The sequence below is a fragment of the Balaenoptera ricei genome, chromosome 1 (assembly GCF_028023285.1).
Source record: "Balaenoptera ricei isolate mBalRic1 chromosome 1, mBalRic1.hap2, whole genome shotgun sequence".
NCBI lineage: Eukaryota > Metazoa > Chordata > Mammalia > Artiodactyla > Balaenopteridae > Balaenoptera > Balaenoptera ricei.
Window position 1 is genome coordinate 11,976,540 of NC_082639.1, and position 61,408 is coordinate 12,037,947.

The 61,408-nt window shown below is 41.7% G+C and overlaps 1 protein-coding gene and 1 non-coding gene across 8 annotated transcripts; one reads left to right on the top strand and one right to left on the bottom strand.

Annotated features, from left to right (window-relative positions):
- Positions 1-11,342: 11,342 nt before the first annotated feature.
- DDI2 (DNA damage inducible 1 homolog 2) lies at positions 11,343-54,274 on the top strand. Of its 7 annotated transcripts, none has more exons than XM_059913950.1 (10): positions 11,343-11,686; positions 20,686-20,815; positions 23,409-23,645; positions 25,800-25,926; positions 29,067-29,194; positions 32,923-33,051; positions 38,054-38,157; positions 41,090-41,279; positions 45,955-47,487; positions 52,632-54,274. In XM_059913950.1, the coding sequence occupies exons 1-10, from the start codon at positions 11,549-11,551 to the stop codon at positions 52,694-52,696; spliced, it is 2,781 nt and encodes a 926-aa protein (XP_059769933.1). In that variant the 5' UTR covers positions 11,343-11,548; the 3' UTR covers positions 52,697-54,274. The 7 variants fall into 7 exon arrangements, with proteins under 7 accessions (XP_059769933.1, XP_059769959.1, XP_059769914.1 ...); XM_059913976.1 differs by having other exon boundaries at positions 45,955-46,175; XM_059913931.1 differs by having other exon boundaries at positions 45,955-52,725.
- Positions 39,467-39,570, bottom strand: LOC132354510 (U6 spliceosomal RNA). Its single transcript, XR_009499327.1, has one exon. It is a non-coding gene; the product is annotated as a U6 spliceosomal RNA (small nuclear RNA).
- Positions 54,275-61,408: the final 7,134 nt, after the last annotated feature.

Here is a 61,408-nt window from a genome sequence, read left to right on the forward strand (position 1 = left end):
GTCAGGGAACTAGATCCCGCATGCCACAACTAAAGATCCCACGCGCCGCAATGAAGATCCCAAGTGCCACAACTAAGACCCGGTGCAGCCAAATAAATAAATAAATACTTTTTAAAAAGATAATATCAAAATTGGGTTTAGCCTGTATAAATTGGTTGGCAACTTCCTTTTTTCACCTTAAAATGCCTTGGGAATCTTCAACATAAGCGTTTTTTTTTAAAAACTGTTTTATTTAGGTGTAACTTATATGCCACAAAAATCACCTCTTTTTAAGTGTACAATTCAGTGATTTCTTTTACAAACTTGTGCAGTCATTCCACCACAACCCACTTCTAGAACACGTCCATCACCCCCAAAAACTTCCCTCATGCTTGTTAATAAGCTTTTTTAAAGGGTGCATTTTTGTGGATAATTACAATCATGAATAACAAGTCCCAGAAATTTCCACTTTGCCTAGCTTTCATTTGCTGCTGGCAGGCAAGAAGAAAATTGCAAAAGCCCATCAACACATGTTGGAAGAAAACACCACAAGCTGATCGACAGCTGTTTGCTCAAAATAGTTTATTCATCCACTCCAGCTTTTACTGAGTGTCAGCCAAGTGCCAGGCTATTGGTTAAGTCTGTAGGAATATAAAAACGAGAATAGCTGTCTTCTCCTGGAATCAACTGGATGTGAGTTCAACAGTATGCAACCTAACTTAAGAGTTTCAATAGCCAATGGGTTTGAGTGATAAAAGTGGTAAAATTGGTGTGATATTTGGACTTCCATTTCCAGAAGTCATGATAGAGAAACAGGGACCAGACTTACTGTTCCACCTAAAACAACCAAAGGAGGAACAAAAAATTATGAAACAATGGTATTTAATACACTGGACGTCATACCACAAAGGACAGTAATCCTTGAGAAAGGACCAAATGAGATGAGCCCTGGTACTGCCTCAGAACTGCCTGAGTTTCCAGGCTACAGTGCAAGAACGGAAAACGGAGGCAGAGCTCAGTGGAGTCCCTGAGTCCGGCATACAGAGCTGAGTCCAGGAAGACCAAAGCAGCTAGAGTTCATAGGACAGAGTGACAGAGATGGTGGAGCAGTTCAGAGAAAGAAAAAACCCCAGAGATTTCTTCTAGTATTCACCAAGGTACTGCTTAGCACCTGTGCACAAGAAAATTTCCCAAGGCTGGGGAAAGAACCACTTGAAAGGATTGGAGGGAAAGGTGCTTGACTCTTATAGCCGGCTGGGAATAGTGCCTATTCCCACTAGCCAGATTAGAAAAATTCATAGTTTGGGAATTCCCCGGCAGTCCAGTGGTTAGGACTTGGTGCTTTCACTGCAGGGTCCCGGGTTCAATCCCTGGTCGGGGAACTAAGATCCCACAAGCTGCGTGGCGAGGCCAAAAAAAAAAAGAAAAGAAAAATTCATAATTTACGGAGCATTGGGAAGAGTACTCATAGAGGTCCTGCCTCAGGGGGAATAATCAGTCCTAGAGTCAGCCCTGCTCTCATCCTATCTAACAAATCTTTAAAAAAGCAAGACGCAAAAAAATCAAACTAATTCCAAAGTAACTTAACTACACCCCAGAACAAAGCTCAAGTTTTATAGGAATACAAACATATACAGCACTGGGAATTCCCTGGAGGTCCAGTGGTTAGGACTCCAAGCTCCCAATGCAGGGGGCCAGGGTTCGATCCCCGGTCAGGGAAATAGATCCCTCGTGCCACAACTAAGACCCAGTGCAGCCAAATAGATAAATAAATATTTTTAAAATTTTCCAAATTTAATGAAAACCGTAGATCTAAGCAGCTCAATAAACCCCAAGCACAAGAAACATTAAGAAAACCACAGCACCATACCTGAGTCAAAGAGCCTACTTGGGACATTCAAATCTTTCATTAATGACAACATAATGATTTTCATTAATTTTTACATATATGAAGCACCATCAATTCTATAAATCATTGTGGGGACTTCCCTGGTGGCACAGTGGTTAAGAATCTGCCTGCCAATGCAGGGGACATGGGTTCGAGCCCTAGTCCGGGAAGATCCCACATGCCACGGAGCAATTAAGCCCACGTGCCACAACTACTGAAGCCTGCGAGCCTAGAGCCCGTGCTCCGCAACAAGAGAAGCCACTGCAGTGAGACGCCCGCGCACGGTAACGAAGAGTAGCCCCCACTCGCCACAACTAGAGAAAGTCCGCACGCAGCAAAGACCCAACACAGCCATAAATAAATAGATTAATTAATTAATTAATTTTAAAAATCATTGTGCTAGGTTCCTGGATATCTAATTTTTCTTATTCCATTTAAAATTTCTTCTCTTTTAACCAGAGGATAAATTGGCTAGTCTTCACTGCTTAGTCTCTGTGTTCAGAACTGCACGTGCGTTCTAATTTGATGAAGCTTTTAAAAGAAACAAAGGACTGGGAATGCGTGGTGAGTCAGTGGGAGTCAACTCTGGATATGGGTCCTCCTAGTTAAATATGTCCTTCAATGCCAGGAGAAATTTCACCTTCTCTTTTTAAAAGCCTTTTTAATAACAAAAAGGTTGATAGTTTTAAGCCCTTTCTCTCAAATATTTTAAATCCTCAGAAGATCAAACTAACAAAATAACTAAAATGCGTACTGAATAGAAATTCTATGTAGACTATCTGCTGTTTGTCATGTCCATCCTATGATTTTCCCTTCATATGTACTGAAAGTTCACAGATGTTAAGAAGTTGTTGTTTTGGCATAAAATCAGATACAGAAAGGAGGCAGTTGTGCCATTAACTAGGAATAGCAATTACCTAGGACTACTGCTATTCGAACAATGCATCAGGCCAACAGCTTCTTCTGTACTTGGGAGCTTCCTGGACATGCAGAAACTCTCAGGCCCTGCTCCAGACCTGAAGACTCATAATATGCATTTTAACAAGATCCCCAAGTGGTTGCTATACACATTCAACTTTGAGAAGCACTGGTGTCTGGCAAATAGTTTCTCTGATCATGTTTCCTTATGCATGAAAAAAAAAAAAAGCAAAACCTGCCCACCTTATTTCACAAGTTGATGATTAGAATGAAATAAGTGAAACCCAATCCAAATATAAGTTAGGAACACATGAAATATCAAACTTTCTAACAAGCAGTACACACAACTCCCAGGCACACCACAGTATTTCTGGATTAAAAATGCTGAACAGCAAAAAGACTGCCAATGTTACTAGATATCCCAAAGACAAGGCTTTTTTTAAAAAATGTTAAATATATAAACTTTTTAAAAAGTATTTGACTCTTTTGACTTCTGGGAGTAAATTTTTTTTTAATCGAAATCTGTTATCCTTCAGTCTACAAGTACTCAAGACACAGTCGTTTCAGGAAAGCACAGCACACAGAGCTCCTGTTTCTCTTTTCTGGACAAAGCAACAGGCCTAAGTCTTCACATAAGCCGCAAGGAAGGAGGAAACTACAGGAAGCCACGCCAGGGACTAACAGGCATTAGTCTCTCAGCCAGCCACTGCCTCAGTCACACCCTTGCCGGAACTAGAGTCTGAGCCGGTTCTCTAGGCTGAGGTGGCCAAGGCAGTGTGGACCGGGTCCACCCAGTGCGGCCCTGCGGCACCCCAGCCTCCGGGTTAGTCCCAGAAGAACCGGAGCCCGCCTGATCGCGGATGCCCGGAAGCCCAGGTTCAAGCCTTGAAGGCGCGAGGGTGTGGGGGCCACCATCTGGGATCCCGCCAGAGAGAAGGCAGCAGCCGCAAAAGACCCTCCACTGGCGCGTCCAAGAGCCTGGGCCAGGTCTGAAGCTTCCACCACTGCCTCCCGGGATAAAGCCAAGCAGCGCAAACTAGCGAGATCTGGGGTCACTTAGCAACCAGCAGCCCAGAGCGCGGACGCCAGACATTGGTCACGCGCGTCACGTGATCAGACGCCACTGCCCACTGGGAGATCACAAAGCAGGCACGTGATGCGGCGCAGGCGCGTTTCCGCAAGGCTCTGGGACGGCGGGCGTGGTGATGGAGTTGGAGGGTCGTTTCTTGGGGTTTCCGCCCTGGCGTCGTAAGAAGTCCTGGCTTTGGCTCCCGTGACCGAAGAGAAACGCAACCGGCAGTTGAGGCATTTCTGCGCCGGCTATAGCGAAGCGGTGAAACGGTGCTGAATTGGGCTCAAGGGTCTAGTTTGGTCGTGCAGGAGCATTTCCTGAGAATAAGACTTGTCAGATGCTGAAATGTGCCTTCCGAAACAGAGACAGTTCTGACCAACCTGTTTAACACGAGCGAATGTTAGGATGCCAAGAAGTTTCGTGACAAATAAGGGGTGAAAATTAGGGATATAAAGGATACTAAATTGGGCAGTATATTCAGCGCTGGCTAAAAGAGAGATACTGCATCTGGGGCAAGAGGAGTTTTTTTGGGGGGGGGGCGGGTAGAGAGACTGTCTTGCTGAAGTAGTTGTTGAAAAGGTAGAACTTACATTGTGAATTTAGAGAACTAATAAAGCTTCTCGTGAGTGAGGGGCGGAGCCTAGTTATCCACACGTCAGTTCATGAAGTCTAAGTCCCAGCGTGCAGACCAGGATGTGTGGGCACCCTGCCACAGGCCGGTGAGGCCTGGCCAAAAAGAAAAAAAAAAAATCTAATTTGAAAGGGATTTGAAGAGAGAACTTGGGATGGCCCAGCTCTTCTTTTTAAAAACTGCCCAGGAGGTTGTTGGCAATCCTTTCATTCTAACAAATGTCCCTCTAGCAAGCAGAGGGGTTTGAAGTACTATTGACAGGACTTCTTGGTGGTCCAATGGTTAAGACTCCGTGCTTCCACTGCAGGGGAGAGGTTCGATCCCTAGTCGGGGAAGTTCTGCATGCCAAAAAAATAAAGTATTACTGGCATATGCCTTGCAGCTGTCCTTGGGTCTTCTTTCACACCCCATATCCGATGTATCAATGAGTCCTATTGGCTCTACCTTCAAAATAAGTTCACAATCTGACTATCTCCACTTTTCTCTACTTGCACAGCTACTGCACTGGTTAGATTCCCCCATGATTTTTCACCTGAGTTACAGTAATAGCCTTCTAACTAGTCCACTTTTGCCTTCCTCCACAAGTCAGTCAAAGTGATTTTTTTCATGTCACATCTCTGCACAACACGCTCCAGTGGCTTCTTATTTCAGTCAGTAAAAGCCAAGGTCCTTTCAATTACTTATCACATAATCTGTTCCGATGGGCTCCTATCCACTTCTCCTCATTCATTTATCTCCAGAAGTGCTATTCTTCATGCTGTTTCTTCAACAGGGCCAGTATCCTTCCATATTTAGTTCTTTGCACTTGCTGTTGCCTGTGCTGAGTATTCTCCCCAGATATCCACATGATTCATGCCTTCACTTCATTCATTTGCTCAGGTGTCACCTTGTAATATAGGCTTTCTCTGACCACCATGTGTAAAGTAGCAACCACTGTGTGCCCTAATTCCCCACCCCTCCCGAACACTTGCTTGCTGCTTGTTGTTTTTTTTTTTCTATATAGCACTTATCACCACCTAACACATTTTTATATGTTCTTTGTCTGCCACCCCCTACTAGAACGTAAACTCCATGGGGATAGGCACTTTGCCTTGTTTCCTGCTGTACCATTAGTACCTAGAACAATGTCTGGCATGCAGTAGGTGTTAATAATTGTTTGTTGAAGAAATAAATAAATGGTCTATGCCCCATATGGTTCTACTGCTGATTATGGTGAGTGGACCAAAGTTGCTCCATGTGGCTAAAGGACTTTGAACATATCCACAGTATTGTAATGATTCTGACATTGGCAGTGCCCACTCTCAGAAAGCTTTGTATCCACTTTGTATCTTAAAAGCTGGTTCTGTACTTTTAGCCATGACACCTGAGATTCCTCCACAATGGTGATGTGGTATCCCAAGAAGAAAGACACTCAAGTTTTTCATGTAAAACCAGGAGTTTCTTGAAGAGGAAGAAGAATAGAAAAGAGCAGTTTAACTGCCAAGGTGAGTGTTGAACTAGATACGTCAAGGATGGATCAGCAAAGCCCAGCTCAGCTGTCAGCAGAGTAGGTGAAATAGGTTTGTGTCAATCCAGAAGGTTCTTGAGAAAACTGACCTTCCCCAACAAATTCCCTGAAGCTGAGAAATCTGCAGCTGATGATTTATACCCTGTTAAAATGCAAATACCCTAAGAAAGATCATATTGAGTTTCTGCTGTCACTAGTACCTTAGTGTGAATTAGTCCAAATCCTTTCTTGAGAGCAAGTTTTGAAAAGGCAAGTGAAGAAAGTAGGAGCACATGAGAAGTAAGAGGAACAGGTGGAGAGAAAGTTCAGAAGCCAAGAAAGGAGCATAAAGTTGAGCTTGCCAAGGACAAACTTTGGCTTATTTTGTAGTTTTGCCCAGGGCTGACTCTAGTAATCAAAGTATATATTGATCTCTAGCTCCAAACTTCTGAGTAGGCAAATTATGGTGCTTGAAATTACAGCCATATTTACCTGAAATGTTTTGATAGCCCAATGAGTACAAGGTGCATCTGCAATGAGGAAGAATTGACCTAGAATGTAGTGGGACTGAAACGCTATCAGATTTTAGGAAAGATAAGCAGGAAAGGAAGGAGGCTTTGCATTATACATATGCACATGATCCCAGCCTAAGAAATAGGAAACCGAAAGAGTTTTTGTGTTAAGGTAAAATGAGAAAAGTGGAGCATCATCTGCTATCAGTTGACATGCCAGGAAAAATAAGGACAGATAGGCCTCTTTGAGCAACCAGGAGCTGATGAGGAAGTAAAGTTTTAAAAAGCAATATATATCAATACCTGCTTTAAAAAAATAAAAAGGCAACCTCACCAGACACCAAATTTGTCAGCACCTTGATCTTGGACTTCCCAATCTCCAGAGCTATGAGAATTAAATGGTTTACTGTTAAGCGCTGCCCCCACCCTCTGCGAAAAAAAAGCAGGCACAAATATCAAACAAGTATTTACAGTATTTGGGAGATTTAATTCCTATTGTGTGGAATTTTTAAAATCAACTAGGGTAGATATCTTTACTGATTTGCTCTTTTTAATAGAGAAGAATTAGGCAAGAATCTCGAAGTAGACAGCAACTTTGCTGGTGGTGACCAAATGGTGAGGAAAGTCAGGGTTTTGGAGGACAGCAAGGTTTCCCCACATTTAAAGTGCAGGCAGAGCATTTGTGTTCTAGTCAAACTGATGTTTTCACTCTTCAAGTTTCTTCCAGTTTGGAGAATCTGCCACTGACTAGCTGAGTGAACTTGGGTAAGTTAATTAAAATCCCCACACCTGTTTCCTTATCCATGAAATGGGAATGAATACTAATAGTTCCTATCTCTGAGGGCTTTTAGAAGGATAAAATGAGGTCTCACATTCAGCAGTGTAAAATAATGGTTAAGACTGTGGACTTGAGTCTTATTTATTTATTTATTTATTTATTTATTTATTGGCCATGCCCTGCTGCTTGCGAGATCTTAGTTCCCCGACCAGGGGTCGAACCCGCCCCCACCCCACCCCATCCCCGCCCCCGGCAGTAGAAGCATGGAGTCCTAACCACTGGACTGCCAGGGAAATCCCTAGACTCAAGTCAGATTGCCTGACTGGAATTCGAGCTGCTATTTGTGTGTCCTTGGGCAAGTGACTGACCCCTCTCTATGCCTCAGTTTCTTCATCTGTAAAATGGAGATAATACCTCACAGGATTGTTGTGAGGATTAAACGACTCAACACGCATAACATGCATGGAGGAGTGCCTGGCAAGAAGTGAGCATTGCAAATGTTAGCAAACATCTGCAAGATTCTTGACAAACAGCAATGATCATGGAACTTCTTGGTAGCCCTGCTTGTCTAGGCCTTGTCCAACCCACCCCATCCTGACTTAGAATTAAGGACCAGAGATGTCTGAAGCTATTTGTGGTCACAAGTAATAGAGATGCAAAGTCCATCTCATAGAGCGGTGCGAGAGAAGTGGGAGGAGCTACTGTGAACCAGATCACAGGAGGCAACTGATCAGAGTGCAGAAGGGGTGAGGCCCAAGAGGAAAGGGTCTGATTGGTAAAAAGCTGTGGGCTTATATTAGTTAGGATTCTTTTGGTTGCGAATTTTGAAAACCATAAGTCAAAATGGTTCAAAGAAAAATGTATCCACTCAAATGCCCATCAGCCACAGAATGGATGAATTATGGTGTATGTCCCAAACAAAATACAAGGAGAATGTACAACTTATAATTACATACAATGATATGGACAAAACCCACTTAATGTCGAGTGAAAGAAGGCAGACACAAGACTACATGCTGTGTGAGTCCACTTATATGTGATAGGAAAACAATCAAAATGAATCTATGTTGGGCTCCCCTGGTGGCGCAGTGGTTGAGAATCTGCCTGCCAATGCAGGGGACAGGGGTTCGAGCCCTGGTCTGGGAAGATCCCACATGCCGCGGAGCAACTGGGCCCGTGAGCCACAATTACTGAGCCTGCGTGTCTGGAGCCTGTGCTCCGCAACAAGAGAGGCCGCGACAGTGAGAGGCCCGCGCACCGCGATGAAGAGTGGCCCCCGCTTGCCACAACTAGAGAAAGCCCTCGCAGAGAAACGAAGACCCAACACAGCCATAAATTAAATAAATAAATTTTTTTTTAAAAATGAATCTATGCTGTTAAATGTCAGGATACTGGTTACACTTGGGGGGGTTTGGGGAGGGAGAGTTAGTGATTAGAAGGAAGGCTATGGGACGTCCCTCGTGGTCCAGTGGTTAAGACTTTGAGCTCCCAATGCAGGGGGCCCGGGTTCGATCCCTGGTCAGGGAACTAGATCTCGCATGCTGCAACTAAAGATCTCGCACACGGCAATGAAGATCCCACGTGCCGCAACTAAGACCCAGCACGGCCAAATATTTTTTTAAAAGATTACTATTAATTATAGAAAGAAGGATAAGGGGGGCTTTTGAGGTACTGATAATGTTCTGAACAGAGATGTTCAGTTTGTGAAATCTCACCATATACACTTAAAATGCATGCACTTTTTGTGCATTATGCTGCAATAAAAAGTTCTCTCTTTTTTTTTAGGAGTTTATTGGCTGTGCCTATATTCAGTGTACCAATTATTGTTCTTTGTAACAAACCACCCCAAAGTTAGTCATGTAAAATAACCATTTCATTATGCTCACAGATTCTGTGGGTCAGGAATTCAAAAAGAATACAGTGGAGGCAGCTCCATGATGTCTGGGGCCTCAGCTGGGAAGACTCAAAGGCTGGAGATGATTCAACAGCTAGGGTTGATTTGTAATCAACTGGAAGTGTCTTCATTCATGTTCTAGGAGGGTTTTCCTGGTAATTGGCTTTGATCTCAGCTAGGTTGTTGCCTGAACCGTCTATACATGTTATCTCCATGTAGTCTCACTGCCTGGGGTAGTTTGGGCTTCCTCACAGCATGGCTGCTGGGTTCCAAGAGCAAGTGTTCCAAGAGAATCAGGCAGAAGCTATATTGCCTTTTATCAACTAGCCTCAGAAGTCACACAGTGACACTTATGCCAAAGTCCATCTGCCATAATTCAAATGGAGGGACATATACCCCATCTCTTAATGGGAGGAATGTCATGATTACATTATAGGATGAACATATAAGATGGAAGATATTGCCGTGGCCATCTTTGGAAAATAAAATCTGTCACATCTGGGCACCAATAGAAAAAAATGTAACACAAAAATCAGTCAGTTCATGATTCCAACTTCAGCTGAATCCTTGATACCATCTGGCAATTCTACATCATTTCTCTACTCAATTTGCTTCAACTTACAATGGTTATTTCAAACCTTCTCTGCTGTAGTAGGTGGTAGGTATGTCTCACCTAAAACCTGTTACAACCCCTCCCCCGCCTCCCCCCCCCCACCCCCGCACCCCATCCATACCCTTTAAAGAGGTGAGACAAGCTAAACACTCACTTTTCCTGGCCTTTTCTTGCATCTGTGTGACACAGTTCTGGCCAGATGTAAGCAGAAACCTACTGGGGGACTCCTGGGCAACCTCTTGCTTGAACAAGAAAATGGTGCATGGGGTGGAGGCAACCAGCTATATCATGACCCTCAGGGAAAGGCCAAAAGATTTGCCAGAATTCTGCCCCTTGTATCATTGAGTCACTGAATCAATGCTGCTGTCTACCTCCAGGCTTCCTATCCTGTAAGAAAAATAAACCCTCACTTGCATAAGCCATTGATAGGCTTTCTGTAGCTGATAACAACCACTCTTCTCCACCCCGCCCCCTTCCTCCACCTTCTGTCTTTATGCTCCGCAGAAAACCTTCCCTCTTCCTTTACAGAGATACATCTTCAGCTGGTCTTTCGCTTACTTTCTTGCCACCAAACCTACCTACACTTACCTGCATCCATAGCCATCCTGACCCCTCCTTCCCTCCTGTTATAATAGAAGAGGGTGTCCCTACTCCGTGGATGGGAGAGTGGGGGGTAAATGGGGAGATGCCAATCTTGTATCCATTGTATCTTCCTCTTTCCCTTTTGGTTTTCTGACTCATCCTCATGTTTTGGGCTTCTATTTCTCATCAGCTATGTGGCCTTAAACAGGCCAGTAAAGTAGCACATATTTTATCGAGTGGATTCTAAGCTGTGCCCAATAAAAAACACTGCAATAGGTGCTGGGGTTTGCCAGGACTAGGAAAGAAGCAGTCCAAGTAGAGGGAAAACTATTTACGAGGCAGGGAAATGGAGCTTAGGAAGAACTGAAAGTCACAATGTGGCAGGGAGGGCAGAGTGCAGACAGGGCTCAGGAGGCAGGGCTGAAGAGCGAGGCAGGGGCCAGTGAGCAGGGGTTCTATAATCCAGACAGGGTCGTGATTTTGATTTTAACCCTAAATCATCAGAACAAGAAGAAAAGTAAGCTGTCTGAGCCTCAATTTCTACTTTGGAAAATATGTCTGAGAACAATCTGCTAGGTTCTCAGTCTCCTGTATCAGCTTGAGAGTTCATTAAGGGCAAAGACCTGTATTTTTACGCATTTTTGTACCCACGTGGCTATTTGCCAACACGCGCTCAATAAATGCCTGTCGGATGAATAAATGAGATTTTGGAGTCCTCCACCGACGTCACTTACTAAATCAAGCAATTAATACTTATTTCTTTCTCTTCGTTCGCTCCCCTCTCCTCGCCCTTCCTCCCTCTCCCGTCCCAAGAGCCCTGGAATCCTCTGCTGCTTCCCGCCTCCCCTTCCCAGCTCCGCCCCTCTGCTGCGCCGCGAAGGCGGAGCGGGTCAGGCGGGCTTTACGGCATCGGCGTTGCGGCGGGGCGGGGCGCCGGGCGGCTGGCGCGCTTGGCGGCAGCGGTGGGAGGGAGGCCGGCAGGCAGGCAGACGAAGTTGCAGGCGGGTGGTGGTGGCTGTACTTGCTGGTGAGGGCGGGAGGGAGTGAGTCACTGAGCGTGTGTGAGGGAGGGAAGGAGCGAACGGGCGGGCGAGCGAGCAGCCCGCGCCGTCCGCCTGCAGCACCATCCAGGCCCCGCCGCCGCCGCCGCCCCGCGCCGAGGCCGGGCCGAGCCGAGCTGGGTCGGGCCCGGGCCATGCTGCTCACCGTGTACTGTGTGCGGAGGGACCTCTCCGAGGTGACCTTTTCCCTCCAGGTCGACGCCGACTTCGAGCTGCACAACTTCCGCGCGCTGTGTGAGCTCGAGTCCGGCATCCCCGCAGCCGAGAGCCAGGTACGCTGAGCGGCGAGTGGGGCCTCCCTCCGGAGCTAGCCCTCCCGCCTCGGGGCCTCACGCACTCCTTTTGCTGCTGGTGAGGAATTGGGGGGTGGAGGGGAAGCAGGATGGCCATTCCCAGCCCACCCCCGCATCCGGGAGGGAGCTGGAATCGGTGGCTGCCCCCATACGCCCCAAGCGTGGGGTGGGGTGCTGGGGGAGAGAGCGGAGAACCTGACCGCAGACGCACCCACTGCAGCCTGAGGAGCGCGTGGACTGTCGGGCGGCCCGCCCCACCTTGTGGCTCTTTGACCCCTTCTCTAATTTCTCGAGTTCGGAGTGTCGGCGTAGACCTAAGAAGAAGCCGTAGGTCTGCAAGAGTTCATACATTCTGTTTCCCCAACCAGAAATACCAGTTTGGATCACTGTGGGAGATGGATGTTCATCTGCTTTTTTGGAGAGGGCTCTTGCCTAAGTAAACGTAATTTACCTTTAAGTGTAGAGATTTGCGCTCGAAGTGAAGGGAAAAGTTTGAGACTTGCACCACCTTGTTTTGAAGCCTTTGGAAATGCTCTTTTCCCTACCGCATGCGTTTCTGGTTAAATCATTATTTTTTTTTAAGTAATTATTAGTTCAACCGAAACTATTTCTCTGGTTTCTTCCCTGGTAGTAGGCCAAGATCCCTCTTTCTTTCAGGTCACAATTCAGAGTTTGGGTGAGTTCAGAGCTCAGTGCTTGATGAGGATATTTGCTTAAAAATGGCCTCAGTGTGATTTGGTTGTTTCATTTCCCTTATCCTGCTGGAAAGAAATTAAGCTGCTCTTACATTTTAAGTAAGCAAAGTAATTTATTCTCAAAATGCTCTGATGCTGCCACCAAACAGATTTGGTGGCAATAACTCTGTGGCCTTCACACTGAAACATGTAAATCCTGACTTGATAAGTGGGCCTCGGAGGGCATAGTCTAAACATTAAGAAGATTATAGAAGTCGTCCAAGGCCCCAGAAGGTAAATCTTGATTTCCTACTGCAGTTATGAAATAGTTCCAAAAACTATTGCCTCACTACAGCTTGTTCTGCCCTGTGCTATGGTAAACAAGTGTGTCAATATTTTGTTCAGAAGTGAGTATGATTCCTTTACACTTTGAACTTTAGAACCTTGGCATAAGCTGAATATCAAGAAAGAATTTATTTGGGGGCACAGGGTGTCACTCAAATAGGCATTCTGGCAAAAGGGATTTCTTGGAACTTCTGTAAAAAAAAAGAATCCACAAAAACTCAGGAACCAGTTTCTGTCAATGAATCCCTCAGGTAGAGAGCTAGAAAAGAAGTTTAAGTAGGGAGGGAAAATCAACTCAGATTTTTGAAGGTGGCTTTTTCAATTGTTTCTCTTCCCTCTGGCTGTTCTTTTACCCTAGTTATAATCACCAGCTGGTAAGGGAAATAAAAAAATTAAAATGTAAATTGACTTTGTTGGGCTTGGGAGAAGACAAAGATTGTGATTTCTGTATTCCTGCACTTTTTGAGATGGCTGTAGCCAAAAGAGGGTGTCAGATTGAAAGACGATTAATTGTATGGTAAGGTAGGCACTGTCCTGCCAGTGCGGAAGGTTAGCAGTACCTTCCTAATTGAACGGTTAGGCTAACTCCAAATTCTTTCGTATTCATTAGGTCAATGTTTTGGCATTTACTTCCTTCCCAAGCCAAATTAGCATATGGAAACCTGGGCTCCAGCTAGTGTTAAGCCTATATTACATAGCCGGTAAACAGCTCCTGTTTTTCAAGTTTGTTCTGTTGGCTCCATTGTAACCTAACACAGTGTGTATTTTAGGATGTCTGGTGGTCCGTTGTCTTTCAGTTGCTTGCCCATCAAGCAGGAACAGGATCCACCCTAGACACTTGAGTCATTTCCTTTCACCAAATCATAATAGTAAACATCATTGTAGTTTTTATGCACAAATATATCATTTTCACTTACTTGGGGCCTCCCCCCACCCCTCCTTTACCTCCCAGGGTTCTCCCATATTACTCATCTTCCCCTCCTTCCTCTCAAAGTTCTCCTGGTCTCTTTACCTTTACTCCTCTTACTTCCCTTCTCTGTTCTCGTTCCTTCATCTCCATTTCTGACTCCATTTCTAACGGGGATTTTTTTTTTCTTGTTCCTGGCTATTCTTTCCTGTTACTGTGTGTCCAGACCAGTGGTCTGCAAACTTTTTCGGTCAAGTATCCCTCTGAGTAAAATGTTTTGGAACATGCATCTTTGTGATGTATATAATAAATAATATATATGAACTAATGGCATATGCATAATATAAATGCATGTATATTACATGTATGTAATAGCTGTAAACATCAATTATATACATGAAGTAATACCTTAGGTCATTATAAACAGGCACAGGATAGAATTTAAGGAAGGATGAACTAAAATGGAAATGCAAATTCTAATTATTTTCTGTTTTCTTCCTACATCCTTAAAGAACTGTGTCGTATGTCTGCCCCTCATTAAGGATCACTGGTTTATAATTCAGTCTTTCAACATCAGCATCGACTGTGCATAAGGATATGCTTGGAAAGGGTGTTAATTTTTAACAGCTCTAGTCTGATTATAGTAGTTATAATGCAGTGATAACAAATTTAGAATAGGAACAATCTCTACTTGCACATGTGATTGAAGCTGGGCATGTTCCATCTCTTAACACAAGTGTGGGTTTGGAAGCCAGGCATGGCCCTGTTTTGATGCTTTGATGCAGACTTGGCTAGAGGAACTTCAAACAATTATTAAGAACTTAGCTTCACTTGAAATTAATATCTTTGCATTTTTGAAAGATTGTTGTAATTTACCCCTGTAGGTGGCATGTGGTTTTAAAAAAAAAAAAGTGTGCAGAATGTATAAGAACTCTCAAATGAAGGAATATTTAAATACCAAATAATAGCAGGAACTGTATGATCCTGGATATGCAGCTCTGCACACAGCATGATCTATGGTTTGTAAAACACTATTTTGTTTATTTATTTATTTATTTATTTGTATATTTATTTATTTTATTTTTGGCTGCATTGGGTCTTCGTTGCTGCACACAGGCCTTCTCTAGTTGGCAGCGAGCGGGGACTACTCTTTGTTGCTGTGCTCAGGCTTCTCATTGCAGTGGCTTCTCATGTTGAGGAGCATGGGCTCTAGGCACTCAGGCTTCAGTAGTTGTGGCACGGGGGCTCAGTAGTTGTGGCGCACGGGCTTAGTTGCTCTGCGGCATGTGGGATCTTCCCGGACCAGGGCTCAAACCCGTGTCCTCTGCATTGGCAGGCAGATTCTTAACCACTGCGCCACCAGGGAAGTCCCTGTAAAACACTATTTTATTTATTGTTATTATTTTTAAGTAAATTTATTTATTTATTTTTGACTGTGTTGGGTCTTCGTTGCGGTGTGTGGGCTTCTCATTGCGGTGGCGTCTCTTGTTGTGGAGCATGGGCTCTAGGCGTGTTGGCTTCAGTAGTTGTGGCACATGGGCTCAGTAGTTGTGGCTCACGGGCTTATTTGCTCTGTGGCATGTGGGATCTTCCCAGACCAGGGCTCGAACCCGTGTCCCCTGCATTGGCAGGCAGATTCTTAGTCACTGTGCCACCAGGGAAGCCCAAAACACTATTTTAAGCCAGTAGAAACTGAGAATTTCTGTTGTAGCTGGTTTTGCCATGTTTATTTTCACGGGTAATTTTCTTGTATTTCTCTTCTGATAAATACCACATATTCATTATAGAAAACTTGTAACATATAGAAAAGGAGAAAATAACACCATTACTTATTACCTTATAACTCAGAGATAACTGCAGTTTACTTTTTAATGTATTTTTTTCTAAGCTTTTTTCTTCTTATATAGTTAAAATATATCTTTAAAACATATGGCCTGAACTGTAATAAACAATTTCATATCTTTCTTCAGTCAACACTGCATTGTCAGCGTTTTCCCATAACATTTCAAATTCTTGCAATTTATCGTTTTAATGGCCACATAATATACCATCATACAGATGTACTGCAATTTATTTGTTTTCCTTTTGCTGGGCTTTTTTTTTTTTTTTTTTTTTTTAAAGAAGGAAAGGAGGGCTTCCCTGGTGGCGCAGTGGTTAAGAATCCTCCTGCCAATGCAGGGGACACGGGTTCGAGCCCTGGTCCAGAAAGATCCCACATGCTGCGGAGCAACTAAGCCCATGCGCCACAACTACTAAGCCTGTACTCTATAGAGCCCGCAAGCCACAACTCCTGAAGCCCAGGCGCCTAGAGCCCATGCTCTGCAACAAGAGAAGCCACCGCAGTGAGAAGCCTGTGCACCACAACGAAGAGTAGCGCCCGCTCACAGCAACTAGAGAAAGCCCGCACGCAGCAACAAAGACCCAACACAGCCAAAAATAAATAAATAAATTTTTAAAAAATACCTTTAAAAAAAAGAAGGAAAGGAGGGAGGGAGGGAGACAAGAGAGTTTGTGATGGTATACTATTTATTTATTTAAAATTTATTTTTGGCTACATTGGGTCTTCGTTGCTACACGTGGGCGTTCTCTAGTTGGGGCGAGCGGGGGCTACTCTTCCTTGCGGTGCACGGGCTTCTCATTGTGGTGGCTTCTGTTGTTGCGGAGCACGGGCTCTAGGTGCGCGGGCTTCAGTAGTTGTGGCACGCAGGCTCAGTAGTTGTGGCTCGCGGGCTCTAGAGTGCAGCCTCAGTAGTTGCGGCGCACGGGCTTAGTTGCTCCACAGCATGTGGGATCTTCCCGGACCAGGGCTTGAACCCATGTGCCCTGCATTGGCAGGTGGATTCTTAACCACTTTGCCTCCAGGGAAGTCCCTTGTTGGGCATTTGAATTGGGGACATTTGGAAGCAGTTACAAGTAACATGTCCGTGGATACCTATATACTTAAGGCTTTGTCTCGATTTCTGATTATTTCCTCAGGATAAAGTCTTAGATATGGAATTGCCAGGTCTTTTGGGAGGCTTTTAGTAACTATTGTCAAGTTATCTTCCAGAAGGGTTGTAAAAGTCAAGCTGACTATTACATGGGATGGTATGTGTAGATCACTTGTCATATAGTGGGCTTTCAGCTAATGGTAGATACTATTATGAAGCCATTCAAATGTGATTCCAAGGGTTTCGTGGTCAGTTTATGATCCTTAATGCTAGAAATGTACTGTTACGATATCTGTTGATTGATTGAAATCTCTCATTCAGAGACCAGAAAACATTTGACATCATGCCTAAAGGCTTTGGAGTTGTATTAATTAGTGTATTGTTAAATATTGGTTAAGATGAGAATTCAGTCTCTAGGGTGCCTCCTCTGGAGAAGTACTAGCAGTTGTGCCAGTTTTGGAGATTAAGACTTGTAGCTGTATAAGTTTTCCTGTTGTAAGTTCTTATAACTGGCAAAACTTGAATTTTGAGCCTTATAACCTTTGAGCTGGGTATTATGAATGGTAGAAAGTATCACCAATGCCATAAACAAAACTCATTTTGTTTTGACTGGTAGAAATTTGAAACCATTGGTCTACTAGATACTCATATTAAGTTGGAAAATCATTCAGATTTATTCTGGAACTTAAGCTGCAGAATAATTGTCTTAGATTCTTAAGCCTATTTTAACAACAACAACAAAAAAAACAGTTCTTTTTGGCAGTTATAATTTTAGCTAAGCTACTGTTTATCTCACCTATGTCCTTGGACTAGAATGGTATATACCTGCTGCTTTGTCAGTAATGAAGAATGTTTGATCCTTACCCACATTCTCCAGTCTAGTCTTTTTAGGAGATTGGGGCAGATAGCAACCTTCCATACTTCATGTTACATGTTTGATGGTACTGACTGCCTGGATCTTACAGTTTTGTTGTTAGATCAGGCTGCCTTCTTTTTAAAAAATTATGTTGTCTGCTGAGGAAAAACTGTTCAGCTGAACAGTGATGGAATGATGTGTGGCATCTGTAAAATGGGAATCCAAAGAGTGAGGGGTTGGTAGTGCTTCTTTCTTCATGTTCAGGGCAGGGGATACATTGAGCAGTGGACAGTGTTTGATCCCGCTGGTGAGTAGAGGCCCTTAGTAGTGATAGGTGGCTTAGTAGCTCTTGCAAAGGTCACCCAGCTAATTCACCATGCCACTTTGGACTTATATTTGGGAAAGTTGTATGTGGTACTAGGAAAGAGTATGGGCTGTGAAGTCAGGCAGATGTGGTTGCAATCCCAGTTCTCTTCTCAATAGCTGTGGAGCCTCAGGTCACCTAACTGTAATTTGTTTCCCTGTACATAAAATGGGACAGTTAATATCTACTTCATAAATTGATTATGAGACTTAAACGAGAGGATATGAGGATTAAGTGGAAGACCGTAAGAACCTAGTAAGATGCTGGCTCCTAGTAGGAGCTCACTCAGTGGTAGCCGTCTGCTATTTTAATATGGCTTTCCAGGTAGCATTTCCAGCCTGAAGAAAATTCAGTGATCTTGTGGATAGGAGCATTCTGATTCTCCTGAGTTTGATTTCTCGTTGTAGATAAGTACATGTTCTCTTATAAGTACAGTTAGAATACGTTGACTGATCATGTGTCTCTAAATATACTGATAGTTGAATTCCTGACCCTGGAAAATTAAGGAGTAGGCCTTAGGCCACTGGTACTTTCATTATGGTTGCTTCACAAAGTTGAAGCCCCCTTGTAGGAGCTACCTGCATGGCATTTCTCTTGCATGCCTCTTTCTTGCTGCACACCTCAACCCATGACACTTGTCACTTCAGATTTGTGGTGGTTTTTAAAGCAATCCCAGAAGCTATAATATGACTCTCAGGTTGTATTGCAAACCATCTATGTTGATTCTGGTATACTTTTACTATGAGATATATGCTTAAATAAGGGAGAGTGAATGGGTTGATAGAATGACAGTTGCAATCTATTGTAACATATTTCGACTTTGCAGGTGAGGGTAAGAACTAACAATACTTTTTCTAGTCCTGTATAGAACTTAAAAAATATAATTCAGCCTACAAATTCTGCAGATCATCTTTTTGTTCAACCCCAGAAGTATTTGATTTTGGAAGGAACTAAATTGATTTTCCTGTTCTATTTCTCATGTCATTGCAAATTCTGAGAGCAGATATGACAGATCTTTTTTTTTTCCAGTTTAAATCCTGTATTTTTCAGGTTCTGTGTCAGGCAGTTTTACTATGAGAGTTATGAGGACACTTGAGGAAACATTGTAAAATGGTAGTGTAGCAGAAAGACTTGGAAAGGATAGGTGTAATGATTATCTAGCCCCAGCTGCTTGCTTGACAAATGTGAACTATGAAGCCTGGACTAGCTGAATGACGGGGGCCCTGTCAGAGCCAGGACAGGACTCAGGTTCCTCAGTTTGCCAGTGGCCTCGTGGAAAGTGAATTGTTAGGAAGAAAACCTTTCAAAGCCAGAGTTTATTCTGAATGCCTCTCTACAGAGTAGGTCATAATGCAGGTTAGGTTTTGTGTTCCTCCATGGTGCAATCATAGTATGCCCTTTGTCCCTTTTCTTTCCACAGCCCGTTGTTTCATCTATTTTTATGCTCTCAGGCTTTCTTCAGTGTTTGATTGCACATCATAAAAATATTTTCCTTAGTAATACATCCCTGATCCTTTTTTCCATCTGTGTTTAATTGTTCTTTTTAAAATTTCTTCCACTTTTATCTTCCACTCATAAACATAAGAGTGATAAAAGTTTGGGGAAGGTCGAAGAGAAGGAAGAGCTCAGGAAGCTTGGTATTTGGGAACCTTTCAGACTTTCCAGTGTGCGAGATCATTTAAAAGTGGACACAGGGCTTCCCTGGTGACGCAGTGGTTGAGAGTCTGCCTGCCAATGCAGGGGACACGGGTTCGAGCCCTGGTCTGGGAAGATCCCACATGGCGCGGAGCAACTGGGCCCGTGAGCCACAACTACTGAGCCTGCGCGTCTGGAGCCTGTGCCCCGCAACAAGAGAGGCCGCAACAGTGAAAGGCCCGCGCTCCGCAGTGAAGAGTGGCCCCCGCTTGCTGCAACTAGAGAAAGCCCTCGCACAGAAATGAAGACCCAACACAGCCATAGATAAATTAATTAATTAATTTTTTTAAAAAAAGTGGACACAGTACAGTCATGTACTGCAGGGTGACTGGAGTTAACACTGTATCATATATTTGAAGGTTGCTAAGAGTAGATCTTAAAAGTTCTCATCACAAGAAGAAAAATTTATAACTATATGGGGTGATGGATGTTAACCAAACATATCATGGTAATCATTTTACAATATATACATATATCAAATCATCATGTTGTACAACTAAAACTAATACAGTGTTGTATGTCAGTTATATGTCACTAAAACTTGTGGGTGGGGAGTGAACATATCATTTAATAGTATTGCAGTTGTCATCCCCAAAATAAATCACTCCCATTTCCCTCCCTGCTCAATATTAAATCTAAAATTGTCTACTTCCCATAGATTTATTTGTCCTTTAATTCAGCAAATACTTGGACATTATTTATCTACCAGGCCCCTGTTCTAGGCATTTAGGATATGGTGAAAAAAGTAAAGTCCTTGTCCTCAGCGTAGCTTACATTTTAGTGGGACAGAGAGACCATGAAGAAAAAATATATAATATGGGAGGTGAGGGTGCATTTTAAATATTAGGGAAGGACTCTGAAGAGGTAGTGTGTGATCAGAGACCTTAAAAAAATGACCCGGGAAAGAACATTCCTCAGGTAGAGAGAACAACAAGTGAAACAGCCTTGAGGGGGAAGTTGCTGGTATTATTTGAGGAATAGCAGTCATGGTATGAGATGAGGTCATGGGGGAGCCAGGGAGCCGAATTGTTTGGGCCTAGTAGTTGATGAGAAGGATTTTGGCTTTTATTCTAGGTGTGATGGGAAATCACTGGAGGGTTTTGAGCAGGGAGTAACATTCTCTAATGAAGAGGAAGACTGTAGTCTTTCTGTTTTGTGCCATGTTACTTCTCGGTGCTTTATACTATTAAATCTTTTCTGGTTGCAGATTGTCTACGCTGAAAGACCTCTCACAGACAACCACAGATCACTGGCTTCTTATGGCTTAAAAGATGGCGACGTTGTGATTTTACGACAGAAGGAGAATGCAGACCCTCGCCCTTCGGTGCAGTTCCCAAGTAAGGCATCTCATAATGGTTTCACAGCCCTGGCAAGCATTAGTAGATAACATAGTTCAGAGTTTTGGATTTGCCTTGGATTCAGACTGCCAGGGTACAGATCCTGACTCTGCCACTTGCTTGCTGGGTAACTTCGGACAAGTTAACACTCTAAGTCCATTTCCTCATCTGTAAGATGTGTGCTATAATTAACCGTAACTCCTAGGGTTGATGGGAGAATAATGCATGTAAAACCTTTAGCACATAGCAAGCCGTCAGTAAATATTAGCTTCTGTTGTTATCAGTGATCATTTTATCCTTGAGAAGGACTTGAGAGGCTGCATATGCCTGTGCTTCCTGGCTGACTTTTGCTGCTTTGTGTCTGGCATTCAGTGATAGGCCTTTGCTGAACATTTGGCAGTCAGCCAGGCACTTGCACCCACATTTCAAGTCATCTCATAACTGTTGTAGGGAAGAGATACCTCTTGACAATTTTTAAATAATATCTTCATAGCTAGTAAGTGAAGGCACAGGATTTAAAACTTGATGCTTTTCCCGTTACACTGAGCCTTATGAACCTTAAGCAGCTGACCACCAAATTCTGGTTCTTTCCCACCATCTTTGTTAATCATGTAAAAAGAAACTTATTTATCTTAGATGCTACATCTAGAATCTGTGCATTGGGAGTTAGGAAGTTTCTGTGTCCTTGAAATAGTGTGCAGAATTGTGTGGGTATCTGTGCATTTGATGGGGAGAGGGTCCATAGCTTGCTTCTGATACTCAAAGGAGTTTAGGTGTCTGGGTGATGACCGACTCCAGTTTAGAACACAGTGCTTCCATTCAGCCTGCAACTGGAGCTATAAGAGACCATCAAGCCCTGTTACTTTCAGATCTAGATTACATTATTCCCTTGGGGCTACTGTTAAACTTTAGAAAGGGAAGGGGTTCAAATAAACCAATCAGTAAAGCCCAAATCTTCCTGTGGTTAATTTGGTGAAATTGTTAGTTCTGAGATTCACTGTTTCTTGCTTTTCCTGTGCTGTGCCACAGGGACAAGAGAGCCAGTAGGTGGGGGAGGGGAGGCAATTCTGGTCTATAAGGTAAACAAACAAGTTTTTCAAAATTATTCCGAAGTGAGTGGACTCTCAAGATAAGTATAACAGGGTTGAGATAAAAATTTCTCAAACCATAAGGAAGACCCACCCATATATGTTTTGCTGGTTGACCTAGATTAACTACCTCACAAAGATCATCTTATTCACTTCACTTTTTCATTGGTTCGAAGTTCATGTCCATGTACACGTACACACACACACACACACACACTGCCAGCTGAGGTCTGTTTGAAGAAAAGTGCCTAGTTGAACCCATGGTAGGAGGCACAAACCTTACTCCTGAGTTTAAGCATTTTCTTTTTCTCTTTGAAGTCCAAAAGGCTTCAGGACAGCCCCAGACTTGGAGCAGGTGCAATCATCAGATACATTTTGGGGTTGAAGAAACGTGGATTCACTCAGTCTTAGCCCGTCATTCTGGTTATACCTAGGGTTTTATGTTTTTTGTTTTCTTTTTCCTATTTAAAAATACAACTGTTTTTTTCAATAACAGCTTTATTGAGATATCATTCACTACCATACAATTCACTCATTTAAAGGGTACAATTCAGTGATTTTTAGTATATTCAGAATTGCCTAACCATCACTGATCAATTTTAGCACATTTTCATCATCTTTACAAGAAACTCTGTACTCATTAGCAGTCATTCCCCATCTTCCCTCATGCCTCCTAGCCCCAGGCAACCATCAGTCTACTTTCAGTCTCTGTATTTTCCTATTCTGGACATTTCATAAATGGAATCATACAGTATGTGGGTCCTTTGGGTAAGGTTCCCTTTTATTTTCCTTTCATTTTAATAACGTCAGCTCACCCTGGAGTATGGAACCTGGGAGTGTGGCCTGTGAACCTGTTAAATCTTTTGGTGTACTCAGCACTGAGAACCTGTGCAGGTTTCTTTTCTTTTTTTCTCTCCCGTGAAATGATTACACCTACTAGCTTCCCAGGGTATGAGAAGAGTTAGCAGTGATGCACAGATGAAAGTGTAAATTCAGAGAACTAATAAGCGTGGCACATACTTGTAGAAGTTAACATCTAACATTATGCTGTTCCCTTGATATGTATGGTATTCTTTACCCAAGGTGTCAGGGCTCTTTGGAGGATATGTGAAAGCAGACTAGGATTTTTCTTAAGAACCACATCCAGCTTTGCATGGTTATGTTTGAGATTGGCTTTGCATTTTTAAAGACATAAGTAAGTAAAAACTTATTATCCTGGGATATTTTATAAGCCAAGAATTTGGGGTTATTACCATTGTCTTCCTATCCCTACCTCTACTCCCCAACCCCCTGTTTTTCTGTTCTTTCCTACCTATTCACTCTCGGACTGCGGTCTTTGTATTCAAGGTCAGCGTGAGAAAGAACCAGGGAAAGGGCATTCGGAATGTCTGTGATTACCATCTACTACTATTGCATACCACATATGTGCAAATCTCCTGTTTCCTTCAAATACTTGTTTTTATGGAGTCATTTGAAGTAAACTTCGAATCGATTTTCCCCAACAGACTTACCCCGAATAGACTTCCGTAGCATAGCTGTGCCTGGCACGTCCAACACCCGGCAGCGCCAGCCAGCAGGAGCTCAGCAGTCCCACTCGTCTCCTGGAGAGGTAGCTTCATCTCCTCAGGGCCTGGACAATCCAGCCTTGCTCCGAGACATGTTGCTGGCCAACCCCCATGAGCTGTCCTTGTTGAAGGAACGCAATCCACCCTTGGCAGATGCTCTGCTCAGTGGAGATCTTGGTAAGCTTCTGAAATTGGAAAGCTGTCAAGCTAACCTGAGGTGAATAGTTGTATCACAGCAAATGTGGAGAAACTCAAGCAACTGGTGTGTTCAGCCCACTGTGTCACATGTTGTATTGAACATATCAGTTGGTCTGTGAGAGGTAAATTAGTGCTGATGCCAGAGGCTGAGTTAGTTGGCAATAGTGACAGAATTTTAGGACTATGTAGAGTTCTGAAACAGCTCAACCAGCCCCTTCGTTTTCCTTTCCTTCCTTTTTTTTTTTTTTTTCCCTAATTATTTTAGCAGTGTATAACCCAGGTACAGATTTTTTTTTTAATTGAAGTATAATTGATTTACAATATTGTGTTAGTTTCAGGTGTACAGCATAGTGATTCAGGGGGTTTTTTGTTTGTTTTTTTGTGTGTGTGGTTTTTCTTTTTTTGCAGATAATATCTTGTAATGACCAGGTACTGATATTTTAACCTGTTTAGTTAGAACCTCAGTTAAAGAGAGTATCAGTTAACCAGCTGATGCCAGTTAAAATGATTTAGTTCCAGGAAAACAGGTCCAGTGCCATCAGTCTGCTTGGCAAAGTGCAACCCCTTTATTCTCATTCACCCTAAATTTAACAGTAGTGCGGTTGTTACCAGCAGTTTATTTGGGGCTATATTTTAGCCATTCTTGTATTTAACAGAACATTTGTTTTTAGTCATCTTTATGAATTAAGTTTTCTCTGTACATTTCTCCAGTTTTACTCCTGGGTTATGAAACCCTACTGATTAAATTTTAAAACATAACAAGATACTTAATAACTTATTCCTCAATAACCATTTTTAAAATTTAGGTAATATTTACCTACAGAGAAATACTTAGATTTTAGGTATACAGTTCGTTGAATTTTGACAATCTAATGTAACCAGCACCCCAATCACAATATAGAACATTTCTTTCACTCCAGAAAGCTCCATTATGTTCTCTTCTAGTCAGTTTCCTCCCCTTATAGGCTCCAGTATTCTGATACTTATAGGTTAGTTTTGCCTAATTTTCATCTTCATGTAAATGGAATCATATAGTATGTCCTCCCTTGTGTCAGGCGTCTTTCACTCGGTGTTTTTTAGATTCATCCATGTTGTGTGTATTAGTTCATATGACTATTATTTTGGTTTCTTTAATGTCTTATGCAGCGTATCTAATTGCCAAAGACCATGATGATGGCACTTTTACATTTATACATTTGAATGTACTCACATTTACGAAATAGCAAATAAAGGAGGTTCTTGTAACATACATCCATCTTACAGCAAGCAATGTTTTCTCTTTGCTAATTTTCCTGCTTAGTATCCATCGGGTAATATAGACAGACTAACAGTAGTTTGCTTATAATTTATCTGCTTTAAGGCAGAGTGTGTTTTAAAGGAAACAAAAGTAGAAGAGGAAAAGAGGGGTAGTAGCGCTCTATTTTATTTCTAGGTAATAGGATAATAAGGGCAGTGGGGAGGGGAGGGGTAGCATCATTTATCTGCCACACTGATTTAAATTGAAAAGGCATCATCTCTGAGATGATGTCTGCAAATACATTATTTCTTTTTTATATATATATAAATTTATTTATTTATTTGTTTGTTTCTATTTTTGGCTGTGTTGAGCCTTTGTTGCTGTGCGCGGGCTTTCTCTAGTTGCGGCAAGCAGCGGCTGCTTTTCGTTGTGGTGCACGGGCTTCTCATTGTGGTGGCTTCTCTTGTTGCGGAGAACGGGCTCTAGGTGCGCGGGCGTCATTAGTTGTGGCACGTGGACTCAGTAGTTGTGGCTCGTGGCCTCTAGAGCGCAGGCTCAGTAGTTGTGGCGCACGGGCTTAGCTGCTCCACGGCATGTGGGATCTTCCCGGACTGGGGCTCGAACCCGTGTCCCTTGCATTGGCAGGCGGATTCTTAACCACTGCGCCACCAGGGAAGCCCCAGCAAATACAGTATTTCTTTACACTAAATTTAGGTGAAGAAGTAATCTTTTCTTCAGAGAATAGAAAGTAAACGTAATTGCTCATTTTAAATGATCTTTAGCCATCCTTTCTGCATCTCTTACAGTTGTATTTTGAGAAATTGTTCAGTGTGGAAAAATACTAATAAAGAATGAAAATATAATGGTTTTTAAGATTTTGCCCGCTGTTGTTGCAGAGAAATTTTCTAGGGTCCTGGTGGAGCAGCAGCAGGACCGAGCCCGGAGAGAGCAAGAGAGGATTCGTCTCTTTTCTGCGGACCCTTTTGATCTCGAAGCTCAGGCAAAGATAGAAGAAGATATAAGGTAATGACTCCTTTGCCCAAAGAGCAAGATTTAGAGAATCTGGAGTTCCCAAACTCCAGGTCATCTTGTATTTGTTGGGCATCTGCTTTGAGGTAGATTCCTTATTTTGCATCTGAGGTAGTAGCTTCGGTCTTCTAGTTTATTCTCTCCTCTTCCATTTTCCTTGCGTTTTGATTCAACGTTACAAAAATACAGCTACCTAACTTAATGACTTTCTAAAATTTTGATAAAGACTCCCTGACTAGCCCACAGCACATTATTAAGGCAACTCCAGGTAGATGACCCCAGGACTGAGCAGAAGCCCCCAGTTTGGTGAGACTACTAGGCTGGCTACTCACACTGATTGGACTCTCTTTCCTTAGACATAATGCATGAGCCCCGATTAAATCCAGGGCTGGGACATGACTGAATTAGAGAGAACTGTACAAAGAGGAGCCTTATAGTCCTAAGTCCGTTTTCCTTCCACAGTTCTTGTACTGGCCTCAGCAGATAAACTGACTGCAGGACTGGTTTCCAGCTCCAGATTCTCTAATGCTGTGGTTCTCACCTGGGGCAGCATTAAAGTCATATGAGAAGCTTTTAAAAATGCGGGTGCTCAGGCTTTACTCCCAAATCTGGTGAATCAGAATCTTAAGGGGTGGGACTGCCCTGGTGGCGCAGTGGTTAAAAATCTGCCTGCCAGTGCAAGGGACACGGGTTCAAGTCCTGGTCCGGGAAGATCCCACATGCCGCAGCGCAAATAAGCCCGTACGCCACAACTACTGAAGCCCGCACACCTAGAACCTGTGCTCCACAACAAGGGAAGCCACCGCGATGAGAAGCCCTCGCACCGCAACGAAGAGTATCCCCCGCTCGCTGCAACTAGAGAAAGCCCGCACATAGCAACGAAGACCCAACACAACCATAAATAGATAGATAGATAGATAGATAGATAGATAGATAGATAGATAGATAGATAGAATCTTAAGGGGTGGGGCCTAAGCAGGTACAAGGATGCTAGTGCCAGCCTTGGTCCCCTTACCAGTCACAAGCAAGAAGCTGTTCGGTCAGTCCCTTTGAATAAAAGAACAGTTGCTTTCCCCCATCCCAGATTCGGTTTATGGCTAATTGTGAAGGCCTTAGTATAACTAAGCACAGTAACTGTGAGGCTGCTCCTTTCAGGGGCCTGATCGTCATCTTTGGTTACTTAAATGAAGCCTAACTTGGTCATTATATTACACTGTTAACTTGGAAGTCAAATAAAGGGTTTCTTATTTCTCTGAGTACATTTGAAATCAGAGAAATGTAAATACACCAGAATCAATTGATAGCCCTAAGCCGTTCACTTGTGTTCTTGTCTGTATAGTGTTCCCATTAATCGTATTGGATACTAATAACTATCTTTGAGAAACATCTCTCTAGTTAAATCTACGCAGAGAAATGGGATGATATTTGCGTTTTCTGAACTAGACCGCATTGCAGCTATAAGTGAGCCTGACATAACTCTCAAGAACAGTTGCATTCAAGCCAGGAAGCAGGAGGGGTGGGCGGGGCAGTGGGGAGGCGTCATAGCCAAACCATGACACCAAGCTATTGGAAGAGAGGTGAAACGAGGCACATCCACAGGGCTCATGTTTCTTCCCAGGGGTGAGGTAGGGGAACTGGGACAATGCATGTGTTCTTTTAAAGGAGAAAACCTTGTGCCTGTAAAGTGACATAGAGCCCAGGGTAGCCAAAGTAACTGGAATTATTTCAGATGATTTTTTGCTGAAGTGTATCTTGGTTGGAGTCAATGTAAGGCCAGGAGTGCACAACTAATTTTAGGTTATTTTTAAATTTAATAATGTGACCTAGGAGAAAAGCTGTGTAATTGTATAGAATGCCTATAGCAGTTTTATTTGGTATGCTACACCAGTGATTACACAGGGTACATGTACACTGAGGTATATAGTAGCTTGCATATTTGCCGGGCTAAATTAAACAAGTTTACCTTTGACTTTCTGAGAAATTTAATATTTTATTATAGACTGGCTGATAAAGCCATCAGTACAATTGAGCTAAAGTATTATTACAGAAGGGACCGGCGCTACAGTTTAGAATAGAGGTCAGCAGACTTTTTCCATAAAGAGCCAGGTAGTGAATATTTTAGGCTTTGCCGGTCGTGCAGTCTCTGTCAGTAGCACTCAGTTCTGCCAGTGCGGTGTGAAAGCAGCTATGTGAATGGTGTGGATGTGTTCCCATAAACAAACAGTGGGCTGTGGTTTGCCAGCCTCTGGCTTACAGCTGTAATTGATCCCACCTTGGACCCTGTTCTGTAATTGTCTCAGTCTTCAGCAAAGTTGCCTGGCCCCAACCCTAGTTTAAATTAATGTTTGTAGTGTTTGATAATGTTTTTAGAAGAGTTGGGGAGGAAGACATGAGATGCTGGAGTAAGCTGGAACTCCGTTTTATGTGCTTTTCTCATGTGAGAATTAGAATACATTCAATTTTGAAGAAATGTTTTGATGGACCAGGTGAACTATGACACATATGTGTGTGTATAGCTTTCTGAGTGACAGCCAGGTAGTTAGATATTTTTGAGCATCTGCTCTTACCTTAGCACTGTGTACTAGATGCTTTATACCTCTCAGCGATCCTATGATAGAAATTATTGTTCCCGTTTTACAGATTAGAAACGAATCTAATTTTTTACAGATTTGGAAATTAAGCAGCAGATGTAACACAAGCAGTTGAAACATCTGCGTATTATATTTGCAAACTATTTTTAATGCAGTGGACATAGGAAATGTACCCAGATACCCAGTAAATCCTCAGTTTAAATTGGAGCATTGATGAAATTCTGATATTCTACAGGATAAAAAGGGTTGTGACCCTTACTCTCCAGAAGTTTGTTTTCCTGTTTCTGAGCTTGTAAAGGGAACATAATTGTTTTTACATGAAGGTGATTTGTATGCCTTTAGATTTTCTGCCAATTATGTATCTCACTTCCTCCTACTAAATCACATATTTCAGGATAGAGCACCAATTTCCATTTCCATGACTCAGCCGCTATAGTTGGAGCAAAAGATATGTACAGGTCTGTTTTTAATATTGTGACTTTGAAACAGATTGCTTTTCATGGAAATAATGCTTTTAGTGTGCCTGGTTTTGGTTTGTTACAGGCAACAGAACATTGAGGAAAACATGACAATAGCTATGGAAGAGGCTCCGGAAAGTTTTGGCCAAGTAGTGATGCTTTATATTAACTGCAAAGTGAATGGACATCCTGTGAAAGCCTTTGTTGACTCAGGTGATGTCTCCATCTTTTGTGTCTTTGTCTCTACATCCAACATTCTGACCTGACACAGGGAGAAGGGGAGACTGGTGTCTGTTAAAGATGGCAGTAGTCCTTTGGACAGCTGACTAACAAGCCCAGGGGTTATTGTTTCACTTGCCAATCTTTTCTTTGTAATAGGTTTTTCTTTAATTATTTCTTAACCAGTTTTGTATTTTGCAGTGTCTCCTTTATCTTCCTACCTCCCCTTAATTGGCATCCTAATTTCTAGGATACCTCTATAAGAAACAGGAGTAAATGGGTTTAGAATAAGGAGCTATAAGAAGGAGGCGTGTAGAGTAGAAGTCAAACATATTTCAGCTTGGTCTGCGTGCCAGCACTTTACCGGGAGCTGTGAGGAGTATAAGGGTGTATGGGGCATGGTTCTTGCCCTTAAAGAACTTAACAGCCAGGTCAGGAGACCAGAGTTCCCCACTTGAGCATTCAGATAATGCCTGTACTCACTGGCACCTTTTCTCTCAGTAACAACACTTTGCTCTTGAGTAAGACCACACAGAGCAGCACCATGTGAGTGTAGTCGAGTGGTCTTGTGCCTTCATTCTAGGTATCTCTCTTGAGGCCATGAGATAGAGTGTGTTCCTAGAGAAGTAAAAACCCCTGCTCAAGTAGTTTTCTTCCACTCGTTCATCCACAAATACCTGAGCACATGCTAGGTTTCCACTGTTAAGAGTTTGTGTCCTGGGCTTCCCTGGTGGCGCAGTGGTTAAGAATCCACCTGCCAATGCAGGGGACACGGGTTCGAGCCCTGGTCCGGGAAGATCCCACAAGTCGCGGAGCAACTAAGCCCATACCCACAACTACTGAGCCTGTGCCCTAGAGCCCGTGAGCCACAACTACTGAAGCCCCCGCGCCTAGAGCCCGTGCTCCGCAACAAGAGAAGCCACCGCAATGAGAAGCCCACGCACCACAACAAAGAGTTGCCCCCGCTCGCTACAACTAGAGAAAGCCCACGCACGGCAATGAAGACCCAACGCAGCCAAAAATAAATAAATTAAATAAATTAAAAAAAAAAAAAAAAAAAGAGTTTGTGTCCTGAGATGCATATATTCCTGGGAGGAGTAAATCTGCTGATTATTTACTGTTGAGTGCTATGTGCAGGACCTTGTGCTGAGTGCTTGGGGGTAAGACTGGAGCTTCATAGGGCTCCTATGAGTGAGAGAGAAATTCATAAGAGACCCTGATATAACACTCAGCATTTATTGAGCCCTTACTGTGTGCCAAGCACCATGCTAGGTGCTTAGTATATCATCTTCAATTTTATTTAATCCTCAGACTATCCCTGTGAGCTATGTTCTATTATCCCTGTTTTACAGATGAGGACACTTAGATATAGAGGGGGGGAAATCACTCTTCCAGGTATACAGAGTTCCTGAGCAGTAGACTTTGGATTCAGCCCCAGATCTGCCTGAAGCCAGAACTCTTAACCACTGTGCAAAAGCCAGATGCGTGTTGGATGAACATGAAGACCACATTCTCACTCTGACTGGGTCGCTCAGGCGTGGCTTCTCCAAAGAGACGGCGTTTGAGCTGAGCTGTCTCCATGGGTAGAGAAGATGGGGGCTTTGACCTGAGTCTTAAGAAGAGGCAGGAGAGCAGTGAAAGGGACCCTTCTCATCCTGCGTTTGCAGACTTTACACCAATAACTAGCTTATGAGGAGTGGAGTGAGGAGGGGGGAAAAAAAAGAATTGCCTTCCCAAATTCCCTTTTCCTTCATTATTTCTGGGCCTTCTTGACTCTTAACCTTCCTCAAATGCCAAGAGCTTTAAGTGCCCATAAAGTCTAAGTTATCTGTGGGTAATATGAACAGGAAGTGTTGGAATTGAATGAGAGGAGAGATCACTGGGAGAGGACAGTCAGCTGGGGAGGAGATGGGTCTTGAGCTGGGCCTTAAAAGCATAAATAGAATTCAAAGAAATCGAAAGTAGAGGAAGGGGCACTCTACAGGAGGGTCAGAGTGAGTAAGAGACAAAGGAGACATTCCTCTGGGTAAAGTGGAAGGTTTAGAGCAGTCAGGCTGTAAGGCTGGTATCTAAGGCTGTTTGGGCTGCCACAACACCATAGATCAGGTGGCTTATAAACAACACAGATTTATTTCTCGGTTCTGGAGGCTGAGAAGTCCAAGATCAAGATGCTGGCAGAGGGACTTCCCTGGCGGTCCAGCAGTTAAGACTCCACACTTCCAATGCAGGTGCGGGTTTGATCCCTGGTGGGGGAGCAAGATCCCACATGCCCTGCAGCGTGGCCCAAAAAAAAAGATGCTGGCAAATTGGGTACCTGATTCCTAGTTCATAGATGAACATCTCCCTGTGTCCTCACACGGAAGGGGAGAGGGAGCTCTCTGGGGTCTCCTTTATAAAGGCACTAAATCCCATTCATGAGGGTTCCACACTCATGACCTAATTAATCACCTTCCAAAGGCCCCACTTCCTAATATCATCACATTGGGAATTAGGTTTCAACCTGAATTTTGGAGGGACACAAACAGTCTGTAGCAGCTGGAAATAGTTGGACCAGGGTGAGGTGGGATCTGAGGCTGTGGTGATGTGGGTTTGAAGATCTTGTAAACAGTAGGAACCTTTGAGGACCTTTGAGCAGATGAATAAGGGATCTGAAGAAGGTGGTATTTTAAGAAGATTGAAGGCAGTGGCAGTTCTGGAGTATTCTGTACCCCTAAGGATCAGAACTATTTCCTTGCTTTAAACTGTATATCCACAGAGAGGATTGGAAACCAGAGAAGTTGTCCACTAGCTAGAGGGATAGAGTGTGAGCCAGGTTAATTGCTATGGTTAGAAGAAGAAAGGTCAGAAATTGCCCAGAATTTATTAACAGGATTGGAACTGAGTTTGAGAGTTGGGAGAAGGCTATAAGAAGAGGGGTCGAAAGTGAACAGTTGCCTATGTTTCATGGTTGTAAGAAAAAGAATTCCATTGGCAAGGAGAGAAATCCGAAGTGAGAATTATTTGGGGAGAAAGAGTGTTTATACCTATTGGCTTTGAGATAGACATGTCCAGACACACAGGAATGTGGAACTAGATTCTGTGGGAGAGATTAGGACCCTCGATAAAGATTAGAGAAACGTCTGTCTTCTGCACAGGCTGACTCCAGCTCTGGGTGAGTGTATGTAACCAGGAGAGAAAAGACCTTAGTGCCCTCTTCCTGATAGGAAAGAGGGTCTAATTGTTGGAGCAGAGAATGGAGAGTTCAGTTCTAGTTTTTTGAGAGACTGCATGATGTATTTTTTAACTGGTAAATTAGAGTGTCCCAGAGTTTGAAATAAAAATAACTTGGTAAGATGTTTAGAGATACTCAGTGAAAACTGATCTGAGGGTGCAGTAGTGCTTAATTGAGTGTTTCCATCTGTGGACATAGTTTGACCTTTTGGAAATCCTTTCCACGTAGTTTTGCTTTCTGTTTTTTTAAAGTTTTAAAATATCATTTAATTATTACATTTAAACAATATTATTTCCCTCAATGTGAAGTTTCTACACTGTGTTTCAGATTGCAATGTAAAACTGAAAGTTGAACTAAGTGTAGCAGGAAGCCCGCTAGGTAGGAATAATTGTACACAGACAGAAGCTTGGGAGTATACTTGCTTTCTGCCCTGTTCTTAGTGCTGCATTTTTTTATCTTCCCACACATGTGGATTTTGTCTTTGTTATCTGATGTTTCCCTCCACCTCCAGGTGCCCAGATGACTATTATGAGCCAAGCTTGTGCAGAAAGGTGTAATATAATGAGGCTGGTGGACCGTCGGTGGGCAGGGATCGCCAAAGGAGTGGGCACCCAGAAGATTATTGGAAGGGTACATCTAGGTGAGTGCAGGGCACTGAGAGTCTTTGTAGGGTAGTGGACTTTAAAAATTCCTTTTGGATAGGGGCATCTGATCCAGCACGCTCAGTCCCTAGCAATTTTAAACGCTATAGTCTATCAGAGTTATAATGTAACATCGTTTAGCTGGTTACAAAAGAACACCAGTCCCCTATGTACCTCTGTTTCCTGCTCTTTAGAGATGATCCCTTTCCACTATTTTAGCTGATTTCTTGTGGTGCTTACCTCCATATTTCTAAGTAACACATTTATAGTGCTATTTACTGACAGGACTATGTAAATACTGTTGAGAGCTGAGCCATGTAATTGAAAAAGATTATTCTTCCTTTCATGTCTAGTATTTTTTCTCGAAATTTTTGTCTTTTGTATGTGTGTGTCATTCGGTTTTTTGGTTGTTACTCCATATTTCTAAGTAACACATTTATAGTGCTATTTACTGACAGGACTATGTAAATACTGTTGAGAGCTGAGCCATGTAATTGAAAAAGATTATTTTTCCTTTCATGTCTAGTATTTTTTCTCGAAATTTTTGTCTTTTGTATGTGTGTGTCATTCGGTTTTTTGGTTGTTACTCATCCCTAAACACTTACCTAGTGTGTAAATCTCCCTTATACACGTCATCCTATTGAAGGTGCTTCTTCCAGCCGGGACTAGGGGTTCAAGGCTGCTTCATAGCTGCTGTTTTGGAATCTGGGTCCTGAAGGGTGCCTTTCACTTCCGTCTTACGTTGGATGATACGGATCCCATACTTTTTTCTTTTTTTGGCACTCCTTGGTTTATTAGAGTACATCTTCCAGTAACTTTCTGAGAAGAAGTGCACAGGAGTAAATTGAGTCCTTAAATATCAGAACACGTCTTTTTTTCCAACATTCTACCCATCTGACTATGTTGAAAATCACTTTCTGTCATGATTTTTGTCAGTGTGACTTTGGAGAAGCTGGCCGCTCTTCTGACTCTTGATCTTCTATGTGTCAGATTTCTTTTCCCTTTCTGAAGCTTATAGATCTTCTCTTTGACCTCAGTGTTTTAAAATTTCACAATGATGTACTTGGGTGTAGTAGATCTCTTTTCATCTACTGTGCTAGATACCTTTCAGTCTGGAAAAATGGTTCTGATAATGATTTCCTCCCCTCTGCGATGTCTGTTATTCAGGTAGGATAATCTACTATCATGGACTTGTCCTCTAGTTTTATTTTCTTTCTCTTTCTTTCATTGTGTTTTGGGAGGTTCTTAACGAGATTTCCTCAACTTTGTCTTCTAACCTTTCTTTTCTGTTTGGTACAGTTTTCTTTCATGTTAGATGGTTTTTCTCAAGTGTCTGGTGATCCTTGGCGTCTGCTCATATTTGAAGAGTGGGACACCAAAAGGCTATTTGGAGGATTAGTTGGGTGGGCAGCCATGCTGATTGTGGGTGATCTGGAAGTTGGGACAGAGAAAAAGGCTAGAGTCTCAGTAAGCTTCCATTTAACCCCTCTAGTTTTCAGTTTGGTGCTTGTTGTTGTATCTCTGTCTTCCTTCATGCCCACCTCTCTTACTAGAGCCTCTGTTTCAACCTCTTGAGAAAATAAACCTCTTGTCTACTGTTGGGGTGAGGCGCTAGTCACCTGGCTGAGCAGAGTGCAGGAGAGGAGCCCCGAGGTCCAATTGTGCCTCCGTAGACCTTTAACCAGTGCTCCTGCTTTGGGCTCACTCCACCCCTGCGTGCAGAGGTACTTGTTTCAGCGAGCTCATCAGCCTCTTGGGAGTTCTGTGATGTTAAAAAGGGTTGCTGCTTAGTTTTCCTTATTGTCATCTGCTTTCTAGTTCCAAAACTGTGTTTCAGTTATCTCTTCCATTATTTTTGGCCTTATTAATCTGTACATTTTAGAAGGAAAATGACTTTTTATTGTGCTTTTTTTAGGAGTAAGTTAAGTTAAATACATGTGTTCAGTCCTTCGTCTTTAATCAGAATTGTTCTTTTCTTTGTTTTTTTCTTTCATTATCCATTTAATTAGTTGCTCATTGTAGCGACTTTTGAAAGTATAGAAATGTGAAAAGAAGCAAAAGTGATTCTTTTAGGTGAGAATCAATCAGTAGTAGCATTTGGACATATCTCTTTCTGGCATTGTTTTCTTATAAAAGGTGATCATATAATACTATATAGAATTTTTATACTTTGCTTTAAGAAAAAGTAAGAGCATTTTCCAATTGCCATTATAAATTTCATAAGCATCACTTAAATAAATGCATAGCATTCTGTTGTATGGGTTTAATGGTCAACCTTTGGGATATATTTTTCTGTCAGTATTTTGTCATTGTAACATGGAAGTGCATTTTTGTGTAGTTTTGTGCAAACTGATTTTTTTTTTCCTTAGTTAAAATTCCCATAAGTGAACCTACTAAATCCAAGGTTATGAATACCCTTCAAGGCTCTTGATATTGTTAACTGGTACCAATCTAGTTTCTCCAGCACTGATTGAACATTCACCTTAATTTCCTTATACAATCAAGTATTTTTAGTTTTATCCCTTTAATTTGCAGATAAAAAAGTGTTTTTTTTACTGTAAATTACTTTTCTTTCATTGCAAGTGGTAGTTTTTCTACCTGTTTTCCTCTTCATATCTGTTTCATTTTTCCTGTTTTAATACATTTGTCTATTATTAGAAGTCTCCGTGTTTTCTATTATTGATTTCTATAGAATAAGGATAGTTTAAATACCTTACCTCTTATGTACTTTCTTACACACAGTAGGACTGAAATTGGGTAAGAATACCACAAACCAGTTGCTTCAGAGTCTGAGTTCTTAGATTTCTCATGGTTTTTAGTGAGAAGATAATAGGAGACAAAAAATACCAATCCCTTGTGTCCTTCTTTTGGTTGCACAAGTTGTACCATTTTGCAACTTTGGCTATGATAGGTATCAAGAAAACCTTATAACAATAAGGGTAGTCTAAGTAAAGGAGAGCTACACCATGGATAGGAAGTTTCAGTATGTTGGAGGTGGTAGTTCTCCCACATTCGTCAACAGAGTCGTTGTAATACATTTAAAACCCCAATAAATTGTTTTGTTTTGTTTTGTTTGTGAGACTTGATGTGTTAATTTTAAATTTTACGTAGGCCCTTTATGGCAGGAGTAGTCAAGATACTCTGGAATAACTTCCCCTTCTAGATAATATCAAGACCAAAGGACTAGAACAGAAGCAGACCCATGCTTAACATGAACCTTGATAAATGAGAGGGGAAATCTTATGGAGCAGTGGGAAAGTTTCAGGAAATGTGCTAGGACAATTGGGTATGCATGTGGAAAAAATAAATTGGAAATTGGACCCTGTCTCACATCACACACAAAAGTCAATTCAAGGTTGATTAAAGGCCTGGATGTGCAAGGCAAAGTCAGAGCTTTTAGAAGAAAATATAGGAGAATGTCTTGTGTAGGGAAGGGGTTCTTTAAAAGATACGAAGGAAATTATTTGATAAATACAGCCGATTAAGATTAAGAACTTTTCATCAAACACATCTTAAAGAAAGTGAACAAACTAAGAAAGAACTTAGTAACATGTATAACTAATAAAGGATTCATATTTAGAATATATATGTATTCTGTGTGTTTGTGTATCCTCCAACTCAGTAAGCAAAACTGGTATATAAAAAATTGCAGAAACATTTGAACAAGCACTTTAAGAGGAAACTCAAATGGTTAATAAGTGTGTGAAAAATTGCTTTATCTCATTAATCAGGGAAATAGAGAATTACTTGCCAGATTTTAAATCTAATAATATTGAGTGTTGGGAGAATGTGGAACAATGGGAACTTTCCAAAAACCCCTGGGGAAAAAAAAAAAAAACCTCTGGAAACATTTTGGAAAATAATTCAGCATCAAGTAGAGCTGAGCTAATATCCCCTAGAACCCTGTATGTTTTTAGAGTATACCTTAGAGAAACTCACGGCACACCAGGAGACAAGTGCAAGAATGCTCACGTTAGCATTGCTTACAACGGCAGAAACTGGAAGCAACCCAAAAGTCCCATAGCAGCAGAATGGATAAACAAATCAGTGGTGGTGTCTTAGACATTATAGTACTTACTCTTAGGGGTGGTATAAATGAAAGAAATATAGTCACGTGCACCCACAGGAATAAAATATCTCAAAATATCTTTTGGGTAAAAGAAGCAAGTCATAGTTCAAAACCACAAAACTAACCAAAATGTTGCTTAGAAATCAGAAAAATGGTAAGAACTCTAAGAAAAGATGGGAATGATTAACATAAAAACCAAGATAGTTGGGAGGGTTGGAGGAGGCAAAGAATAAGCTATGATCAGTAGGACATACAGGAAACTTCTTAGTTTTCTGTTTCTTAACCTGGGAAATAGATGCATGGGTATTTGTTTTATTATGCTTTATACTATATATATACAGTATATATATATATATATATATATTTCATATACTTTTCTGCTCATAAGACATAATTAATGACAAAGTCTTTTTTTTAAAAAACATCTTACATATGAAATAAGAGGAGTAATTGAGGAAAGCGGCAAGGCAGGAGACTTCAAGCAAAGAAACTTGGTTATAACAGGCAGTAATAAACAGTTTACTTCTTGGAGCTTAATTTAAAAGGTTTAAAGTGTACTGATTTTATTTTCCTTTTAGAAAGCCTTTTGTAAGTGTACAGGAAGCAGGTGGAGGAATTGGTCTTGATCTTTTTTTTTTCTTTTTTTTTTTTTTAAATTCTTAATGCCAGCTTTCCTCACCAGCTGAGCATGTATCATATATCAAGCCAGGTCTTGTGGGCAGTAGTTCTACCCAATCCACTTTATGAGCTGGTGCCTTCATTGGCTTTTAACCTGATTATTGGTCTTATTGGATTTTCATACTTAACTCACTTGTTTGCATGCTTTGGCTTGACTTTGACTGATTGCAGGAAGAAAGACACAGAATGATAGATACATTTCCAGACCTTCCCTGGAAAAATCAGTAACCTCTTCCTTTCTTCGTGTGCTTTAGCCCAGGTTCAAATTGAAGGAGATTTCCTGGCGTGTTCCTTCTCTATACTTGAGGAACAGCCCATGGACATGCTTTTGGGACTGGACATGCTGAAACGGCATCAGGTAATTAAGAGCTTCACTTTCTTTTTGCGTTGGCTTTTTGTGTGTTAAATGGTTATTCCATCATGGCTGTATATATTGCAAAACTAAGAAGCATGACTTCAAACCTGGAAAGGTCCTTAATTGGTGATGTTGTCATACAAGGTTTGAAATTCTGTATCAGTAGAAATAGAACCTTTTTGTGAAATCGTTCTGAATCTGTTGAATCTTGCCATCTGTTTTGAGACTATAATGGACACTTTGGTTCCCTTGTGTAATTTTTAGTTTCTGATTAGAACTCAAGTAATTTTTTAAAAACAATTTTTAAAAAATATTTATTTATTTGGCTGCTCTGGGTCTTAGTTGTGGCATGTGAGATCTTCGCTGCCAAGTGCAGGATCTTTTGATTGTGGCATGCGGGCTCTTAGTTGCGGCATGCGGGATCTGGTTCCCAGATCAGGGATTGAACCCAGGCCCCCTGCATTGGGAGTGCAGAGTCTTAACCACTGGACCACCAGGGAAGTGCCTCAAGTAATTTTTTGATGGGTTTGTAGGGAGATGTACATAATACACAATGATGATTTTACTGCGAGCCTAAGTTTAGTAAATCCTTAGTAGCTGGTCAAACAATACTTGGGGAGAAGAGCTTCGAGATTAAGGAAAAAGGTGTACATAAGATGTTGGGAATGGAAATGTTTATTTAGTACAGGGAGAATGATTTATAAATATTTTCATTTGCAGTGATTTTTATATTTCCATTCTGAAGCCTAATAATTTGTTTAAAGATTAAACTTCACTCATTGAAGAAGCAATTATTGTGCTCTTGGGTAGTAAAAATTTTCCCAACAAGGTTTCATATCTAGTCAACATTTTTATGTCACTAATATTCTTTTTTTTCTTTTTTTTAAATTGGAGTATAGTTGATTTACAATGTTGTGTTAGTTTCAGCTGTCTACTCTTTTTTAGATTCTCTTCCCATATAGGTCACTACAGAGTACTGAATAGAATTCCCTGTGCTATACAGTAGGTTCTTATTAGTTATCTAGCTTATCGATATATATATAGTAGTGTGTATATGTCAATCCCAATCTCCCAATTTATCCCTCCCACCCTTTTCCCCTTGGAAACCATGAGTTTGTTTTCTACATCTGTGACTCAGTTTCTGTTTTGTAAATAGGTTCATTTGTACCATTTTTTTTAGATTCCACATATACACAATATCATATATTTGTTTTTCTCTGTCTGACTTACTTCACTCAGTATGACAATCCCTAGGTCCATCCACATCACTGAAAATGGCAGTATTTCGTTCTTTTTTATGGCTGAGTAATATAAAAATATGGAACACTTCACGAATTTGCGTGTCATCCTTGCGCAGGGGCCATGCTAATCTCTGCATCGTTTCAGTTTTAGTATATGTGCTGCCTAAGCAAGCACACTAATACTCTTTTAAATGTTTAATGTTAAATTCCCATTGAAATATATTGCATTGATATTCAAATCCAGGTGCATAGTTTTAAGTAGAAGGAATGAGCGAATGCACATCTAAATAAAACCTGATTTATTAACTTGTTGCTAATCTCTCCCTATTTATTTATTTATCGCTATTTTTAAGTCATGGTATAGACTAGCAGTCTCCAGCTTTACGGATTCAAAATATATGTGTGTAACTGTCCTATATTAAGTAATTATAAAAATATACTGAAAAAGAGGATAGCATAAGTATGAAATACAGAATACTGTTGTAGAGCTCGTCTTGTCCATACATCACTTTTGAGACCATTGGCATAGACTTTAAATATAAGCTGTACTTTATACACTAAGCAAAAAGCAAAAATGTAGACCTATATAAATGGTATGTCTCAGTTTTAGTTTTTAAAAAGTCACTGATATGTTTCTAAAAGGTGTGGCTGCTGATTATGGCGTGCAGTTTTCCAAATTTTGTACAATGAATATGTATTGCATTTGAATTCAGACATGAACAATTGCTGTGTTTGACAAAGAAGTGTAAACTGTATCCCATAAAGATCATTCTGCTATACAATTTAAATATTAAAAAAGATTCTAGGGGGCTTCCCTAGTGGCACAGTGGTTAAGAATCCACCTGCCAATGCAGGTGACCTGGGTTCGAGCCCTGGTCTGGGAAGATCCCACATGCTGCGTAGCAGCGAAGCCTGTGCGCCACAACTACTGAGCCCGTGCACAACTACTGAACCCATGTGCCACAACTACTGAAGCTCACGAGGCTAGAGCCTGAGCTCCGCAACAAGAGAAGCCACCGCAATGAGAAGCCCATGCACCGCAACGAACAGTAGCCTCCACTCGCCACAACTAGAGAAAGACGCGCACAGCAACGAAGACCCAATGCAGCCAAAAATAAGTAAATAAATTTATTTAAAAAAAAAAAAAAGATTCTAGGGCTTCCCTGGTGGCACAGTGGTTAAGAATCCACCTGCCAATTCAGGGGACACAGGTTCGAGCCCTGGTCCGGGAAGATCCCACATGCCGCGGAGTAACTAAGCCTGTGCGCCACAGCTACTGAGCCTGCGCTCTAGAGCCCTCGCGCCACAACTACTGAGCCCACGTGCCACAACTACTGGAGCCCGTGCTCCACAACAAGAGAAGCCACTGCAATGAGAAAGAAGCCCATGCAACGCAACGAAGAGTAGCCCCTGCTTGCCACAACTAGAGAAAGTCAGTGCGCAGCAACGAAGACCCAAAGCAGCCAAAAACAAATAAATAAATTAAATTAAATTTTTAAATATATATATATAGATATAGATTCTAAGTTAACAATGTCACATAGCTTAAAGTTTAAATACTTTTAGATAAAAGTGGTTTTTTGAGCCATCTCTGTCAGTGTTGCTCTTTGTGAATGGAGTTTTAAATTCAAGATCATAATTTTCCTGCATCGTGTTCTATCTGCTATCATCAGTGTTTGGTTTCTTTTTCTAAGTGTTCCATTGACCTCAAGAAAAATGTACTCGTGATCGGCACCACAGGCTCAAAGACCACCTTCCTTCCTGAGGGGGAGTTACCAGAGTGTGCCCGGTTGGCATATGGGGCCGGGCGAGAGGAAGTACGGCCAGAGGAGATTGCAGACCAAGAATTAGCAGAAGCCCTTCAAAAATCTGTAGAGGATGCAGGTATTTGGAGTGGCGAAGCTCTTAAATAATACTCGTTATTGGTGGGTGAGCCAGGGAAGTTGGAGCTTCAGAGGGGAATAGGGACCTTTCCAGTCGTAATCAGTCTCATCGTCCTGTTGTAGGTATGTTCCTTGCCTTCTTACTGCCTCCTCCCATCTCTAAATACAGTACAGAAAAACTCCCGTGTTTCAGTAGATCCAGAAATAGCAATCCATTGCTGTGTCCAAGATAGAGTGGGGAGTTCTTTGCTTAGGCACATTTTGGTAGGATTCCTAAAGAATCTTGTGTTTTTTTTTCTTGAAGAAAATTATAACAGTAAGCAGAAACTTCCTTTTGAGTTCAACATTTCCTGGAAATTTTCTTATTCTTTTCTTAGGCCCATTTATTTTGGAGGATGACATTGTGTCTGTGACTTAGCAGCACTAAGCTTTTTAATACCTACTGAAAGTGCTGCCACCGAAATGAAGCTACCTAATACTTTTTTTTCCTAAGTCTCAGTTGTTGTAGCTTCTTTAATTCTAAAGATCAAACCAAGTTTTCTGGGTAAAATGGAGGGACACAGTTATGCCGAAATCCCACTTCTGTGGATAAATTTTCCCCATCTGTTACAGAACAGTGACTCTGGAATATATTTTCTAGAAGCTAAAGAGAATTAACTTTTAAGTTTGAGTTATTTTAAAGTCTTGAGCTGTAATTCTTCATTAGTGACTAATATCACACATTGCATTTGCTGATATAGTAAAATGTATTAGAGCTACAAGTTCAGGGAATAGCTTTCTCCTAAGGACAAAAAAGGTAAGAGCTTTAGCAATAAGCAGCCAGATTTTGCCAGTGTGTATCACCAGAGAACATCCAGTGGTCTAGCCTTGAGACTTTTTAGAATGAGCGTGAGTAGCAGATGGAGTTTCCAAGCTGGCTTTGTTCAGAATCTGCTCCACCACCACCTTTTGGCTCAGTTTTACATATCAAGTACAGTTTGGGTTGTGATTTAAGTATTTGGTAGGAAGGGGAGAATTTTGAACAACCAGACAGAGAAAGACTAATAAATTAATAGTTTTAACCTTACCCGCAAGGCAAGCTTGAATGAGTTTGATATATCTACTTAGAAGGTTTTACTTTTTGTTTTGTTTAGTAACTTGTCAGCTTAGTCATAATACTACACATTAATAAAATGAGGATATGTTATCATTTTGTGAAACCTCTATTGTTCCCCCCACAGTTTTGGTGCTTTTACTGGAGAAACACTAGCTGACAGTAGCAGTGCTTTATAACCTACTAACAGTTACCCTCTTTGAGTAATTACTTTCTTTTAATAAAAAGTTGAAGAGATTAAAATAGAAACCACAGATGTTTTCAGCCATAGTGAAGGGGGCGTACCAGTTTTAAAGGATTAAAAGGAAGTGGCTCTTTACCCATGTGACCTTTTGTTACTGACAATATATGGCTCACACTAATTTTTGTAATGTTTAAATAGTGAGATAATTCTTCAACATCAGATTCTATTTGTTTGGAACATCATCTTCCCACTATTATCAAAATCACCTACCTCTAGACATAGTAGGTGAACATATTTTTGCTAAAAACTGTCTCTTTGGTGGATATTCTATAGCAGAATATCTTTATCTTTTCTATTGATCAAAAAATAATTCAAAAAAGTAATAATTCAGAGTATTTTAAAAAATAGACAAGGTAAGCCAGGATAAGTAATCAGGTTAGGTTTGTTCTTCTTCTAAAAATAAATCTCAACTGAAAAAGAAATTTTGAAAGTTTCTGTAATATGTGTTCGCTCACCTTTACTCCATAGGATTTCCATATCATGTAATTCTGTCTAGGGATCTACTTTTTTTCACCTATTTCACATGTTTGCCCATGAATTCTCTGTGTAGGTGTGTAAAATTAATTTCTTTCCAAGTTCTGTTGAAAATCTGTTGAAATTGACACATTGCTTTATGTATTGTGAGAGAATTAAAGCAACCAGCAAATCTTTTTGATGTCCAAACTACAGGAACATTCCCCCACTTTGACTCTGCCAGTTCCTGATCTTAAAGATGGCAAAGGAATGGAGACTATAACCCTGCATGCTGTGTGGTTTGCATTGTTAACCCGAGTTTGCTTGTCTGTTTCCTAATTCAAACAGAGCGTCAGAAGCCATGATGCATGTAGTGTGTGTGTACTGCAGCTGGAGTGGGCCCCAGACCAGGTATTTATAGACACCACGTTAAGCCTTCCACCCAGTCATCGTCTGTGGTCTGAAAGACTTCGTATCCGCAGCAGTTCTAGAATTTAGCTTCTGTCATTCACCATTTCACCTTGTTTAATCTGGTTACAACTAGCCTGTATGTGTATTTGTATGTTGGCATACATACATATCTAAGCATGGTTTCCTATTTAAAATTTTATCAGTCATTAGAACAGTTCGAGGGGGAAAAAAAGCCCAGCGATAGCAAATGACCATTGTGAATATCAAATCAAGAATATTAGCATCACAGCACTTTGTTGTTGGAGATGACTGTGTTATTAGGGATTTTATAAGTCCCTTTCTTCTGAAAAACTGAAAGTGTATTTTTCACATTACTGCACACAACTACCAGCATTATAGAGGGGCTGAAATTTTCATTCTGTTGAAGAAGAAATGGAAACAGGCCAGGTGACTTGGCCAGGGTCACAGAGTCAATAACATAGGCAGGACTGAAGTTTAACCTTCCAACAAGAGCTGAAACTTTGCTTTTCCCTCTCTCCCTACCCTGACAGTTTTCCACAGGAGGCTCTCTGCTTCCATATCCCTGTAGTGCAGATATGATAAGCGTCAGCCTGAGTGCACTGACCTATTAAAAGAAGGAAAAGTGGTCTTTTTAGACGATCAACCTAGGACTTTATAGGGGTTTGCAGGCTGGTTGTAATTAGATATATAGCATTTAATTGCTTCTTTCTTTCATTTTCCTTGTAAGGATGGGTTAAAGGCAGCCATCTTTAATTATTAATGTCCGTTGTCCTCATCCTCTTCTCCTGTCCTATAGTACTGACCCAGTCCTCCCCTACATTTAGGACTTAGGCCAGTGAAACTGACCATCTCAGCTACAGGAGGACTATATGCCGCTTTCATAGTGAGTACGGAGTACATTGAGGTCATGTTCACCTTCACCTCCCCCGGCTGTTATAACTGACGTACCGTTGCCAGAAGGCCATTACCTTTGCCCACCTCTGTGCTGCTAATAACATGGATATTTCACTACAGTGCATCTTTGTGTTCCCATTAACTCAAAATTGAACCTCTTTCAGAGTCAGCCTTAGAGATTGATAAATAAGACTAATAACTGTGTTTCTAGACTCTAATGAATATAGTTTGCACTGAGATACATGCTGTTTTCCTGTTTATCCCTAAACTATAAGATTATTTCACAAGAAGTCAGTAACTTCCTGACATAGTGCTTTATCTTTTCAAGCTGTTAACCTATGTTGGATTAGAATGATTTAGAGCCTTTTGAATCATAACTGCATTGCTTCATGACTTCTTAAGGTACAGTCAACATGAAGCATTTGAGTTGCATCTGTCCTAATAGTTTGTATTGTGATGTCATTTTTGTTACCAGCCTTTGACTTTTAATTAAAGATCTTGTAATAATTGCATAGAGGTCAATTTTTAATTGAATTAGTGGCAAAAGGAGAGTTGGAACTGATGTTTAAAGATATCATGATGTTTACATTGAGGTGTGGTATTTAATCCTTCCATTTTTTATGAGTGGTCAGTAAGTTGCAGTGGATCTAAATTGTTATTGCTTATTGGAAAATTTATGAACTATATTCCTCCACTGCCCTCCCCTGCCCACATTTCCCTGCCCTTAAAGTACTTAAATATTCTTACTTAGTTGTTAATGTGATAAAGTAACTGATAATCCTTTTTAAAATTGAATTATTTGGTAAGATAATAATTGGGATTTAACCTGTTTGATCTTTAGCGCTTTTTTTTGTTCTGAGTCAAGCTCACATAGTTTTTGGAATGTTTGGATAGAAATAAATAGAATGTTTGCTCCTCTGTCTTCTGAAGGTCCCTGAGTAGTATCACACTCTTATTTCTCTTTATAATTCCTGCTCTGTCCCAGATATACCTGGTTTAGACTTCGCAGTGTTCACATTTGACACTCTGAAAGTGAGTTGGCACGAGAATCATTCTAGTACTGAAATCCTCAAGATTGAATTGTGCTTTTAAGAATCACCTGAGGAACTTACTGAAAATACACATTCCTGGGTTTATCCCAAGGATGGTATCCAGAATCTGCATGCTTAGGAAACATCCCAGGTGACTTTAGGGCAAGTGATAGAGAGAACACACTTGGAGAAACTATTCTAGAGTTCTGAACCCACTGAGAATAAAGATACATAAATGTCCTTCAGTCTTGAGCACTAACTCAGCCCTTATGTGGTACTTAAATAAAAATATTGAATTACAGTACACATATTTTGTTAAGAACATGCCTACCTCTTATCCTGATGCTATGATGTTAAATTGTCCACCATGATGAGAATGGTTCTTGTATAAAGTCTATAAATATAAGACAAACCCAAGCTTAAGGACCTGATTTTGTTGTGTCCTGTTTAGATTTGTGTTCTCTGATAATTTAGTGGCCTTTGTAACCTGCTAATTAATCTTTTTTCCTTTCACTGTTGTTCTATATAGAGAAAAGTGGTAAAGAAACTACCTCACTGGGAATGTCATCATTACCAACTTCAGATGGATTTAACCATCAAGCCCATCCTTCAGGACAGAGTCCTGAGATCGGTAATCCTTCAAGTCTTGCTCACTCTGTCTCTGCTTCCGTCTGCCCTGTTGAGCCCAGCGACCCAGACAGCACTGAACCTAAAGCTCTGAAGGCTTTGAAGGCTTCAGCTGAATTCCAGGTAACCTCTGAAAAGAAAGAACATCTTCCTCTGCAGGATCTTTCTGATTGTGCTTCTTCAGCAGACAGTGCTCCAGCAGACCCGAGTCCAGCTATGCCTTTGCAGAATTCACTCGAAGAAGCCATTGTTGCAGATAATCTAGAGAAATCTGCTGAAGGAAGCACCCAGGGCCTCACATCTCATCTCCACACAAGACAGGAAGTTAGTTTATCTGTCACTAGGATGCAAGAACCACAGAGGCTAAAAGATGAAAAGGGTTGGCATCCAGAATATCAGGACCTGAGTCAAGCGAGTGGCCTTCAGCAGCATGAAGAACCAAGGAATGAACAGCATGAGGTTATACAACAGAATGCTCTACATGACCGAGAACATCTCTGTAACACAGGGGACCTTGAACTTCTTGGAGAAAGGCAACAGGATCAACAAAGAAGTATTGGTTCGGAAGCTACAATGAAAGGAGACAGGCTACAGCAGGCTGTGGACCTTTCGGGTACAGAGAAAAATATTCTACCTTCAGGATGCTTTGGCTGCTCAAGTTCAGAAACACTTATGGAAGTAGATATAGTTGAAGAGTCCCTAGCTGCTGTGCTTAATTCAGCAGGTGGTCAGAATACCAGTGTCAGGAACATCGGTGCATCTGATCTCACCTTAGATAATCCCCTGATGGAAGTAGAAACATCAAAATGTAACCCTTCCTCTGAAATTTTGAGTAATTCCATTTCCACTCAGGATTTACAGCTTCCAGAAAGTAATGTTGAAATGTCTGGAACAAGTAAAGAATACGGGAATTGCCCCTCCTCTTTAATAAGTCTCTGTGGCAGTTGTCAGCCATCTGTAGAGTCCACAGAGGAATCTTGCTCATCTGTAACGGCAGCCTTGAAGGAACTTCATGAACTTTTGGTCATTAGTAGTAAACCAGCTTCAGAAAACACATCGGAAGAAGTTATCTGTCAATCAGAGACAGTAACTGAGAGCCAAACAGGTATTAAGGACCTTTCTGAGAGATGGACCCAAAATGAGCATCTTACAGCTACCCAGGGTGAACACTGTTCACAGGTCTCCTTTCATCAGGCCGTATCTGTAACAGTGAAGACAGAAGAATTAACATACACTTCAACTGACACTGGAGTAGAAGATGTAGAAAATACTAACTTCAGGGGTCCAGGTGATGGCGTATTAACTGATAAGGAAGGTGTCCCCAAGCCTAAGGAGTCAATAAATGAGAGCAGTTCTGTCACTGAAGCCTCAGCTGAAACGTCCAACCAACTACATTGCACCTTTGGTGTAGAAATTTCACCCGGACTTTTAGCAGGTGAGGAGGATGCACTCAGTCAGACTTCTGAGCAAACTGAGTCCTTGTCATCCAGTTTCACATTGGTTAAAGATTTGGGTCAGGGCACACAGAATCCAGTGACAGACAGGCCTGAGACTAGAGAAAATATCTGTTCTGAAGCTGCAGGGCCACTTCTAGAATTTGTACCACCTACCAGCCAGCCATCATCAAGTCCCTCCTTTCTTGCACCATTAATTTTTCCTGCTGCGGACATTAACCGGATTCTCCGTGCCGGCTTTACTTTGCAGGAAGCTCTTGGGGCTTTGCATCGAGTTGGTGGAAATGCAGACCTTGCACTTCTTGTTTTGCTAGCAAAGAACATTGTAGTTCCTACATAACCATGGAAAAGTGGGCTAGACCATACTCCATTCCCTTAAAAAAAAGCTATATATCTACACATACACACTCACCACATACACGTATATGTAGAAACCTGCAAGCAGAATGTTGAGCCAGATTTTTTTTAAAGATTTTTTTCGGCCAAAGTAATTTATGATCTCTTGTCTGATGAATTTGTCTATTTGTTAAAATTTGGGCCTTTTTAAATGTATTGGCAGTATGTGCATACAGAAGCTTTTTATTAACATTAAGATGATGTATTCTGGAATAAAATTGGTGGTTTTGTGTATAGCATACCATTTTAGAATGAGAGTGAATGCTTTAAAAAGCAGAAGCCGTGAGAAATCCCACCACCCATGCAGCTAAAAACAGATCAACTTCATAATTTGGCTGTTTCTGTGCTGTAGGCAAGGTATGGCTTGTTGACTCAATTTTTGGTTTACAAACTTGATTACATGGTTTGGTGTTTGGAATCATACTTAGTGCTTTATGTATTATGATTCGTCAGTTGTAACAGGAAATTGAAGAATATCTCCTAGAGTGGTATGTTTTTATTCGTGTGGTTAGGATTTGACATTTTAATGGGATGAGTTGGGAGGGTTTAAAACTTGGGCTGCTTTGTACATCACAGGCTGCTGCGTGGATTGCCAGATATCTTGGGTGGGATACTGTGAGGGAATTAACATTAGAGTGAACCATGGTGCTACCCAGATTTAAAAAAAGAGAGAAAAAACTGTAATTCCGTTTGCAAATGTCATGGTGATGTTTCAAGAACTGTGAGTGAAAAATAATGGCCTAAACACTGGAATTAACTAGTGACTGGGTTTGGTAGCGTCTCACTGATCACAACTCAACCCTTAATGACTAATGATGAACTTATGTTCGGCTAGTGGGTTGATTGCCAGCAGTTTATTTCCTTTCCAAACTCATCTTCTTCTAGGAAGTTCTTCTAAAGCTCAGTTTGAGCTGTGATCTGAGTGAAATATTCAAGTGTGATAAATAACCCTGTCACTGGTTTATCTTGGTGCTTGGAATGGTCAGTGTATTTGGTGAGTGTCTTTCATGGCAGTGGAAATAGTAATTGGAGTTTCTGACTCAAGTGGCCTTGGTAGAGTTTTCCATCCCTTTCTTTCCTCAGGAGTTTCTTTTTTTAAGCAAGGTTCGTCATATTTGTGTTTACACATGTCAAGTTAGAGTGGGGCATAGTATATAGATGTATTTATTGTGGCCTTTTTTTATATGAGGACTAGCCCTTGGAAATCATTGTCCTGTGGGCCCCACTGTGCAATAATTCTACTGGGTAGATTTTAGATACTTTTTTTCGTGGAAAATAAACCCTCTTATGTACCTAGCAGGAATCTGAAATCTTGGTTTTATTGAAGAGAATTTTGAGAATGATAATTCCCTATTCCAGGTTATAATTTGCAATGTGTTTGAAACAGAAGCTTCAAAAGGGTGATTTGTGAACTTTTAACTTTAAGTGATTTTTGTCTAAAGTCTTACTCTCTTTAAAAGCTTATTCTTTCTGTCAAAATTCACGTCATTGAGCACAATCAAAATGGAGGCTCATATCTCAGGAGTTCTAAAATTTTTGATTTGGGGGCACTTAGACATTTCTTTTACCCTATTCCATGTTCTTTCTTTTAGCTGTGAGGTTTGTATGTGTGTTAGGAGCCTGAGTGATATGATGGAAAGTTGCATAGATTCCTCATGACCCTCTGAAGTTAGGGAATGGTTGACAGAAAGAGTTGTAGTTTACTGTGTTCAGAAGGGCGCTCAGAACAAGTTAGCCAGATTGTCTTTAAAGTGTTCTTTTAGACAATCATGTGCTGTAGATCCTTTTGCCTGCCCTACACCAAAGATGTAAGATGCACTAGGAACCTGCTGATAGGATTTCTGTCAACTGACTCTTAGAGCTGTGACTGTAATTAAGTAGTGGTGCTATGATTGAAGCAAAATTTAGTAGCAATGCAATGGGCCCCTGATTTGCGTTATGGGTATGCTTGGGAATTTATTCTAAGCTTATAAATCTTCAGGGTCACAAAGTGGGATGAGTGTAGGGTTACAAAGTGGGGTGAGTCTATGACAGTAGACTCCTCCAAAAAGGCCTTCTTGTGTGAAGATGGGCCTCAGAGTTTTCTGTACTAGCAGTTCCTCTGGCTACTGTTCAGAGGCTTGGCCACTGAATTTTCACAATGTGGAGATTTGGGAGTCAGTCCCAGGTGGGATATAGAATATCAATCTGGAAAAGGTTTCGTTACGATAGCTTTTATTGTATGTATATGTATATTTATTTCTAGGAGAAAATTGGATAGGCCTATCGTTGTACATGTATTCTTACTTATTAGGAATACTTTGAGCTTAACCCACTTGCCAAATATCCTTGTCCTTTTTCATCATTTATCTTTCAACTTATAATTGCTTTTGATTTTTTAAATCTTCCTGTCCATCGTTTGTATGAAAGTAAAGTTGTTGACATTGTCAAGATTTTGAATCATTTTTAAATTTAGCAGTTGTAAAACACAAAAGGAATTCAGGAACATGACACTAGTGAACCTTCGTTTTCAATTTTTATTCAGAGTGCAGAAATTAGAGATTAACTTCTCCAAGAATAAGATAAAATCATTGTGAACTCCTCTGGTTGCCAACAGAACTGATAATGGCCAGCCGTAACCAGTAATGGGCTGCTTTACTGGATAGCTCCTTTGCCATAACCGGTAATGGACAGCCTTGTGGTCAGCAGGTACCTCCAAGGGTGGTATCTGTTTATCCACCAAAGAGAGGAGAAGATTTACCTGTATGACTTCTGCAGTTTCCCTTTGGTTGGTTCCTGTGTATAAGAATGTGCTTGGTAACCAGACAGCTATACCTAGGCTATAGATTTTGCCGTTGCAGCTGGTAAGAATTACTTCCACTCGTACCTCTTTAGGCATCCAGACATCAGCCAATAGCCTTCATCCCACAGTTTGGGCTTTAGCCATTAACATATAAAGATTACCAGTTGCAATGGGAACTACATAGATGGTGAGTGTGTATGAAAACTGTTCTGCCTTGCAGCCTACAGAACTTTCCAGAGCTCCTTGTCTCCATATATACTGAAGGGAGACACACACCTTGTATTTTTTTCCCAGAGCATTTCTCCAGTAAGAGAGTTACATGGAAAGATATATGAGACTTTGTGTCACTGATTCTATGATAACCAGCTAAGGTGGAATCTGCCTGTTTTTCCCTTAGCACAGCTTACTATCCCTAGTAAAAGCCATAAAAATTTAGTTGGTTTAACCATCAGTTCATGTGTATATATACATGTGTGATAGACAGATAATCCTACAGTTAATTTTACATAGATTAAAAAGCAAACAATTTTTATATCTACAGATGTAGTCTTCAGTTATGGTGGTTTTTATGTATATAAAAAACAGCCTTGCAAGTAACTGGCCAGAAGAGTTGCAGTACATTCTGATTTCCTTTTCCTATCTCTTTGCCACCTGCAGAGAGTATAAGCAGGATAATTGAACTGCTGCGTATTTCAAACTTGTTATCAGTGGTAACATATCATAAGAGAAGCTAACTGGATTATGCATTCTCTAGCACAGATACCAAAAAGCCAAATATCTCCTTTGAATTTGGTGACTTAGTGTAGTCCGCGGCTGAACTAGAAAGAGACAGAGTTCTCAAGAGTTCCCTTCCGAGAAGATGAATGTTAACTTAGTTCTGTGAAATAAAAATAGCTTTCTTTTTGAAAGATTTAAAAACGCCAATTCCTGTTAACAACAAAGTAAACGCAAAGCATGTCCTTGAGAACCAGAGATGTAAAATCATGGCTCAAATTCTCTACCTTTGTGGTCCCTCGGTAGATGTTACTAGGAGTTCACTGAGTAAATCAAAGAACTTAGGGGAGGAACCTTTGATATGCTTGATTTTCTCTTGTGCCTTAGTTTCTCCAAATAGCAGAGGCATGAAATTTGGGTGGGGAATAAAAGTGGAAGGAGGGGGGCAGCGGGGAAGTCTGAAAACAGCTCTCCTGGAGATAGGCATGCATGGAGTGGTCCTAAGGCTCACCTTTATTGTTGGTTGAGAATTGTCCTGCACCAAATCATTAGATTTCCCCAGGTAGAAGGATTATGACATGGCTTTTTTGTATCAGCTATACCCCAAAAAATGGTTTCTAAGTGTTTATTATGTTCTTTGTTGCACTGTCAGTATTGTGGTGAAGGCAGAGCAAAAGTTCAAGAAAATCTTATATTACGGGAAACGTTTACTCTCTTGAAGGCTATGCAGTTTGAATCTTTGAATAAGAGTTCATTATTCATTCAAACATTAAGTGCCTGTGTGCCAGGTACTGGTGAGCACTGGGGATACAGGAGTGACTAAAACAGACTGGAAGCTGCTCTTGTGAAGCTTTCAGTCTAGTAAAGAGACATGAAACAAATTTTAGCTTCAAGTGCAAGATCTATTTTTGCCTATTAGCATCATTTATTTTAAAAGTCATACTAGGATGATTTGGTTCAAATTCAGAGAAAACTGGGAAAATCAGGCTCAAAATGGAATTAGATGCTGTGAACCTAAAACTGCTCTAAAAAAAATATTTTTAAAAAAATGGACTCGGAGAAACCAACAAAAAATGTTCTAACATTTGGTAGAAGCACTTGAAGAGATCAAGGATTCAGAAATCAATGTATACTGTTGGTGGAGGGGGAATTGGGCAGGATAGAAGTGCAAGTGCAAGTAAATGGAAGATGACCTAATATGCACCAGTGACAGTCAACTTTTCCTTCCATCAGGACCTCCTTCCATGCAGGGTAGAAATACGGAGTGTGCTGCGGCATCCTTCCCACTCCCCCTCTGAGCACGGCTGCTCTGGAATACTAACCATCTGGGCCAACAGGACTTAGCAGAGGATTCTGGAAGATTTGCTGTTTTAAAGCAGCTGAGTGCAAGATGTGAAAATAGGAATCAAGAGCAGAAAATGTAGCAAGCAGTGGTTCTGGGACTGGATGGTGGGCAAAATTTATTTACAAGAAGATTCAAGGCTCTACCAAATGTTTCTACAGGACAGCTCCATCAAAAGGACATTCTTTAACCCATTATTTAAAACATCACCACGTATGTAGTAATCCTGAAGGATACAGGTAGAATTTCTGGACCTTAACTGCTAGTGACTTCTGAGGTTTACAGTTAGAAAACTCTCACAGGTTTATCTGTTATGTATTGGTGATTGGTAATCTAGACACTCTGGGGGCTGTGAAAGGTGAGAAGATATAGCAGATAAGTTTCAGAGCACAATTTTAGGGAATGAAAGCTACAGAGAAAATGGTGCAAGGGCATAGGAGTTAGAGGATATTTCTTTTACCTAAAAAAAGTTAAGCAAACTACAGAAGACTTGGGGTGGGGGTGTGGAATACAGAATTAGAATAATTTTTACAGAATTATATTTCTTTGAATACGTACCATAGGAAGGTTTTCATTAGCTGACTTGGGGAAGGGGCATGCTGGTATATTTTTTTCCTGGGAAGATGCATGACTAATAAATTATTTTGTTTACCATGAGTTTGTTTTACATACAACTTTGAATGATGCATCAGTGACTTAAAGAAAGGTAGACCTCTGTAATTTCCTATCAGAGGCAGTCACATCAGTTTGTTTCTAGATTCCTTTGGTCTGAGATTACCTGATGCTAATTAGACTTCTTTTTCTTTCCCTGAAGGCCCCACAGCTTTGAGTTTATGCTTCCCATCTGAGACCTTTCCCTCTGAATGATAATATTTCCATTCTCTATTCTCCTGATCATCCTTTCGAAATAGTTCTGGTGATATACTCAGATCAGTGTATTTGCTTTTTTTTACTATGCGCTTACAATGAACATTGACTTGCCCATTTTTATTCAAAATTTTATTTCCATGGCAAGTTGGGCTAATGGGCTTTGCACTCAAGTAAGGTTTGTTTACCAGTTTTGTAGCCATATTTGGCAAATTTTAGCAAATAGAAACCCCTCTTTTCCCCTTTGTTCTTGCAATTGTACTTTTATTGCTTTCCTGATTTTTCTTTAAGCTTTGAGACTACTGCATCTTACAAGAACAACTAGGCAGGTTGGCAAAATAGGCTTGCCAATCAGTAGCTCTTTTACTCCCATAACGCTTTGGTTTTGAGAGTTGGGAAAACTCTGAGAACTTAAGGGAACCAAACTCAGGAATCCCACAGTTGGTTGCATTGTGCCATTGGTTTAGGGGCTAGACATAGGACCTCTCTGCAGCTGAGTGAACTAGGTGCGTTTGGGTTTGAGTTTTTGTCAGATAATGAAATGTAAGTCAGCCCTAAGTAATCAAAACACTTTATTTTATTTTTCTTTTTTTTAATAGGAACTTTCTGAAGAAAAAGTGATGTGTAAAACATTTGATATTTAAGACAATAAAGTTTTTATCATAAACTCTCGTTTGATCAGTTTCTTTTCAATTGAGATGGTTGGTTACTTTTGTCCTTGTCTCTGTCTCCCTGCCCTTTAAATAACTTATACCCAGGCACTGTGACTTGTGGCCATGAGCCTAAATGCCGGAAGAAGTGGGCATCTCCAAGCCATTAGTCACCTCCAGATAAACACTGCAGGAGGACATGGCCATCTGCTGATGTGAAATGTGTGCATTTGGTGACTGCACGAGCAGTAGATGCACAGCAATAGAAACAACACTGGCGACAGGGTACTGGGGTTCAGACTAGTCCCTAGAGCTAGGCTGCTCGGGTGTGAATTCCAGCTTTGCCACTTGCTAGCTGTGTGACTTTGGGTAACTTCCCTAAACTTTCTGTGCCTCAGTTTCCCTGTCTATAAAATGGGGGACTATTGGGGTGGTCGTAGGGGTTTGTGAGTAAGTGGGAAACACCCTGGGATGTTAACTAGTGTGGAGTTACTGCTTTGTGCATGAGTTTGTGCTGTGGGGCCTTTATTTGAAAGGATTTCCAATGTACATGGATCAGCTTGTATATACAGGGAGTAGTTTGAACAAATCCCCCCGTGTTCTGTTATCTTTCCTTGCCTATATAAAAAGAATGCTGAGAGCAAAGCCTACTTCTAGTTGGAGGTAAGAAGTACCAATTATTTTACCATTGTTCAGATCTCAATCTTTTGGTAATCAGTTCACTTGAAATGAGATTTCTAGTACTTGTTAGAGTGGTAGGAAATTGTGAGACGTTAGTTATCGGTGGAAAGAATTCCGGGTCCTTGGCACAGAGAAAGGGGAATTCACTGCATCTTTATTTAAAAAAAAAAAAAAAAAAAGGTTTAAAAAGTATCAGGGAAATAAATGCATTGGGGGGTTTATGGCAGGAATCTAGGTATCTACAGCTTGGAGGAGGAAAATTTAAGAAAAGGGTAGGATATACATTTAAAAATAGAAATACAGAGAAATGGGAAAAAAGTTCAAAAAAGAACATAGTTCTAAATTTCAGAATGTGAATTAAGCAGAACATATTGCCATCTTACATAAAAGTGCTAAACTGTCACCAGATACTGCTTCCCTGTTCAGAACTATTAGTGTTCTAATGGGATTAACCAACTAACTATACCAGTCCTTAACTATGGATTTTTGTCCTAAAGAAAAAAAAAAATTAGAGCTAGGGTGGCTAGGTTCCTCCTAGAAAGTTACTAAAAGCCAACATTTTCCCTTTTCGACTCCAGATACCTGAAGTTGAAGTTCCCTGAGCCAGAAATACTTCACTGCCCCAACCTGCTCCTCTGTGCCTTTCCCTGAGAAGTAAATGGCAACTTCACCCTTCCAGTTGTTCAGTCAAATCTTGACTCCTTTCTTTCATGGCTACGTCAACCCATCCTAAATCCTGTTGGCTCCACTTCAAAATATATTCGAAATCTGATCCTTTCTAGAACCGTGGTCAAGGCACCATCACCTCTCACCTGGGTTATCGCATTAAGTCTCCTTGCTCCTGCCCTTGTCTACATAATGTTCTAAGCACAACAGCCAGCATGATTCTGTTAAATCCGATCACACCTCTCCTTAAAACCCTTCAGTGGGCCCCCATCTCACTCAGGGTGAAAGCCAAAGCCCTTATAATGCCTCCAAGACCCCTGTGTACCTCTCTGCCTTCACCTCCTGCCTGCCTCCCCCTCACTCACTAAGCCACCCTGAACTCCTTATTCCTCGAGTTCACCATGCTCTCTCTCTTCAGGGCCTTTGTATTTGCTATTTCCTTGGTCTGCAATGTTCTTTTCCCCCCCGAACAGCTTCATGGGTTTTTCTTTCACTTCCTTTAGGTCTTTACTCAAATACCACCTCAGTAAGGCCTTCTCTGTCTGCTTTATCTTTGTCACTTCCCTTCATTTTTCTGCTTAACACCTACACTACCTACCATACTCTGCATTTCACTTCTGTCTCTTAATTATTATCTTTCTCCCCCATTAAAATGTAAGCTCCATGAGAGTAGGGATTTATGTCTCCTTTTCACTGCTATCTCCCAGTGCTTATAACTTTGCCTTGTGCATACTAGGCCCTCAGATATGTATTGAAGTAATAAATCTGTGAGCAGCGTTATGCTTACACAGTTTATCATCTCAAAGGCCCATAAGTAGAGTGACAAACGGCCTGAAACCCAGCCAGGTCACTGAGGTCAGTTTTCAGGTTTAGGGATTCTAGCCCAGGATGACTGTTGACCTTGAGTTTAACGTGGATTTTAAAAGACAGATGACAAAGAATTCCCTGGCTGTCCAGTGGTTAAGACTCGGCACTTTCACTGCCGTGGGCCTGGGTTCAATCGCTGGTCGGAGAATTAAGATCCTGCAAGCTGTGTGGTGCGGCCAAAGCATAATTAAAAAAAAAAAAAAATTTTTAAAAGGCGGATGACATTCTGAGGTTAGTAAGTTTGCAGGCTTCCATGTGAGCTAGTACTTTTTATCAGACCCACATCTAAGACTAATTCGGGACGTTGGCAAACAGCACCTCTCTGCTAATGGTTATACAGACTTAGGCCATAATTCCTCATCCATTGTCTTCCTAGAATAGAAAAGGCCCAAATCAGATGTAAAGAGAAGCAGCCTTATATTTGGCTCTAGTTCTCTTTCTGTTCTTTTACTTCTAAGGCCAGCTAAAAATTTTTCTGCATCCCTATTGAATTAAAAATTAATCAGGGACTTCCCTGGTGGCGCAGTGGTTAAGAATCCGCCTGCCAATGCAGGGGACACGGTATCGAACCCTGGTCCAGGAAGATCCCACATGCGGTGGAGCAACTAAGCCTGTGTGCCACAACTACTAAGCATGTGCTCTGGAGCCCGTGAGCCACAACTACTGAGCCCACACGCCGCAACTACTGAAGCCCGCGCACCTAGAGCCCGTACTCCGCAACAAGAGAAGCCACCACAATGAGAAGCCCACGCGCCGCAAAGTAGCCCCCGCTCGCCGCAACTAGAGAAAGCCCGCCGCAGCAACAAAGACCCAACGCAGCCAAAAAATAAATAAATTTATTAAAAAAAAAATTAATCAGAAGATACTAACTCAATAAACATTGAGTATCATGTGCCAGACACTGAGTTGGTGCTGTGAATGCAGCATTGCATGAACTAAGCAAAGGTGCATATTCCTGTGAAGCTTATGTTCTAGCAGTCTCTCTGAAGACTGACAACAGACAAGAAAATGCAGAAAGTAATACATTCTACAAGGAAAATTTAGTAGGTCGGTGTGCTATAAGGGATTAGAGGCTATTTAAATGTGGAGTAATGAAGGAGAAAGGTCTTCTGAGAAGCTAACATTTAAACTGAGACCTGGCTGGCTAGGCTCCTACCAGGTAAGGATTTGGGGTGCACTGTATCAGGCTAGGCTGAGGGAACAAAGAGGCCAAAAATTTCAATAATTTATTACAAAGTTTTTATCTTGCCTATGCTATATAGTCCAAGACAAGTGTTCCTCGTTGATAGGTCTCCTCCAGGCAGTATTCAGGGAACCAGCCTCTTCTCATTTTGTAAGTCTGACATCCCCTTTGCTTCATCCTGCCTGGTGGAAGAAGAGCCAGCATGGAGGAGGAATACCCACTGGCTTAACAGTCCAGCCTGGAAGTGGATCACTTTATTTCTGTTCACGTGCCGTTGGCGAGAACGTGATAATGTAGCCAGGCCTGCTGCAAAGAAGGCTGGGAAATACAGTCTAGCACTGCCTGGCCACAGAGCTGTCACTGTGGAGCGAGCAGATTTTGGTGAACGGCTAGAGGCTTCTGCCGCCCTGGGGAAGAGCTTTCCCAGCAGAGGCCCTCAGATGTGAACACAAGCTTGTTTAAGGAACAGAAGGTTGGTGGGAGCTGGCACAAACCAGCGGACAGATTAGGAGATGAGTCAGGCGGAGAGGCTGAACCAGATCAGCTCTGGCCTCGGAGGCCAGAGAAGAGTATGGATGTCATTCCAGATGCTCTGACAGGAAGCTGTTGGAGCCTTTGAAGCAGGGAGGTTGAATGATATCCCAATTTTCACCAACCCATCTTGCTGGCTGGACAATAAGGAGGAAGGAACTGGACGTTCAACATTTTAAAATAAAATCCCCTAGATTAAAGCTGCCTTGTTTTGGTTTCCCCAGTCCTGGAGTTACAGATTGTCGGCATTTGCAGGTGCCGGAGTTAAGGTGTGGGAGCCTGGACCATTGCTGTTTTGTACAATCAGCCCCTCCTCCCTCCCCTTCTCAGATGCAGAGCAGCTTCACAAGGCTGATGGCCAAGGAAATATTTACTCCCTCCTCTGGAACTATAAATATATTTGCCTTGAGTTGGGGGGAGGGGAGGAATTAGTCCCTTAAACCATCCTCCACTTCCAATTATCTTTTTCTTTTTTTCTTTTTCTTTGGCTGCGTTGGGTCTTTGTTGCTGCGTGTGGGCTTTTTCTAGTTGTGGCTAGCGGGGGCTAGTCTTCATTGCGGTGCACAGGCTTCTCATTGCGGTGGCTTGTCTTTGTTGCAGAGCACGGGCTCTAGGCACGTGGGCTTCAGTAGTGGCAGCATTAGGGCTCAGTAGTTGTGGCTCACAGGCTCTAGAGCACAAGCTCAGTAGTTAGGGTGCACGGGTTTAGTTGTTCCGTGGCATGTGGGATCTTCCCGGACCAGGGATCGAACCTGTGTCCCCTGCATTGGCAGGCAGATTCTTAACCACCGTGCCACCAGGGAAGTCCTCCAATTATCTTTTAAGATGAAGTTGCCGGAATTTGTTCTTATTTTTTTCCTCTCTGTGGCAGTACACACCTTTGGAAAGAAGAGTAGAGGAGACCTGGTGGGCCAGGTCTGTGGTAGTTTTACGACCTTACCTGCCTTCCCTACTTCTTCCTTCATCTGATAGTGTTCAGCCGTAGGAGACTTAGGTGTGGACAATATTTAAAAAAAAAAAAAAAGATCATTTTTCCTGTGTCACTGGTTTGGAAACTAAGACAGATTTGTCCGAGGCCCTAGAGTGACTCAGTAGAGGATCTTGATGCCTCAGAGTCTCGTGCACTTTCCACATGATCAGCAAAGTCTTGTGCAATAAATGAATAGGTTTCAATTTTGAACTTAATGACTCCCAATACCCAGATTGATGGGCACTCTGTTTTTTTCTCTTTCTTTTTCTTGTTTATTTATTTATTTATTTAATTTTTGTCTGTGTTGGTTCTTTGGTGCTGTGCACAGGCTTTCTCTAGTTGCGGTGAGCGGGGGCACTCTTCATTGCAGTGCACGGGCTTCTCACTGCGGTGGCTTCTCTTGTTGCAGAGCACGGGCTCTAGGCTCGCAGGCCTCAGTAGTTGCAGCACACAGGCTCAGTAGTTGTGGTTCGCGGGCTCTAGAGTGTAGGCTCAGTAGTTGTGGCGCATGGGCTTAATTGCTCCACGGCATGTGGGATCTTCCCAGACCAGGGCTCAAACCTGTGTCCCCTGCATTGGCAGGCAGATTCTTAACCACTGCGCCACCAGGGAAGTCCCGTCTTTTTCTTGTTTTTGATAGGCGGGGATGGATTCCATATTTGAGCTCTGGGCCTGGGGCAATTATCTGCACATGAACACACACACTGGGCCCCCTCCCCTTCCCTGCAAGAAGTCTTGTGAGACTAAAATATATCTCACTTCTCCCACCCACTCACATACCTATGCAAACCTTAGGAATTTGCTAGGTAGTGAGACCATAAGTTCCTCCTGAATTGTAAAAAGTTGAATCTGACCATCCCCCAATGCGTGAAGATAGAAACAACATGGCAGAAATGCCACCATCTTGCATCACACCTGTTAATCACAAGTGATAATAACACCTGTTGAAGCTGTCTTGTGCCCAAGCCATTTATAGGAAGGTGGTGACCAGCAGAAGACGCTGCCCAGAAGATGGCTTGCTATTAACAGCAGGGAGGAATCACAAAGCTAGTTTGTTCCACTTTGGGTTGAATGGATTCTCAGAAGCTGGAGTTGCATCAGCTAAGTTGGGGCCTGTAGACACCCTGTCTGGGTGGAGTGGGAAGGGAGTGCACCAAAGCTGTTAGACCAACCGGTCATTCAAGCCGGCTTTCCTCCTGCTTGCCACAAACACCTTTGGACACCAGGCTATTTTTTCCGAATTCAAAGTAACGTGTCCTTTGCCTTCAGCCTTTTCTCTACCTGTCCAGTGACTGCAGCCTCAATCCCCACCTGTCCTTCTGCCCTCTGCCTGGCTCCACAGAGGCGGTTATCTCCTATTTGCCTGAACTCAGTAATATTATTAGTTTTTAAATTATTTATTTTGGCTGCGCCGGGTCTTAGTTGTGGCATGTGGGCTTCTTAGTCGTGGCATGCAGGCTTCTTAGTTGCGGCATGCGGACTCTTAGTAGCGGCATGCATGTGGGATCTAGTTCCCTGACCAGGGATCGAACCCAGGGCCCCTGAATTGGGAGCATGGAGTCTTAACCAATGGACCAGCAGGGAAGTCCCAAGAATTGTTATTTGAGGATACATGAGACAAATGTATGGAAAGCACTTAGTTCAGTTCATGGCGCATAGTCAATACTCAACACATCATTATCATCATCATTGGTACTAAGAACTCTTGCCCTTGATCATGATCCTGGGTGGTAATAGAATGCAGCAATCTGTTTCTCCTTCCTTTTCCTGACACATACTTTTGTTCCCTTATCCAGTCACGTAAAAACAAAAAATAACTACTACCATCTTGGGTCTTTCCTGGGAAACTGAGGGATGGGGAGGTATCTTTCTGGTGTGTATAGGGTGGGGTCCATCTAGGATAAGCTGTACAATCGGTGTTTCAGATCAGTGCTGGGTTGACTGGGTCTGGGAGGCTGAGGGAGGGGTAGTCTGAGCAGAGAAGAGGAGACACTGGGGAGCTATAGCTGAGAATTGGGGTATCTTTTTTTTTTTAATAAATTTTATTTATTTACTTATTTATTTATGGCTGCATTGGGTCTTTGTTGCTGTGCATGTGCTTTCTCTAGTTGCGAAGAGCGGGGGCACCTCTTCGTTGCGGACCACAGGCTCTAGGCGTGCGGGCTTCAGTAGTTGCAGTGCGTGGGCTTCTCACTGCAGTGTTTTTTCTTGTTGCAGAGCACAGGCTCTAGGCACATGGGCTTCAGTAGTTGT

What these genes read in the sequence shown, in the direction of transcription:
- DDI2 (XM_059913931.1), top strand. Translation starts at nt 11,549, where the DNA reads ATGCTGCTCACCGTGTACTGTGTGCGGAGGGACCTCTCCGAGGTGACC. An exon ending in TCCCCGCAGCCGAGAGCCAG is followed by an intron (nt 11,687 to 20,685) that starts GTACGCTGAGCG and finishes TTCTGGTTGCAG; the next exon opens with ATTGTCTACGCTGAAAGACC. An exon ending in ACATGCTGAAACGGCATCAG is followed by an intron (nt 38,158 to 41,089) that starts GTAATTAAGAGC and finishes TCTTTTTCTAAG; the next exon opens with TGTTCCATTGACCTCAAGAA.